Consider the following 72,089-nt stretch of genomic DNA (forward strand, 5'->3'; position numbering starts at 1 on the left):
GTCATGCTCTCAGGTAGTGGGACATCTGAATGGCTCAATACATGAAAAGACTCCATAACTTCATGTGATGGACCAGCCTCATCATAAATACTTGCGCCGAGACTTGGTTCGAATGGAGCTTCAGACAATGCCTGATTCGGAGCATACACACTTCGTTGGTCACATTGTAGAGTTGAATCACCAAACGGTTGAGAGAACTTGGAGTGCATACACTGTGACGACTAGGCAGTATAAAAGGATCACCAATTAACTCTGAAGTAGGAGCATATACACTATGCCTACCACTTTGCATAACAGGTTCATGCAAAAGACCCAAACTACGATCACAAAAACTTCGTCTACCACCCAGCTCTGCCTCCTGAGTACATACACTTCTCCTACCCTTAACTTGATATTTTCTAGTTTTCACATATAGCTGAGGATAACTTGTACTTTCAACAACAGCAATACTATCAACAAGGGCACGTATATCATCACCATCTTTGACCTCCATACAATAATAATGGATGACTCCATTTAACATACAAGACAATCTATATATTATATCAGATATAACATCATCTGATCGGAGCTCCAATTTCTGGCTTATGGACTCAACAATGTCACTATACTCAAAGCTCTCTTGCAAAAACACTACCCGATGCGACCCTCCTTCATAATCTGCACCGTGCTCACCCTCAACGATCCTACCTCCATAGCTAACAAGGATTTTTATTCTTGAAGTCATTCTACAATAAATAAGTAATGGTACACCAAATTTTAAATAAACTATAATTTGTAAACATAAAGAAATTCTCAACAAACAAAATCTCATAACACGTTTTTTTAATTAAACTAATGAAATAAATTATTTTTTATTTTCACATTTCTTAAATTAATAGTTTTCATTAGTTTAAAATTCAAAACACATCAAAATTTTATTTAATAATAAACTAAATGTACTAATTACATTATGCTTAATAATACTTAAAAAAAGCAAAAACCTATACAACTAAATTACTAACGAGTTATAATACAAATCTAATATAAAAACTACATAGGATACAAACACTATATATTTTCACATACCTCAAATATAATATTTAATATTACTAAATTAAAAAATCTCTCATGGAAAATCTCAAGTTTAAAATTACATACTAAAATTTTCTTAATTAATATTAAATACTAATAAATTCATTTCGCTTATTAGTTGCATAATAATAAAATTAAAAAATTTACTTACTAATTTTTTTTTAATTATTGTTAATTCTACTTTCAAACGACAAAAGTAAGTTGAATATTTAGTTTGTAATCATGTCAGAGAAATAATACAGAGTGATTTTTCTAATTACAATAAGAAAAATTTTGATTTTATATATATACAGAGTAATCATGCCGGGAAAAATTTTTGATTCAAGCTGTCACAAAATCAATAATTATAATTACTTATTTTTTAAAAAAATAAAACTAACTTGAAAGAAGCTTGATCATATCTATTTTAATTGTTTAATTCATTTATTTGAAATTTAAGCAACCGATACTGGAAGATAAATAAATCTTTGATCTACTTGTAGAAATGTTGTTGAGATAAAAAAAAAACCTATTTTATCACAATTTTGCTCTTCCTAGATCGTTCGCAGCCTCAATTGCTTTGAAAGCTTTCTCTTCACAGCCCTGCTTCTCACAATTAATTCATTACACGTTTATATAGAGAATGGATGTCGCTATGCATGTTAATTAATGACTGTTGCTCAATTAATGAATCCGACATGTCAGCAAGATTCCTGCCCATTATATATCAGCAGGATTCCAGTGACATGTCTGCATGTCAGCGTGATTTCTGCTCGTTGCATGTCAGCGAAATTTCCGCTACAATTGATTACGAATTTGATTTCGTTTTGCATGGAGCCGCGTCGAGAAAACTTTAACTTTGTAATAATAATTAATGGGACCATAGCACATGCGGCTCAATACAAAATCAATAATTATAATTATTTTTTAAAAAAAAATAAAACTTAAACAAATGAAAAATGAAACAATTTGTAAAAAAATTTTAAAAAAAATTCAGGATTTAAATCCCGATAATTAGAAAGTACCGGAATTTAAATCTCGGAATATAAGGAAATAAATAAAAAATAATAATTACCAGGATTTAAATCCTGGATAAGAATTCATCTCACCTAAATTTGTAAAAAGTTTTATTTTTACCTATTTTTGTAATAACTTTACTATTTATGCCTATTTTAAAAATTTACCCACCCTCAACCTATGTTGATGTGCAGGTAGGAGACCCGCTCGGGTGTGAGGGGTTAGAAGCTCCACCGGATTCGGACCTGAAGGAAGAGTTGCAATCATTCAACGTAAGAGAGCAATGGTGATTTGCATCACTTTTGCCCCTGAGACCCGTTTGAGTGTAGGAGGATAGGAGTTGTTGACTTACAGGTTTCAGTGCAGTTGGTTTGAGTGGACATGAAGGCTGTACCAAATTCGAACCCGAAAAAAGTGATGCTGTCAAGCCGGGAATGAACTTAACTTTCGATAATAATGATACTTTTCAATAATGAAACACATTTCTAATCCCATATATTTCTTTGCACTTGCGGTCTAATTGATTGACATTGTAGTCTTGTTGCAGCAACAACATTGCTGAACTTACATCACTCAAATAGATAAGTAAATTCTCAAGTACAAGAGGATAAATTCATAATTTTTTTTTTGTCATGTTTATATATATTGAAAAATTTATATATTTTTCAACATATGCACACTAAACATCCACATCAGATACCCTATTCAAAAATTTTACTTTAAATTTTAGATAAGATAGTTAAAAAAATTTTACATCAGCTACCCTATCGATTCCCTAAATTATACATTTATGAACAGTATTTCTTTAAATTTAGGGAATGAATTCCATTCCCTAAACATTATATAGGAAAAAGAAGAAATAGGAAAGCTGATATATGATGTATTAAAAAGTGGATATTCAAATTTAATAAAATAACTTTTTTATCTTAAATTATGCATTTTGAATAGGGAAACTGAAGTGGATGATCTTACATGTCATGCAAGGGATCAAAATTTTGATTTAACCAAAATAATTGATTGAACAGAATAAATTCAGAAATTTATTTGATTGTTTTTTTTAAATATCGGTTATTTAATTAAATGAGTTTCAATTTTGAATTTTTAAAATCGATTTAAATTTTTTTATTTAATAAAAATGTTGATATCTTTTAATTTTTTTTATTAAATCAATTAATTTTTTATTAATTGTTTTTTAAAAATAAATAATTTGATTACCTATAGAATTAATCAATTTTGAATCAGTTCAATTTATTTGATATTAATGATAAAATTTACTCGGTCTAGTTGGTCAAAAGAAAGTTTAATTAGTTCAGTTTCAAATAGTTTGATTCGATTTTGAGTTTAACAATGATGAACCCTACTAATACGAACCCTTTAACAAACAAACAAAAATTTGAAATATCAACTTTATTTTAAAAAAAATATTTGGAACTTAATTGGCATAGATATTTGATTTTTTTTCCATCATTATTATTTTACTATGAATATGTTTAGTAAAAATTCTTCTACCCGTTGTGCTGAGAAATAATAAATCTTATATGTGAAACTTCCAGTGTGATTATTTTATCTGTATATATGTCTTTCTAACATATTACGTTGAAAGTGAAGTTGGCATTTAACGCATTCTTAATAAAAATTCAGCTACAATTAACTGTTTTTTAATATAAAAAATGGTGGAGTTCTCAACCAAATTGACTAGCTAAACTCTAGCTATAAATCCTTGTATATGTACCCTTTGACTATTTACTCAAAAGCAATCAATTAGTAAAATAGTGTAATTAACTAATTAACCTGAGGAAAGTTTAGTTATATACAATGGCAACTAAGCGAATCTTTTGTTTAGAATAGAATTTGATTGATCATAATTGATTGTGTAGCCTTTTTTGTCTTAGATCCCGTTGTCTCGATTTAATCTCTGCAGAAACAGATTGAATGTGAAAATAATGAATTATGCACAAACCGACTTTTGATATGCAGGAGTGAAGCCTTTAGCTATCTTCTTACCTATACATTAATTACTTATTTCAGGCTTTCAGGACATAGATAAATTATAAGGAAAATGACGTGGTGGAGTGTCAATTTCTTCCCATTTTTCAAAAGAAATCGAAGATGCATTATTTGTTTATGCTTTTATTTTCACCTCTGAACACTGAAATGAATTTAATCTGAAGTACTTTGCATGAGCTTAAAACTGGCACACCTCTCAAATGGTTTCTGGCACAGGACTCATCATCAGTGCTCTGCTTCAATTCAACATGAGGAGCATAAAGATGCTCAGCAATGGAAAGTACAAGGTTAGAATGATCATGTTCATTCCAAATCACATTTTTTCAAGAATTTCTTTGCCGCTAATTCTGTATTAAACTGTTCTTTGTAAATTAAATTTGCATATATTAATCATGTGTTATTCTAACTTATGAACACTCAAAGGATGTCATATCTATCACAGGATGTCACGAGCTCAAGCATTTCGCGTTCCTCGTCATGCATTTGAGAGCTAGAGAACAAGCAAGTTCTAGCTTTATGCAGTAGTAGAAGAAAAAAGTTAGACGAAAGTATAAGCTTGAAGAGATTTCAATCACTAAGTCATGGCGAATCCGTCATTGCCTAGAAGGATCAGTTATCAAACGATAACTCTGATGCTGGAATAGATCACTTTCTACAGCAGCATCTCGCTGAGAAATGAGGCTTCCAGCTTAGAATTGTGCCACAGTGTCGATCGGTAAAACTACTATTTGAAGGCTGAGCTCAAGGTGGTGGCCCAGGGAAATTATTGCATGCTGTGATTGTTAAGCATGACCCAGTTACTAGTTGATTTGCTTATCAAATCTTTAGCATTAATATTCTTCTTGCTCAGATGTCGTGTTTTGTGGTGTCAGATGTTGGATCAGTTGTTTCTGCAATTGCTAGTGCCTTTTTTATTTCTAGAGTGAAACCCAACCAAGTAGCCAAATCTGTATTTTGCCTCTTAACGACTCCAAATAAGCAGATTTTATGATGCATTCAGAGCTCCCATGGTTGCTAAAGACATGTCGAATCAATGAAATTAATTAATGTATTTAGTTTTCATCGATGAGGAGTTAGCTACTGGATGCCCTCTTATGTATGTAAGATAAGAACCTTCAGAGCAATAGTATAATGGTTAAGTCCTTCAATTGATAATTAAGGGATCTAATTGATAATTAAGGGATCTAAGGTTCAAATCTCAACTACATCCTACAGTGGATCTTCCCTCCACCTAAAAATGCTAGTTATTTGAATGAGCCTCCTGTCCTAAGCAACCGGAGGATGCATCAAGATTGAGAGGTTACAATGACACCACGATAGACTTTGGTGTAGCCACTCCGTCGCTCAAGTTAGAGTCCGATGATCAAGAAATTGAAAAGTGGAAGAAGTTTGGTCGGATTGTGTGTGCACCTGTGTCAGCGAGAACGGGCTCCTTTTATAACATCCTCTAGGAGGGAGGTATGAATCTCATGTTCAAGTCACGGAGTTGCCATGTAAATCCACCTGCTTTATCCCTATCCTTTAGTCGCCCCCACATTCTCCGCTTATCACGACACCCACATTCCCCATGTTCCCCACGATTAAAGGAGGGAGTTGGTGACCACCCCCAGAGGTAGCCGGAATGGGTCAAGCTGAAGGGGTCGGACATCGGCGAGCAGGAGAGGTCTGGCGAGGCCGAGGTGTAGAGGTCGAATGTGGCTGAGCTGGAGAGATCTGGCATGACCAAGGTGTAGAGGTTGGGCGTGACTGAGGTGTAGAGATCGGGCATAGCCAAGGTGTAGAGGTCGGATGTGGCCAAGGTGTAGACATCAAATGTGGACAAGCTAGAAAGGTCTAGCGTGGCCAAGGTGTAGAGGTCAGATGTGGTGGAGGTGTAGAGATCGGATATGGCCAAGGTGTAGTGGTCGCCGAACTGAAGAGGTTTGGCATGGCCAAGGTGTAGAGGCTAGACATGGTTGAGGTGTAGAGATCAGACGTGGCAAAGGTGTAGAGGTTGGACATCGCCAAGCTAGAGTCTGACATGGCCAAGGTGTAAATATCGGACATGTCTTGAACTACCCGCCGGGGCCATAATGCTCCATCGGATGGGCTTTAGGTCTGCCTTGACTAGAGCCGATTTTCTTTTCTCTTTAGCTTACGACTCAACTTGACTTTTGACTAATCTTGGTCTAAGTGTGATCATCCTCGCTCCATTTGACTTGACTAACCGTAGACTCCATGGGCCCACGTGGATGCAGTTGATATCCATCATATCACAAGTCTTCCCATTAAGTCTAGTCGAAGAAGACTTTGACCTGATTGGCTGGACTATGTTGCATCACACGGTCAGGCACCAGGTTGGGGTTATTGGTGTAGTTAGCACCAATAATCGAACTTGTATTTTGATGAATGGTGATGACCCATGTGTTGTACCATGAATATCAAACAAAATTAAGTACCAAATACCTTTACACTAATGTAGTATAGAGATAACTTGGGTCGTACAAAATGAAATAGCAATGCATATAATGAAACTAATCCTAATAATGACAATACAACTAATAAAAAACTAATCTAACCTAAACTATGATAGCAAAGGAATTGAAAGAAACTTGAAGTGAGCAATTAACAAAAACTAGAGCATTATAAAAACCTAATCTAATTTTAACCTAATTACAAGCAAATGAAAACACAAAACATAACTAACATTCAAATAAACTAAGCATGACAAGAATAAGCATTGCAAGAAGTTTAGCAAACTACACACAACAACTAAAGTAACAAGAGTGATTGGTAAATTCCATCAAACATGCGACCATTACTCAAATTAAACCAAGTATGTGAAATCTAAAACATGAGAGATGAAATCGGTACAAGCATTCATCATCCAACACTTAACAATCAACAATTAGTACATAACAACGCAAAGGAAAGAATCAACCCAACACATCAGAGCTTTTCTTGAAGATGAACGACAGTCGCAGATGGCCTTCGAAAGTGAGCTATCGGAAGATAAAGTGGTTGCTGAAGTGTGAAAGGGGGCTACCCTTTCCTCTTCTAACCTAAAGAGGAGATGGAAGAGGGGCCGCCAGAGTGTGGAGCGAACTACCGAAACAGCAGATCGAAGGTGGAGGAAGCAACTATGCAAGAAATTCATCAAGGCTACTGTAGAAATCATATGGGGAGTCGGACGCTTGCTCAGAATATTTTATTGGCTGGCTACTTTTGGCCAACTTTGCAGGCAAACACCGCCCGTTTCGTTGCCACCTACATCCATTGTCAAAAGCATCAACATCTCTCCCATCACCTTGCTGAACTCCCAAAGATTTCAATTATTTCATGCTCCTTTGATCAATATTGTAGGACTTTTCTGACTGGGCCTAACCATAAAAAAAATTTCCTTGTGGTAGTTGATTACTTCTCTAAATAGGTGGAGACGGAGGCCCTGGCTCGGATAACAAAAGATGTCATCATCAAGTTCCTCTGGAAGAATATTATTTGTCGATACGGTCTACCTCATAAATTTGTCTCTGATAATGGTCAGCGATTTCAAGGCCACAGATTTAGAGAATTGTGTGAAGACTTCGACATCCAAGCTTTTACTTTTGTCGCCTACCCCTAGAGCAACAAACCGAAGTAGTCAATCGGGAAATAGTTTGAGAGCTCTAGATCAAGCTTGATCATGTTCGTGATAGCTGGATAGAGGAATTGTTGAGCATCCTATGGTCCTACTGAACAACTCCTTAGCAAAGGCAAAAGAAAAGACCCTCTCCTACGGTGGTCTGCTCAGTTCCTGATTTACCTCTATACAAATGATTGTGGGGGAGGCCGTGTAGGACGCTCAGGGTTAGCATATCACCTTTTGCCAAATATATCGGGAAACTGTCATTCCAGTTGAAGTAGGTGAAAAGTCCACTCGACGAAGCCTCTATGACCAAGATAATCCCAATAGGCGACTCCTCGAGCTGGATCTGATAAATGAGATCAGAGAAAGGGTGGCTACTCCGCTCCTAGTTTACTAACAAAGAATGAGCTAGACTTACAACAAGAGAGTCATTCCCTGTGCTTTTCAAGTCGAACTTGATTTGGAAGAAGATCAAGCCCATGTCAGTAAATTGGAGCCTCAATGGAGGGACTCTATCGGGTCATTCGCAAACTAAGCTCAAGAACATATTAGTTGCAAGACCCCGAAGAGATGGAGCTCGACCGAGAATGGAACACAACTCATTTACAGCCATACTGAGCCTAAGGAGCGTAAATATCCTTCATGAACCATGTTGTTATAATTTCAAAGCTTCGTATATTCTCTTTTTTATCCATGCAAAAGCCCTTAGCAGATTAGTGCGCCTTCTTAGAGCATACTTTTCTGGTCTCGAACTAGCTCCATCACCAATGACCTTTTCAAGATTCAATTTCTCCCGACTAGAATATAGTTGTGGATTGCGCCACCATATTCTTTTGGTCTCGAGTCAGCTCCATGAGCAATTACACTTTTCAAGGTCCAATATCTCCTAACTCGATATAGTCACAAATCGAACTCTTATATTCTTTTGGTTTAGGACCAGATCCGTCAATAATTACCCTTTTCAAGGTCTAGTCTCTGCCAACTGGGCATAGTCACAAATCAAACCCCTATATTTTTCTGGTTTCAAGCCAGCTCCATTAGCAATTATCTTTTTCAGGGTCCAATCTCTCTTGACTAGAATATAGATGTGGATCAAACCCCTATATTTTGCTCGTCTCAAATTAGCTCCATCAACAATTATTCTTTTTATGGTTCAATCTCCCGACTGGGACAATCGTTGATCGAGCCCCTATATTTTTCTAGTCTCGGGCCAACTCTATTAGCAATTGTCCTTTTCAGAGTCCAATCTTTCTCGATTGAGACAGTCACGGATCAAGCCTCTATATTCTTTAGTCTTGGATCAGCTCCATCATCAATTGCCCTTTTCAGGGTCCAATATAATCTCTCCTAATTAAGATATAGTTGAGGATTGAGCCCTTATGAATTCTCCTAGTCTCGGACTAGCTCCATTAGCAATTGCCCTCTTCAGGATTCAATCTCTGCCGACTGGGACATAGTCGTGAATCGAGCCCATATTCTTTTGCTCTTGGAACAACTCCATCGATAATTGCCCTTTTCATGAACCAATCTCTCCCGAATGCAACATAGTCACGGATCGAGCCCATATTCTTCTGGTCTTGGACCAGCTCCATCGGCAATTTCCCTTTTCAGGATCCAAACTCTCCCGACAGGGGCATAATCGAGGATCGAGATCAAATACTCCCCTAAGGGTCCAGTGCACCTCGGCTTGAGTTCAGTTGGATCTCCATCACCGACTTCTCAATCATATTCCCAACTCTTCAATCAGAAGCTTCTCCTCGACTCCTCAGTTGGATTCTCATCGACTCTTCAGTCGGATTCTTCTCCTAGACTCTTCAGTTGGAAGCTTCTCCTCGACTCCTCAGTCGGAAGCTTTTTCCCGACTCTTAAGTCCGAAGCTTCTCTTCGAATCCTCAGTCCGAAGCTTCTCCCCGAATCCTCAGTCCGAATCTTCTCCTCGAATCCTTGTCGGATTCTTCTCCTCGACCATTCAGTCGGATTCTCCTCATCAACTCCTCAATCGGATCTCCATCACCGACTTCTCAATCGGATTCCCAACTCTTCAATCGGAAGCTTCTCCTCGACTCTTCAATCGGATTCTTCTCCCGACTTCTCCTAGACTCTTCAGTCGTAAGCTTCTCCTCAACTCCTCAGTCGAAAGATTCTCCTTGACTCTTCAGTCAGAAGCTTCTCCTTGAATCCTCAGTTGGATTCTTCCCGACTCTTCAGTCGATTTCTTCTCCTCGACCCTTCAGTCGAATTCTCCTCATCAACTCCTCAGTCAAAAACTGCACATCGACTCCTCAGTCAAATTCTCCTCCGCTACTCCTCAATCGGACTCTCCTCATTAACTCCATAGTTGGACTCTCCTTGTCAACTCCCTCACTGAAGGTTTTAACCCAACAGAACAAAGGATTTTGAGGAAAGCAAATGTTCCATTTAACTTTCTTGAGTTCCTGAGCTAAAACAACCAATACTCAAGACGATCCTTGTAATCCTTTGTAAAATTTCCACTAGTATTGCATAACAAGTACTTTGCTTGCTTGTGCTTGTTTATCTTGTTTATTTCTAACACGTATTTTATTTTGGTATCAGAGCGATGTCTGGCTAAAATCTTTACAAGTACTCTGGTGAAAGCATCATGAGGTATTGATCTACTATCTTTATGAATTGCTCTACCATTTAGATATTGGTTACATAAGCTTGCAAATTGAATATATAAATGTTACTATGGTAGGCTTTAGTAAGATCATTATGAAGAAGAAAGAAGACATGGAACTTGGTACCATAGTTAACATGTTAGAATATTTTGATTTGCAATTTTATATTAACCATGTCTGAAAGGTTCCAACCAGAAATAAAAGATTGGTATCAACACTCAAGACCAGCTGATCTAGAGTACTTGAACCTTGCAACTGAGGTAAAACTCAAAGACATTGCTCATAACATAGACGTAGTTTATGATCGTATATCACTACATTCCAAAGTATCCCTGAAGCAGTACTATATTCTACTCAACACCATCAAAGAAAATCATCTGGAGCTAACAAAATCTATGGATGAATCTTACAAAAGGCAGTATTTGAATTACAGAAAGAATTGTTAGTTTCTAAACCTCTTACAACCAGGGATATAAGAGAATTAGTGACTGAGATTACAAAGCAACCACGGCGAATTGAAGAACAGGCGGTGCTTTTTCGGGAAAAACCTCAAGAACAAATTAAGCAAATACAAGAGGTGGTACGAGATATAAAGAAGCAATTTGCATGAGCCTCCTTTCATCTTCAACTTCAAAGGAATATCTTGAAGCATTAGAAAATACAGAAACTATTAGCAGCACTGCTATTGGTTTTATCTTTGCCAAAGAAGCCGGAGTAAAAGATATTAATAGACAGAATAATACTATTATAGAATTTTGTTGTTTATCAATTCAAAGCTTGATCTAATTCTCAAAAAACTTGTTGAATCTAATAATCAAGTTGCAGATCTTGCTAAACAGCTTGAAGGACTGAATCTTGGGAAGACCAAACTCAAAAAACCAAAACCTTTCTTCGTTTATAAAGACCCACTGATCATCCTAAAGGAAGAAAAGGAGAAATTAAAGGGAGAAGAACCCAAGGAGAATGACGAACAGAGCAAGGCCTAATATTACTGAAGTAATAACAGAGGCTGATCATCCTACAGTATCATCCCAAGAAGATCAAATTAGAAGTTATCGAAGAATGACAAGATTAAGATATGAAGCACAAAGAAGACATTCTGGACGAAGGAGTAACACTAGAACCCTTGAAAGTCAATTAAATCCAGAAGCAGAATTAGAGTTATCTCAACAACGAAGGGCATCTCTGGTACCAGCTGAAACACTTTATAGTACTCATTGGTCAGAACCCAGACATAGAGTTTATCAGCACTATTCTGAAACCAGAATCCTAGTTACGGAAGGACAGCGGAATTTACCCCTAATTAATCCAGAAAGCTATTCAATACTTCGACGGGAAGGTATGCAACTAATCCATCTAGGGTTAGTTATGATTTGAATATATGCCCTTCATCGCAGAAATACAGACACTAATGCTCTAATAGTCCTAAGGGACACAAGATGGAGTGATGATAGATCAGTCATTGGCGCTATGGAAATAGATCTATCTAAATGTACCCAGTTCGTTTACATTGCCCCAAATTTATTAATCAGTATTGATGATTTCATTCATCATATTGAACTTGCTATTCAAACGCATGGGTATGAAAACTGGAATTCAGCTGAAAGTAATTTATTAATAACAAGAGGATTGATAGGGAGATTGACTAATACTAGTCATGCTGGATTTCGATATAACATTCAAAATGTAGCAGATTATCTGGCTAGTACAAGAATCAATGCAGTACCAACAACTCCACGAACAACAACAGAGCTACAAGGAATGAGGTGGATATTACAACCACCTCTGATATCTCAAATCAGAAATCCACAGGCTATACGCACAACTACCCTGATGGATGGTTCAATATCATTGGCCATTACGGGATATCAATCCACAGGAAATCCCAAGCCTAGCAAATTTAATGAAAAGGACATTGAAGATATAAATGATGAAGAATTTGCCGGAGTCTTCATTAGCTTTCAAGAAGAATATGGTCTTCCGGATACAAATGACAGATGGGATACCCTAGGCGAACCTAGTGGTAAGTACAATTATTATGTTAATTATGCAGCACCACCAACAGCTCCTTTCATTCCAGCAACTAAACCTTCATGGGGAGATGAGGAAGATAATGATTGTGAAGATATTGAAGTCGTTCTTCCAAGCATATGGGAAGATACACCATGGGAGGAGGATCCTAACTTGGATCCTAATGATCTAGCACCAAATACTGAAGAATATGAAGATGAGGAAGATGGACCGGAAACATATTTCTTAGGACTACAAGATCAAGAAACTGATTATCCAGTCCAAGCACCTATCCAAACATCTGAAAATCTGGAATCATCAGATGCAAAATTCAGATACTGATTCTGATGCATATTGGCAAGAAGTTGTTCAGCACGTGGAACAAATAGAAGCGCAACTTCAGCCACCTTTATCAAACGGTTGGTATACTCCTGAACAAAATATGATTATTGAAGAATTTCTTGACAGGATACCACAGGGAATGCCTGAAGGAATATGGTATGAAGTCTATGAAATGGATCCCGAACAACAAGAGGATCAACAAAATATGGTGAGTGATACTTCACAGTTAACTGATGATATTACAAATCTTACTATTCATCAGGAATTAGAGGAACAAGAAGTAGCACATGTCAATACTGAACAGCTAATGGAGCAACTGGAATACCCAATGCTTCGAAAGTTAATCCAAAGTACATCAAAGGAGAAAGCTTTTGCCTCTACTTCTGACTCAGCAATTTCAAATTATAAACAGCCCAATGAACCATTAATGGGGCAGATTAATTATCCTCCAGCAGAAGAAACAACTCCACAATTTCCAGATAACGGACCGTATAAAGGCAAATTCAAAGGAAGAGCAATGGATCATCAAACATGGACAATTCCTTCTACCCAACAAACTACTGGGGCCATGTTGGTCCTACCAAAAGACATAGGTCAGTACCATGATGTTATTTCTCGATGAGAATCAATTACTAATAATTTGGTTAATGACCGTACCTGGATTGATAATAAGCAAAAGGTACAATATATTGAAAATCTTCTGGGAGAAAACGAGAAGAAAATATGGATTCAATGGAGAATGATGTATGCACGGGAATATGAAAAGCTTATACAAATGACAGGGGAAACTCAAAATATACTATCTGTCATTCGAAGATTCATTCTATTAGAAGATCCCTACCAAGGTACGACAGTAGAACAAGATCAGGCATATATTGATCTCGAAAGACTTACCTGCTCTAATATGAAAGATATATTTAATTTCCTGAATGATTACAAAATTTTAGCAGCAAAATCAGGAAGAATGTTCATTAGTCCAGAATTATCTGATAAATTATTCAGAAAGCTTCCCCCATTAATAGCAAATGATGTTGAAGCTGCCTTCAAGACGCGGCATGCAGGTAATCAGATTGGAGTGATGCCTAGAATACATTTTATTTATCAATATCTTGCAGAAATTTGTAAAAAGGCAGCAATCCAGAGAAGTGTTAAAGATTTGACCTTTTATAGCAAGATACCAATCCCTGGTAACTATGAAGGAAAGCAAAAGAAATTTAGCTTACGAAAGTCAAAAACTTACAAAGGGAAACCCCACATGATACACGTCCGAGTTTTCAAAAAAAAGAAAGCAGAACAACAGCACAAATGCAAATGTTTTATTTGTGGAGAGCCAGGACATTTTGCTAGGGACTGTAAAAGAAAAACAGGAAATATTGCCAGAGCAGCCATCATGGATCAATTAGACTTATCTTCTGAGTATGATATATTATCTCTTGATTTAAATGAACCTGATTCAGATGCTATTTGTAGCCTTTCAGAAGGAGAAGTCGGCCCTATCAATTATGCAAGATATGCTCTAGATGATTTACAATGGGAAGGAGTTTTCATGATGGGAGATGAAGAACGTGGATGGCGATCCCGTGTCTATGTGGGTGACCTAATGAAAAACTGCCAACATAATTAGGAGGAAAATACCACCGTATCGAATTCCAAGAATCTTTATTGTACTTTCTGCAAAATGATTACAACTAATACCATGCGAATTCATTGTCTAAATTGCAGAATGACAACTTGCCCATCTTGCGCTAAGTATTGCTTAGGCAAAACCATCCCATACAAAGAAATACCAATAGTACCTCCTTACCAAAAACAAGAAGATATTATACGGGAATTACTAGACTACACACAGCATATGCAATTATTTGATATTGAACCATCCATCAGGGTAGTTGTGCGTACAGCCTGTGGATTTCTGATTTGAGATATCAAAGGTGGTTGTAATATCCACCTCATTCCTTGTAGCTCTGTTGTTGTTCGTGGAGTTGCTGGTACTGCATTGATTCCTGTACTAGCCAGATAATCTGCTACATTTTGAATGTTATATCGAAATCCAACATGACTAGTATTAGTCAATCTCCCTATCAATCCTCTTGTTATTAATAAATTACTTTCAGCTGAATTCCAGTTTTCATACCCATGTGTTTGAATAGCAAGTTCAATATGATGAAAGAAATCATCAATACTGATTAATAAATTTTGGGGCAATGTAAACTAACTGGGTACCTTCAGATAGATCTATTTCCATAACGCCAATGACTGATCTATCATCACTCCATCTTGTGTCCCTTAGGACTATTAGAGCATTAGTGCCTGTATTTCTGCGATGAAGGGCATGCATTCGAATCATAACTAACCCTAGATGGGTTAGTTGCATACCTTCCCGTCGAAGTATTGAATAGCTTTCTGGATTAATTAGGGGTAAATTCCGATGTCCTTCCGTAACTAGGATTCTGGTTTCAGAATAGTGCTGATAAACTCTATGTCTGGGTTCTGACCAATGAGTACTATAAAGTGTTTCAGCTGGTACCAGAGATGTCCTTCGTTGTTGAGATAACTCTAATTCTGCTTCTGGATTTAATTGGCTTTCAAGGGTTCTAGTGTTACTCCTTCGTCCAGAAAGTCTTCTTTGTGCTTCATATCTTAATCTTGCCATTGTTCGATAACTTCTAATTTGATCTTCTTGGGATGGTACTACAGGATGATCAGCCTCTGTTATTACTTCAGTAATATTAGGCCTTGCTCTGTTCGTCATTCTCCTTGGGTTCTTCTCCCTTTAATTTCTCCTTTTCTTCCTTTAGGATGATCAGTGGGTCTTTATAAACGAAGAAAGGTTCTGGTTTTTTTGACTTTGGTCTTCCCAAGATTCAGTCCTTCAAGCTGTTTAGCAAGATCTGCAACTTGATTATTAGATTCAATGGGTTTTTTGAGAATTAGACCAAACTTTGAATTGATAGACAGCAATAATTCTATAATAGTATTATTTTGTCTATTAATATCTTTTGCTCCGGCTTCTTTGGCAAAGATAAAACCAATAGCAGGGCTGCTAATAGTTTCTGTATTTTCTAATGCGTCAAGATATTCCTTTGAAGTTGAAGATGCAGGGAGCCTCATGCAAATTGCTTCTTTATATCTCGTACCACCTCCTGTATTTGCTTAATTTGTTCTTGAAGTTTTTCCCGAAAAAGCACCGCCTGTTCTTCAATTCGTCGTGGTTGCTTTGTAATCTCAGTCACTAATTCTCTTATATCCTTGGTTGTAAGAGGTTTAGAAACTAACAATTCTTTCTGTAATTCAAATACTGCCTTTTGTAATTTTTGTTGATTTTTGACAGATTCATCCACAGATTTTGTTAGCTCCAGATGATTTTCTTTGATGGTGTTGAGTAGAATATGGTACTGCTTCAGGGATACTTTGGAATGTAGTGATATACGATCATAAACTACGTCTATGTTATGAGCAATGTCTTTGAATTTTACCTCAGTTGCAAGGTTCAGGTACTCTAGATCAGTTGGTCTTGAGTGTTGATACCAATCTTTTATTTCTTGTTGGAACCTTTCAGACATGGTTAATATAAAATTGCAAATCAAAATATTCTAACATGTTAACTATGGTACCAAGTTCCAGGTCTTCTTTCTTCTTCATAATGACCTTACTAAAGTCTACCATAGTAACATTTATATATTCAATTTGCAAGCTTATGTAACCAATATCTAAATGGTAGAGTAATTCATAAAGATAGTAGATCAATACCTCATGATGCTTTCACCAGAGTACCTGTAAAGATTTTAGCTAGACATTACTCTGATACCAAAATAAAATGCGTGGTAGAAATAAACAAGATAAACAAGCACAAGCAAGCAAAGAACTTGTTATGCAATACTAGTGGAAATTTTACAAAGGATTACAAGGATCGTCTTGAGTATTGGTTGTTTTAGCTTGTTTATTTCTACCACACATTTTATTTTGATATCAGAGCGATGTCTTCTCCTCCTCTACTCCTCAATCGGACTCTCCTCATTAACTCCTAAGTTGAACTCTCCTTGTCAACTCCCTCACTGAGGGTTTTAACCCAACAGAACAAAGGATTTTGAGGAAAGCAAATGTTCCATTTAAATTTAAAAAAGTGTACTAAACACCAAGGGACATTACAAGCTACAGAAGTCGTTTGACCGCACCCTCAGCACCATATGTGATCATGCTGACAGTGCAAGTGCTAAGATGATCGTAGAGACTCCGTCTTCTTGGCAACCCAGTGCTCCACCACCTCAGCTCAGTAGCTCTATGAATCTGCTTTTTGGGCCTCCAACTCCGCCCTCTAACTCTCCAGCAACACATTCTTGGCGACAAGCTTTGCCACTTTGCCTCCTAGCTTGGCCTTGAGGGTCTTTGTCTTGGACCCCCACTTGATTTTCTTCGCCTCTAGGTCAACGAGTGCCTTCTTTTTTTTTTCTTCTTAGAAGATGCTTAGGATCTGGCCTTCTTCACACTATCTTGGAGTTCAACCGCTTGTTTCTAGAGGGTGGCCACCTTCGATTGATCCAAGGTAGCTTCCTTCCTCATCACGTCCAACTCCTGCCATATTTGGTGCCCTTGCTCCGCAAGAGTCAAAACCTCGGCCTTTAGATGCTCTGCCTCAGCCCTCACATCCTCCAATTCTTGACTAGGTGGGGCCCGCTGAGCGTCCAACTTGTCCACTCAAGTTTGCATCGCTCGATACGATTGGAGAAACTTAGGCACTCGGAGGACAACTTCATACCCACGGCCCACACCTACAACAATATCAAATTTCATCAAATTTGAATGGCAATATCGCGTCTACGCTTTAAAGCATACTTGATTTCTTACCCCTGTCAGGTCTATAGAGAACGCATCCGTCAAGCCCCTAAAGGATCTATGCTTCACATTGTCAGTCATGTAAATTCAGGTCTTCGCCATCTGGTTGATTAGCCTTATTGTGATAGAAGACAGTGACCCAGGAGGAGGGTCTTCTTCCCCTTGGAGCTCAATTGGGCCGTCACTCCGAGAAGGAAGCCTGTGTGAAGAAGTGGGAAAAATAATAGTGCCCAACAGACAAGATGAACTCGGATCGACAGATGGAGGGGTTGGACTTGCTCTTACTTGAGCGACCCTGTCTCACTCAGATGAGTATTCGACACAACTTGAGGAGACTCCACTCCGAGGGAACAAGGAGGCATCGGGGCTAGATTGATGCACTCAATTCAACCTTGGGTTCTTGAGGTCGATGTCTTTTCCAAGTAATACTCAAGGATTCTTATGACTCCTCAAAGGACATGGCTATGACCCCCATGGAAGGATGTGGCGGCAACAACTCTCCCGCATTAGCCTCCGCATTGCTCGAGAAACTAATTGGGAGCCACACATTCTTCTAGTTCGGTGTTGCTAAATTTTAAGGTTTTGTTCATAGAGGCCTTCCACATGGTTTAAGTTGTACAAAAAAGGAAATCTTCAGCTAGCTATTATGTAAAGCAAAGATAGAATTTTTCTTACCCAAAGAGAACTGGAGCTCAACATCAATCGGGCTCAACCCGAAGTGGAAGAGAAGACCGTCCTCGAGCAAGAGCTTGATGTCGAATTGAAGGTCAGATAAGTTGTTGCTACTGTTAGATATGTTGGCTTCGACTTGTATTAGCTCGATGGCTTGGGTAATTCCATTTGTCAATCGATGGGTCACGCAAAGGGAGTGGGGTCGGACGAATACATGTTAAGATTTTCATCCCTTGCGTAAAGTTGATATTTGATCTAGGAAGCAACAACAGGGTTGGGCTGTGAAGTAGAAGACCCCAACATTCATCTTCTTCGGGTAGAAGAAATAATGGAAGACTCAAGGTGTAAGAGATATGTGGTACAGACGAATACGATGACCACTCCACAAAATAGTCGAAAAGAGTTAGTAGCTAACTGTTGGAAAAGAATGTGGAAGTACTGATAAACCTCCGTACGGACAAGGAATCAGAGGTTGCCTAATAGTTAACCCCTAAAAAAGGTGACAAAACCAATCGGAGGGAGAAGTGGTCGGTTGATAGCTCTAGAGATCACTAATCGATAGTCGGCCAAAATTTGGAACTATAACCGCAATTAGTCTAGGTCTCCCTCTTGAAATCCGACTCCATAGATGTATACCAAAGAGTGAAAATACTCTCAGCAACCATGGATGGAAGAAGGGCATACCAGAGAGACGAGAGAAGAAAATCGCAACGAAGGTCTGAACACCTAGGGACGAAGAAAACTTACAGCAAGGAAATAACGCTGAAGATTGTTGAGGGTTGTTGTTGCTGAAGCTTAAAGACGATGAAGGAGAATGCGACGACATTCTCCCCTCCTAACCCTAATAAAGCCCGAACCTGCTTTTCTTAGCCATCCGATTTAGAAGACAAGGTGAGCTATTGCGTCGAAATGTCGAATCAAGCCTCCGAATCAATAGAATCTCAATAGTTCCCTCGATTTGATATCCTTGGCATGATGTCGCCATATGGCAACCTCAGATGAGTTAGCATTGATGATCGACATGACAGGCTAATGATGTTCCAGATATGTAAACACTCGTATTACTTGCATTAATGGCGCATGACTCGTATATTTCCAAGGCAAGGACTGATGGAGAGATAAGCTTTGTCGACCATGTCAGCCCTAGGGAGCGAGTCAGCGGGCATATTAAATCATGTTGCAATCCAGTCAGTCGAATTCAGGTCTCCTTCAGCAAGACTTGGTGGGGAGGTTAGTGATACAGAAGTTAACAGAGGCTTATGCGTGGCGAGGTCTGGCCTTATTGGCTGGTCAAAGGTCTAACAGAGGTAGAAGTCAAAGTAGCTCTCACCGACTCCTTCAGTTCAATCTGCCTAACTCCATTAGGTCGATCTACCCAGCTCCTTGGGCTCAGCTCCCCCGACTCCTTCAGGCCAATCTAACCAACTCCTTGGGCTCAACTCCCTAGACTCCTTTAGATTGGTCTACCCGACTCCTAGGGCTTAGCTCCCCCAACTCCTTCAAGTCAGTCTACCCAACTCCTCCCCCGACTCTTGCAGTTCAATCTACCCGACTCCTGGAGCTCAACTCCCCCGACTCCTTCAGGTCGATCTACCCAACACCTTGGGTGCAGCTCCCTGGACTCCTCCAGATCGGTCTACCCGACTCCTTGGACTCAGCTCCCCCAACTCCTTCATGTCAGTCTACCCAACTCCTCCCCCGACACTTTCAGTTCAATCTACCCGACTCCTGGGGCTCAACTCCTCCAACTGCTTCAGGTTGGTCTACCCAACTCCTTGGGCTCAGTTCCCCCCTACTCCTTCAGATTGGTCTACCCGACTCTTTGGGCTCAGCTCCTGGACGCTCATTTATTTGCTCGGCATTATTGCCCAACACTCATCTCCTATCCACTTAGTCCCACCGACTGGATGCTCCTGCCTACAAGATCACTGGCACACTCCTTTGATCTTGTCATTCTGACTTAATAGGCCAGGGCCTTTGAACCCCAATTACTTCCGTATCCTATGAATTGGCATAATATATGGGATAACAAGTGGTGTGCTAAAACACATGGAGTGGTCTATCAATACAGAACGTGGATGATATGATGGTATGATATGATGGTGATACTATAGCGATACACTAATGGGGCATTTGCTCTACTATGATACGACACCCGATTAATGAAGAGAAAAATATTGTTTCAACAATGCTATAAAAGAAGTCTGCATTTGCGGGCAAAGGTTTCACGAGTGTTCTTGAGCCTTCGGCACTTGCACCCTCTCTTCCTCATTGGCGTTCAATGATATGGTCAACATCAACGCCAGCTCACCGATGACTCATTTATCGGTGATCTCAGGCAGGAACATGTAGTATGTTCATGGCTTCTGATTGCAACGGGGTGATTCATGTCGTACACAAGTCTGAAGAGTATGTTGAGACATCAGAATGGAATGGCTTTAGCATATTATTGGAAACATAATATCTTTTGGTGGCAAAGGTGAAATCGTCACCTTAACGGGTCCTCCAGAGCGGTCCCACACACTCTGGAAAGGGATAAATCATGGTGGCTTATTCAATCTTAGCCGAACGACCTTCCTAGATAGGGAGCATGAGATTACCAAAAGTAGTACTTGCACCTGCCGCTGCATCAACATAATATCTTCAAACGTTATTGATGTTGAGGTAAATAAGGGTCCATGTGGCGGCCCTTGACTCAATCAATACAATTCCATGTAGGAGATCCCTTGACTAGGACAATATAGAATCCGCGTAGAACAAACTAAGACTCATCAAAGCAACTCCTGATTAACCCAATTTTAAGTACCATTGGTATTAAGCCTGAGTGGGTGGCGCCCGAGCTTGAGTGGGTGACGCTCCCGAGCATTGTTGTGCTCCCGAGTGCTCAAGCAACCTAACTCGAGTGGGATAGCGTTCCCAAGTGCTTAATAACCCGGACACTGTGGCATCCCGACACCATAGCCTCCCTGAGCACAGTGACATTTCGACACAGTAATAACCCTACATGCCCGAGCTCGAGTGGGTAACATCCCGGAGCACTATAGTGTGTGATATTGTGGCATGCTCGAGCTTGAGTGGACAGGGCCGGCTCAAGGTAGGCCTAAGGCCTATGCCTAGGACCACTATTTCATTGGGGCTCTTCAATTTTAATACTCATCAAACTAAGACTCATCAAAGCAACTCCTGATTAACCCAATTTTAAGTACCATTGGTATTAAGCCTTAGTGGGTGGCGCCCGAGCTTGAGTGGGTGACGCTCCCGAGCATTGTTGTGCTCCCGAGTGCTCAAGCAACCTTACTCGAGTGGGATGGCGTTCCCGAGTGTTTAATAACCCGGACACTGTGGCATCCCGACACCATAGCCTCCCTGAGCACAGTGACATCTCGACACAGTAATAACCCTGCATGCCCGAGCTCGAGTGGGTAACATCCCTGAGCACTATAGTGTGTGATATTGTGGCATGCTCGAGCTTGAGTGGACAGGGCCGGCTCAAGGTAGGCCTAAGGCCTATGCCTAGGACCACTATTTCATTGGGGCTCTTCAATTTTTTCAAAAATATATATTATATATATTGTATTTATTAAATAAAATAAAATTATTAATTGATTTTGGAAATACATGAATTTGACTGATAAATATTTAAAATTATTAATTAAAATAAATCTTAGTTGACATTTATTTTAGTTGATAATTTTATTTTTTTCATCAAATTAGATTTGTTAAGTAATTTTTAATTTTTTATTGATCGAATTTAGATTTGATCGATAATTTTTAATTTTTCAAGTTAAAATTAAATTTGATTGATAATTTTTATTAGCCAGAAAATTTACCATAATTAGATTTGATAAGTAATTTTAAATTTTTTAATAACCAAAATTAAGTTTGATAATTTTTAATTTTTTGCTAGTTAAAATTAGCACTACCAGAAAAATAACCATCAATGATCGAAATTTCAATCGCTAAGCAACTGAAATTATCAGTCACAAGTTTTTTTGTTGCTAATGCAATTAGCGATGAAATTAGAATTTTGTCGCTAATTTAGCGAGGAAATTACAATTCTGTAGCTAAATATGAAGACGGAATTAAAATTTCATCGCTAATTTAGCCACGGAAATTTAATTTCGTCACTAATTTTATTATGAATTTCATATATATCTTAATGTTTAAAAAAAAACCTATATATCATTATAATATCAATACAATTAATATCAACACTAATCAAAATAATATTATTAACAACATCCAAAAAATATACACAATTAAATATCAACATTAATCAAAATTAAATTTACTAACAACGTCCAAGTGTACATACATATCTTACAAAATGAAGAGTAAGGGCATAAATCTAGTTCCAGGATAACAATCAGCTCCCGGATAACAAAAAGTTGGTGGGTTGTCTAGTCGACTCTGAACTTGTAAAGGGATGGAAAACGGCCATAAATAGGATATCAAAGCTGAACTCTAAGGACAGTAAGATAAAGAGCTAACTTTGCAAATTAAAGCTGAAAAGGAGGATTATTGGAAGAAACAAACTTAAAATCCAAGTTTTCAAACTTATTGGAGCTAACTAAAAATCATATCATTTTAAGTTGCATGATAAACAAATGAAGAAACAACCTGTTATTGGAAGATTATGCAAGTCAAGACAATCAGTAGTTATTGATTCACCAAACTTGAAGGTCTCATAAGGCAAGCAAACTTGACAACTGAATGATGCATCATACTTTTCCAATTGGATACAGCTGAATGAAGGTAATAACACTAACCTTCTTCCCTCGAATGACAGCTCCTGGCTCGTTTTGGATGACCATGTACTTTGACCCCCCCAAGATATAATCCAGTTGGTGCAAGAAATCCAGACTCATCAAAGTCAGCTATGATTGCAGAAATCTCTTCAGGTTTGAACTGTTTTAAGAAAACAAAGTCACAAAGATCATTAGCTCGTACCATGCAAAGAGAAAAAGGACCAAAGAGACGCTCTGCAAGTTGAACTCATGCTTCATGAGTTAGTGTATGATTTATACAGAACTGATAGACTGAAAAACAAAGGGGGAAAGGACCAGCTAAACCAATCTCACTTATTCCTTGATGCACATCTGTTCCTAATTAAGAGTAGTAAGAAAAAATGTATAAACAATCAATTTGTTGCACAAGATATCAATATATTGTTATTGCAAGATCTACAGTTGAAGGAAGCAGCAATTAGAGGCAGTGAAGAGTGAAGAGAAGCTCATCTACGTCGACGGCCAAAGAAATTGCAGCAAACATCTAAAAGAACCTGGTCTGCTAAGAAATGAAGTTTTAGCGGATTTATCTGGTCCCACAATTAGCAAATTTGATGAACCCTTGCTGCGAAAGTGACTAACAAATACAAGCCCTAACTTCCAGTATGCAAGGCCAACTGGCTATCTCAATCAGCGAACTCGCCAACGAAACCAAAGTTCCAGCAAACTGTTGAGATCTCTCACATCAAACAAGGAAGTTAATCTTAAAACAATCCTTGTAACCGAACATACACAATTATAAAGCAAACCACAACAAAGGAAGCAGGGATCTGATCCTCTACATGCCCTTCCATTCATAAGATCAATGAAAACTAGAAAGAAAAAAAAAAAGGAGAAGCAGGGGATCGAGATGAGACCTCGGCGAAGGCTGCGCTCTGGGCCCAGACGCTGCCATCGTGGCCGAGGATGGCGGCGGCCTTGACCTGATGGCCATCGATGTCGCCCAGAAGATGGGCGTCGACGTAAGTTTGCCACGACCTCCTCTCTTCTCTTGGGCGCAGCCTCTACCTCGGCCGCGGCTAGATCACGCCCGTCCTCGTGACCTCGCCGCGAGGCGTGACCTCGCCGCGGGCGGCCGGTGCGCGACTTCTGCGGAAGGGGAGAGGGAAGATGGGATCGAAGAGACCGTAGAGTAGACAGTAAGCGGAAGAAATTTGAGTTTAGGTATAGAAGATTAATGATAATTTAGGTGACGAAATTATTTTTCATTGCTAAATAATTTTATTGTTTTATTATTAAGGTTAAATTTAATTTATAATTTATAATTTTTTAGTTAAAATTTGATCAATAATTTTTTATTAATTAAAATTAAATTTAATCTTTGTTTAGTAAATTATAAATATTTATTAGTAATTAATATTTTTTATAAAAATTATATTCACAGTTTGAAAAACTATATTTAATATTATTTTTCTTTAAATTTTATTTTTACTCTACCTTATTTTTTACTTCTTCTTCCACATTATTTTTATATTATTACTATTATTATTATTATACTTTTACTTTTCCGGTATACACTATTTCTCTTTTACTAATTATACATAAATCAATTAGTGTATAGACCCATAAATTAGATTTGATAAGCGTGTAATTACAATACAAAATTGACGCTCGAAAACCCCAGTAACAAGCTAATGTAATGGATTCTCCCTCATAAAAAATTAATTTAATTTTTTATATCAAAATACTACACTTGATTTTTGCCAAAAAAACTGAGAAAGGTATGCTTTCTAATATTATTGATCCAAGTTATTTATAGAAATTTTTCCGTTCGTTGTGTTGTCAATCCTAATAGGTTGAACTAAAGAGAATTAAGATAGTGTATATTTTTTATATAAAAACAATCTAAGAAAATTACTAATAAATTTTAAAATTATTTTTAGTATGAAAAGAAAAAAGACATTAACATAATTTCATTTTGTTTCACCAAAATTAGTTAGTAAAAAGTCCAAATTTTTAATAAAAATATGGATCCTTTAATAACTAATTTTGGCGAAGTCTAAAATTTGTTCGTGCAATATCCCTAGGTCAAGGTTGACTTGGTTGACTAAGCTTGAGTTGGCTCAAACTTGAGTCTTGATGTTTGGGTTTCGATGTTTGACAATATATGGAGATTGTAGATGCAATCGTCCAATTGGGAAGATTGTTGATACAATTTCCCTCTGGTCAAGGACTGACCAGTTAGATATGAAGAAGAGTCAAGTAGATTAAAGAGTTGACTGGGTAATTGACTAGGAAAGCCCTAACTGGAAGTTAGCTAAGGGAAAATTCTAGTGAGTGAAGTCAGGTGAAAGACCTGGTGAGTGAAGCTAGGCAGTTGAAAAATCCTGATGAGTGACACCAGGTGAAAGACCTAGTGAGTGAAGCTAGGCAGGTGAAAGTCCCGATAAGTAAAGTCGGGCAGTGGAAAAATCCTGGTAAGTGAAGTCATGTGAAAATCCTAGTAAATGAAGCTAGGTGAAAGTCTTGGTGAGTGAAGCCAGGCATATAGAAAGTCCTAGTGAGTGAAGCTAGGCAGAAGGAAAGACCTACTGAGTGAAAATAGGTGAAAGTCCTAGCGAGTGAAGCCAGACAGATGGAAAGCCCTAGTTAGTGAAGCTAGGTAGATGGAAAGACCTGGTGAGTAAGCCGGACACGTCGAAATTCAGGTGGGTCAAGGTTGACCAGACACCTGGTGTTGGGAAGCCCAAGTAAGTCAAAGGATTAATTGGATACTTAGCACGAGAAAATCCAAATGAGTCAAGGGTGACCGGACATCTGGTGGAAGTCCAAGTGGGTCATGGAGGAACGAACACTTGGCACGAGACAGTAAGTCCAAGTGGATCAAGATTGACCGAACACTTGGCACGAAGGGAAAAGTCCAAGTGGGTCAAAGGATTGACCGGACACTTGGCGAAGAAGTCCCAGCAAGTCAAGGTTGACAGGATGCTAGGTACAATGAGTCCCAACAGTTCACGATTGACCAGATGTTGGGCTTGAGGCACCTTGACTTGACTCGGCTAAGCTACGATTGGTCAATTTGATCAAGTGATCAAATTGGACCGAGCCCAATCGATCAGTTGATAGATTGGACATAGTGCTGCGACAACTAGCATCCTAATCGATCAGTTGATCGATTGGGAAGAAATGTCACGAGCACAGAATGGTCCCCAATCGATCAGCCGATCGATTGGGGGCTAGAAATCGCGTGTGACGCAAGAGAGCTGAATCGATGGGGCGATCGATTCATGCCATTTTTCAAAGAGCACAGAAGAAGGCTGAATCAATCAACCGATCGATTCAGCCTCCCCAATCAATCGGCCGATAGATTGGGAGACGACTGTTGCGCAGGATAAAGCCGCTGTCGAGCGTCTTCCTCCGTATCTCTTCCTCTCCACTTCTTGTGACGATTTCTCACAGGTTCACGCCAGATCTTGAAGTTTCTTGGAGTAAAGTGTTACTGCACTTCCAAGATCAAGAGGCGTTCCACATAAGGAGAAGCAAGCTAGGATTTTGTAAATCTTGTAAGATTTGTATTGTATAAGCTTATTTTTCTTTCTTCTTGTATTGAGAGGTTGTACAAGGCTTCTCCGCCTTCGGTGGTTACCGAGAATGAGTGTTTTATTAGTCGATGAGTGAGTGAGGTCGGATCTTTGGATTAGTCACCTCTTCTTGAGGTGAATACCAAGTAAATTGTAACGCCCGAAAATTCTCAAATTTGCATTAGAATTATTCTACGATTTTTCTGGAATTTCTAGATATTTTTCCGGAATTTTCCGAGTAGCAGAAGTAGCAAAAAAATAATTAGAACCATAGGATAGCTTAGGCGGGAATCGAACCCGGGACCTATGGTGTAAAGGATAATGTTAGTAACCGGTTGAACCCAGCAGGGCCGTGCTGAAAGAAAAGAGAATTAGTTAAATTTATATTCGAGTTGGTTAAATAAACCAATTAATATAAATAGAGGAACTTAAGTTGGGTTGGTTTATTTTAGAATTTGGTTTGGCACCTCTCCTCCCTCTCCAAACCCTCAACGCCGACGCCACCCTCCCCTTCCTCTTTTTCTCTCGGCGCCTAAGCCCAAGGGCTCTCGGATCACCTTCCGGCGACGACTCCAACACGAAAAAGGTTCATCTCCGCGAGGGGAACGCGAAGACGCGAGCGAATCGTCGAGAAGTTGTCTCCACCGGAATTCCTAGCGATAAGAATCGTAAGAAATTACGAATAGAAGGTAAGAAACCCCTCACCTGCGGTATAATAGCTCCGTTTGTTTATATGCATTAGTTATTAGCTATATGTGTAGTTTCCGGCACCTAGGATGTGTTTTAACCCTTCTCGAAGATTAGGAATTTAGTTAGCACCTTTAGATGGGCCGGACATGTTTATTCTCCTTCAGTTGGAGATCATAGACGCGGTTGGGTGCCTAGAGGTGTCTTTCCTGATGCAGAGAGGGGTTGAAGCACACCAAGTGTTCGGAAAAGGGGTTAGTTTAGCTAATTACCCTTCAGTTATGTTTATTAGCCCAGTTAAATGCATTAGTGGCATTTAAATTAGTAACTTTGCTCACTACAGCTTATATGGGACTATGGTCCAATGGGTAGGCTCCCACAGTCGCCTCTAGGTTCAGATAACCTAGCTCTAGGTTCAGATAACCTAGAACCAGCATGTTATATCAGTTAGCTATAGATATTAGTATTTTATTTTCAGTGGCACTGTACTGGATTAGATATCCATTGGGTTGGACTCCCACAGTCGTCCCTAGGTTTAGACAACCTAGTAAACCCTGCTAAATTCGGGACTTGCAACCCCGGGTCTAGTAGGGATGCGCGCACAGCAAGTACAGTTGTCGGGCCCAACAGCATGTTTATTATTTTCACTTATTATGTATTACTTTTCAAAACTCAAAAACAGTTATGCTAGTTGAGTTTGATTGCAGCTTCAGTTTAGTTAGTTTAGCTCAGTATTATATTTCAGTTCAGTTCTCTATGTTAGCTTTATAATTGGTTGTATGCTACGCCATGACTAGTTCACTATGCCATGTTTATATGATTGTATGCCATGCCATGCTAGCCTGTCCAGTATGTTTTCGAATGGCATGTTTTCAAATCATAACTGCATCGTATGCATGATTTTGTGAGGTAGATGGTTTCTTACTAAGCGTTAGCTTACAGATACTACTTTTCTTATACTGCAGATACAGGTAAAAGAAAAGTGGATTAGCAGTGGAGGCTGGAGGTCAATGCAGATGAGGGTGTGTGTGTGTGGAACTGGAATGAAAGATCTCAGGGATCTAACAAGTTTTAGTTATGCATTAGAACTCGTTAGCATTTACTTTCAGCTTATTAGTTTTGATACTTTCACTTTCATGCAATTTAGAATTGGGACGCATTGAACTATGAAAGAATGTTTTAAAATGTTAGTAATCATGTTAGAATGTTATTACATGTTATTAGAATAGTTTATTATGCAGTAGGTAGTTGTTAGATTGTATTTTGGCACACCAGAGTGCTGAAATCAGAGTTCCCGGCCGAAATCAGAACTCTGATCGGTCTCCAGACCGATCAGAGCCTGGGCAGTGCCGCTGGATCGGTCAGCCGACCGATCCAGACGGATACAGTACGCTACTGTATCCTCCTGGATCGGTCAGCCAACCGATCCAGCATGAGACAGTAGCGTCCCAGGAGATTCCGGGTGCCTGGATCGGTCTGACGACCGATCCAGACCTACCTGGATCGGTCTGTCGACCGATCCAGCCACACCTAGATCGGTCTGCCGACCGATCCAGCTGGGGACAGTAGCGATGCATCAGCAGATCGGTCTGTGGATCGATCCGGAGGGTTTACCAGTTGTAAATCCCTCCCCTAGCATGTGTACGACTCCGAGTTACACCCTTTAGCATGTATAGAATCAAGAAAAGTAACAGCTTAGCAAATGTTAGTATCGGAGTTAACATTAATCAGATAATTAGCAAAATTTCAATTTAGGCCAGTTTTCCGCACAGTATAGTTTAGCAGTAATGTAGCGATTCGCCTTACAGCCTAGTAGTTAGAAGGCGGGTCGTTACAGAGTGGTATCAGAGCAGTGTTCCATACTTCCTACACACACATCAGCATTGTACCTGCAGCTTCCAAGTAAGAATACCTCTACTCTCTTTATTGTTCTTGTTTATAGTTACAGTTCATGTTATATGCTTATTGCCGGCTAGTACATGATAGTTTAAACATGATATCAGAAATTATATAACTGTGATAGTATTAGTTATACATATGTTCTCTATGTCATTAGAAATGGCACGAGGACGCCCAGCTAGAAGGGCACTAGCCACCGAGCCCCAGCAAGAGGCAGGCAGTTCAGTGCCTCCTCCAGACCTTACAGCATTAGTGGCTCAGATACAGCAATCAACAAGAAATAGCCACCTTAAAGGCTAACCAGAATACCCCCACCGTCACCCCGGAACCGAATCACGACTCCAGTAGTCTTAGAGGTTCCACTAGCTCAGCCTAAGTCCCAGCAGCTGAGCTAAGGAAGGAAGCCTATCGATCCAGGGCGAGTCAAGCCGGAGAACTTCTCAGCGCTAGTGAACCATGGGATGCACAAGCCTGGTTCAAAACACTGGAGAGCACGATGGAGCTTCCGCCGTAACACGAGAAGGTGAAGTGTGCCTCCTTCGCCTGACAGGAGACGCACGCATGTGGTGCCCAGTGAACCGGATGACATGGGTCGACTTTGAGAAAGAATTCTTTGAGGAGTTCTTTCATACGCGGGTTACAAACCGCCACTATGACGAGTTCATCGAGTTTCGGCAACCTCTCGATTGAGGAAGCCGTGAAGAAATTCAACAGTTGGCTCGTCATGCCCAGAGCTAGTCAACACGGAAAGGAACGGATCGGGTTGATGCTCAAGATGCCGAGGCCGGAGATAGCAATGAACGTGGGCTGGTGGCATACATAGGCCACAAACCACGGAGGAGTTATTGAGCAGTGCCTTGACTACGAGCATTACAGCATCAAGCAGCAGAAGCAAGCCTCCTCGAGTCCCAGGGCCAAGGAAACTCTCACACTCAAAACAGCAAGGCCATAGCTCTAATCGAAAGGGAACTCCAACAAGAAGCGCAAATCGGGAGTGACTCAAAAGGAGGACCATCTAGCAAGCGACCCAGTTATCCAAAGTGTGCCACTTGTGGGAAATTCCACCCGGGTTTGTCGCAAGGGCACACGAGGATGCTTTGAATGTGGACAAGAAGGGCACATGGCAAGCAAAGGTCCGAACAAGACCGGTCTTCCTCAACCACAGAGATTCAAGATGCAGCCGGCTCGGTTACATCGATGCAGCCGCCTAGAAGGTCCACTTATCGGCCAGGCGGTTAGAAGCCCCTCGCCTTTAGCGAATCGAGGATCTACGACTCACGAGAGGACGAGCTAATGCCTCGACCGTGGTCACAGGTCGATTAGCATTTTTCAGATAGTGTTATTTGATACCGGGGCAACCCATTCATATATAGCCGGATGTTCTCCAAAAATTAGAGGTACCTCAGATACTCATGACGTTTTGACGACACTACCTTCGGAGAGATCATGGCGCCCACGCGGCTCTTGGCCATTATAGCAGACAGAGAGCTCTTTTGTGATCTGATAGTGCTAGAAATGACCGACTATGACCTCATCTTCGGAATGGACTTTTTGATCAAATACGGTGCCTCTATCGAGTGCCGTAAACAGAAAGTCACGTTCCAACCTGAAGCGGAAGCACAGTTCGAATTCGTCGGGGAACCAAAGAGAAGGGCCAAGAGGTTTCTCTCAGCTATGAAGGCACAGAAGTTATTGGATTCAGGATGTATGGGATTCTTAGCACACGTAGTCAGCACCAGTCAGGACAGGGACCAGCAGCTAGCAGAGGTCCGAGAGCTACCAGGCTTAGCACCAGACAGGGAGATTGAATTTGAGATAGAGCTCATCCCTGGCACCAATCCTATCTCCAAGGCACCATACCGCATGGCTCCAGCAGAACTGAAGGAACTTCAGGAGCAATTACAGGAGCTTCTTGACAAGGGTTTCATACGCCCGAGTCACTCACCATGGGGAGCGCCTGTGTTGTTCGTGAAGAAGAAGGATGGAAGCATGCGACTGTGCATAGACTACAGATCACTGAACCAGGTCACAATCAAGAACAGGTATCCTCTTCCCAGAATAGATGACCTGTTCGATCAGCTGAAGGGAGCAGCAGTGTTCTCTAAGGTAGATCTCAGATCAGGTTATCATCAGGTAAAGGTCAAAGAAGGGGATATACCCAAGACAGCATTCAGAACCAGATACGGACACTACGAGTTCGTGGTCATGCCCTTTGGCGTGACCAATGCTCCAGCTACCTTCATGGATCTCATGAACAGAGTATTCAGGGAGTATTTAGATAAGTTTGTTATTGTGTTTATCGATGACATTCTTATCTACTCAGGAACTCAGGAAGAACATGCAGAGCACCTGAAACTAGTATTGCAGACACTTCAGCAGAACCAGCTTTACGCCAAGTTCACGAAATGTGAATTTTGGCTAGATCAGGTGTCCTTTCTGGGTCACGTCATCTCCAAGGATGGTATTATGGTAGATCCCAGCAAGATAGAAGCAGTAAGTAACTGGAAGAGACCCAGATCAGGAGCTTTCCGGGATTAGCAGGATATTACAGAAGTTTGTAGAGGATTTCTCCAGATAGCCTCCCACCGACAACTCTTACCGAAAGAACAGAAATTTCGGAGGGTGTGAGAACTTGAGCTAAAAGGAGATTGACCGGTGCTCCATTTTGGCTCTACTAGACGACATCAGCTGACATCTACAGTGATGCCTCTAAGTTGGGACTAGGAGCAAGCTTGATGCAAAATGGCAAGGTGATGGCCTATGCCTCACAACTCAAGGATTATGAGAAGAATTACCCTACTCATGACCTTGAGCTTGCAGCAGTGTTCGCTCTCAAAATTGGAGACATTACTTATATGGAGCTCGGGCAGAGTGTATACGATCATCGTAGTCAAGTACTTCTTCACTCGAAGGATCGAATATCGCAGATGGCTTGAGCTGGTCAAGGACTACGATATAGACATCCTCTACCATCCGGGAAAGCCAATAAGGTAGCCGATGCACTTAGCAGAAATCGGTGCTACCTTATTATCTCTTACTGCCATGTCACAGATTTCGGTCTCGAGCTCATCGTGGGACATGTCTCTACTATGACCTTAGAGTCTACCTTGCTTGGTGATATTCAGTCAGATCGGGACCCCGAGATTCGTAAAATCAAGCAAGGGCTAGCGTAATCGAAAGTAGAGAATTGAGTGTCCGATAGCGGGTGTTGTATTTTGGCGATGCACTGTGTTCCGATCGAGGAGCTACGGAGATGATTTTAGATGAGGCTCACAGACTCCCTACGCGATGCATCCGAGCTCCACCAAAATGTATCAAGACCTGAAGAAACGTTTTGGTGGCCCGGATGAGCGAGACATCGCCAGATATGTTAGCATCTGCCTCACCGGTCGGAGGGTCAAGGCAGAACAGGAGGAATCTGCAGCCTATACAGATTCCAGAATGGAAGTGGGAGGATATCTCCATGGACTTCATAGTGGGATTACCCGAACCACGAATGGTTTTGACGCCATCCGGGTAATAGTCGATGTTGACTAAATCAGCCCACTTTTAGCTATCAAGATATCCCACTCTATGGAGAAGCTAGCTCGGTTGTATCTCCGTGAGATTGTCGATTGCATGGAGTCCCACGAACCATTATATCGATGAGACAAATAGTTTACATCACACTCGAAGTGTGTACGATCCTATGGGCACCCGCTAAAATTCAAGACCTTCCATCCTCGCAGACGGATGGTCGACGGAGTGAGTAAATCGTACTCAAGATATGCTCCGAGCTTGTGCCTGGATTTCAAGGAAGTTGGTGCAAATATCCGAGTCTAGCGGAATTTGCATACAACAATATCATGCCACTATCGGCATGGCACCCTATGAGGCACTCTAGGCGGAGGTGCGGATCACCAACTGGGTATGAGAGTGGGGAATGAATGAACTAGAGCTTGGATCTAGTAGCAGATACCACCGAACAGATTCGCCAGAGGATAGAGACAACACAGAGTCGACCTCTAGAGTTTTCAGTTGGGGATACAGTTTTCCTCGAGTAGCTCCCATGAAGGGAGTCATGCGTTTTGGGAAGAAGGGCAAGCTAGCTCCCAGATATGTGGGACCATACCTTATCACGAAGAGAGTGGGCAAGGTAGCATATGAACTAGAGCTACCTCAGGAGATGTCAGCTGTCCACAATGTATTTCATGTCTCTATGCTGAAGAAGCATATTCCAGACGCCACCCAAGTGATTGAGCCCCAGTTGGTACAGGTCCGTGATGATCTCAGCTATGACAGTCGGCCTATTCAGATAATAGACCGAGCAGTAAAGAAATTGCGGAACAAGGACGTACCATTAGTCAAAGTTATTTGGCACAATCACACAGGAGATGAGGCAACTTGGGAGACAGAAGCCAGCATGAGACAGAAGTACCCAGAATTGTTCTAAGTTCGATGCATTAGAATTATTCTACGATTTTTCTGGAATTTCTAGATATTTTTCCGGAATTTTCCGAGTAGCAGAAGTAGCAAAAAAAATTAATTAGAACCATAGGATAGCTTAGGCGGGAATCGAACCCGGGACCTATGGTGTAAAGGATAATGTTAGTAACCGGTTGAACCCAGCAGGGCCGTGCTGAAAGAAAAGAGAATTAGTTAAATTTATATTCGAGTTGGTTAAATAAACCAATTAATATAAATAGAGGAACTTAAGTTGGGTTGGTTTATTTTAGAATTTGGTTTGGCACCTCTCCTCCCTCTCCAAACCCTCAACGCCGACGCCACCCTCCTCTTCCTCTTTTTCTCTCGGCGCCCAAGCCCAAGGGCTCTCGGATCACCTTCCGGCGACGACTCCAACACGAAAAAGGTTCATCTCCGCGAGGGGAACGCGAAGACGCGAGCGAATCGTCGAGAAGTCGTCTCCACCGGAATTCCTAGCGATAAGAATCGTAAGAAATTACGAATAGAAGGTAAGAAACCCCTCACCTGCGGTATAATAGCTCCGTTTGTTTATATGCATTAGTTATTAGCTATATGTGTAGTTTCCGGCACCTAGGATGTGTTTTAACCCTTCTCGAAGATTAGGAATTTAGTTAGCACCTTTAGATGGGCCGGACACGTTTATTCTCCTTCAGTTGGAGATCATAGACGCGGTTGGGTGCCTAGAGGTGTCTTTCCTGATGCAGAGAGGGGTTGAAGCACACCAAGTGTTCGAAAAAGGGGTTAGTTTAGCTAATTACCCTTCAGTTATGTTTATTAGCCCAGTTAAATGCATTAGTAGCATTTAAATTAGTAACTTTGCTCACTACAGCTTATATGGGACTATGGTCCAATGGGTAGGCTCGCTCTAGGTTCAGATAACCTAGCTCTAGGTTCGGATAACCAGAAACAGCATGTTATATCAGTTAGCTATAGATATTAGTATTTTATTTTCAGTGCTGTATTGGATTAGATACTCCCATAGTCGTCCCTAGGTTTAGACAACCGAGTAATCCCTGCTAAACTCGGGACTTGCAACCCCGGGTCTAGTAGGGATGCGCGCACAGCAAGTACAGTTGTCGGGCCCAACAGCATGTTTATTATTTGCACTTATTATGTATTACTTTTCAAAGCTCAGAAACAGTTATGCTAGTTGAGTTTGATTGCAGCTTCAGTTTAGTTAGTTTAGCTCAGTATTATATTTCATTTCAGTTTCTATGTTAGCTTTATAATTGGTTGTATGCTACGCCATGACTAGTTCACTATGCCATGTTTATATGATTGTATGCCATGCCATGCTAGCCTGTCCAGTATGTTTTCGAATGGCATGTTTTCAAATCATAACTGCATCGTATGCATGATTTTGTGAGGTAGATGGTTTCTTACTAAGCGTTAGCTTACAGATACTACTTTTCTTATACTGCAGATACAGGTAAAAGAAAAGTGGATTAGCAGTGGAGGCTGGAGGTCAATGCAGATGAGGGTGTGTGTGTGTGGAACTGGAATGAAAGATCTCAGGGATCTAACAAGTTTTAGTTATGCATTAGAACTCGTTAGCATTTACTTTCAGCTTATTAGTTTTGATACTTTCACTTTCATGCAATTTAGAATTGGGACGCATTGAACTATGAAAGAATGTTTTAAAATGTTAGTAATCATGTTAGAATGTTATTACATGTTATTAGAATAGTTTATTATGCAGTAGGTAGTTGTTAGATTGTATTTTGGCACACCAGAGTGCTGAAATCAGAGTTCCCGGCCGAAATCAGAACTCTGATCGGTCTCCAGACCGATCAGAGCCTGGGCAGTGCCTCTGGATCGGTCAGCCGACCGATCCAGACAGTAGCGTCCCAGGAGATTCCGGGTGCCTGGATCGGTCTGACGACCGATCCAGACCTACCTGGATCGGTCTGTCGACCGATCCAGCCACACCTAGATCGGTCTGCCGACCGATCCAGCTGGGGACAGTAGCGATGCATCAGCAGATCGGTCTGTGGATCGATCCGGAGGGTTTACCAGTTGTAAATCCCTCCCCTAGCATGTGTACGACTCCGAGTTACACCCTTTAGCATGTATAGAATCAAGAAAAGTAACAGCTTAGCAAATGTTAGTATCGGAGTTAACATTAATCAGATAATTAGCAAAATTTCAATTTAGGCCAGTTTTCCGCACAGTATAGTTTAGCAGTAATGTAGCGATTCGCCTTACAGCCTAGTAGTTAGAAGGCGGGTCGTTACATAAATCCTAGCGTTAGCATTGTGAGTGTGCTTTGTGTGTATTTTCACTGCATATCATCATCATCATCAAAGCAAGACAATGAAGCGAGGCGAGCTATTCCCCCCCCCCCCCCCCCCCTCTAGCTACAAATCGACCCTAACAAGTGGTATCAGAGAAAGGTCGCTCTTCACCGGAATCATCGCCGGAAGGGGCAACGAGCTAGAGGGAGAAGAAGTTGAAGTAAATTTAAACAAGTCAAAGACTGTATCAAAGGCTCAACTTCAAATGGAATTCCAAGATGGACTTGGATTCGACATGAGGGTGCCTCCACCATTCATATCAATGAGCTCGGATTCTTGGAAATCAAGGATCAAAAATTTACTCATGATGGAGATAGAGCAATGGTTTGTTGCTCTAATGGAAGGCTTTGAAGCTCCAAAAGATTCGATGGGTAAAATTCTCAAGAGGAGCGAGTGGAGTCAAGAGCAAATCTAAAGATGTGAGGCCAATGATAAAGTGATCGAGCTATTGGTCAATCTATTACCTAGCAACATCTTAAAGCAAGTGGGAGAATTTAAAGATGCCAAGGAGTTTTAGAGCAAATTGGCAAAGATCCATGAGATCTCCTCCACTGTACCAAATCAAGAAGGACTCAAAGAGGGCGACTCATTGGATCAAGATCAAGAGGAAGAGGACTCCAAAGTTGAGAGATGCTCAACTTCCGAAGAAGAAGTCCTAGAAGCTTCATCCTCAAAGGAGTGCAACCAAAAGAGCAAAGAGGGAGCATACTCTTTGTTTCATATGCAAAAGGATGAAGATGATGAAGCCTCCACATCTAGGATTGAGGGGGAGTGTAGATCATTGACTCGAGAGTGAGAAGAAGCCTCTACCTCGAGATCAAGTGAAGAAGAAGAAGATGGTGTCACCTCCACAAGTCAAGAAAAATCAAATGGAGGATCATGTGCTACCCCTACAAGCAAAGGTATAACAATTTCAATTGTTAATAATAAAAATCATATTATATGATTTGAGTGTAGGGAAAAAGGGCACTACAAGAGTAAGTGTCCAAAATTGGCTAAGAAGAAGGGTCAAGTGGCACCAAAGGGAAATGAGAAGTCCAAGGAGATCGCCCCCACATCGAAGAAGAGCAAGAAGCACATTGTGTGTTTTTCTTGCAACCAAAAAGGACATTACCAAAGTCAATGTCCAAAGGGGAAGAAATCGATCAAGAATAAAGGAGGAAGCACAAGTTAAGGGGGAGCTTCCAAGGTAGAATCCAAGGTATCATTTATTGAGCTTATCCCTTTGAATCATGGTAAAAAGCATGCTATCTCTAATTTATATCACTTTAATGTTATTTATCATAAAAATAGGAGGCATGATAGTGTTAAAAGAAATCATGTGACCTATCATGCTAAGACTACCACCTCTAAGGCTAGGAAGGTAGATAAACTAGGAAGTAACTCTAAAGATTTTAATTATAGGCCTAAAAATAGAAATGCTCATAGAAATCAAGAAAAATCAAAATCTAAGGATTTAAGGTTGGAAAACCAAGCCTTGAGGTCAAGGCTTGATAAATTAGAAAAGCCCCTAAAGAAAATGAAAAATATTATTAAGGGTCAAAATGAGCATAACCTAGGGAGAGTTACACAAGGGTCATCCAATGGTCATAGAGGTTTAGGATACAAACTCATAGCCAAGAAGGATGCTCCTTCTTATCATAGGGTTCCATATAGTTATGGAACCAACCCTAGGTCTAGGGGTCAAGTCAAAGGTACAAGGGAAGTTATCCCTAGAAATATTTTTGCGAAGACCAATGTGACTAAGACTTCTACGAAGTCAAAGAAAATCACTAAAAATGTCACAAGGGAAGCTATCCTACAGCTGACCTAGAGGAAGTGACCAAGATTTCTAAGAAGTCTAGAAAGGTCATTAGAAAAGTATCTAGGAAAGTTATCTCTAGTGAATACTTTGAATATCCAAGGAGCACCAATAGTTTTTGGATTTCTAGGAGCATATTCTCTACACCCTAGAGGATTAGAGAGTGTCAACTCAAATTGGAAGGGTGGTTAACACAACCTTGATGTAGTTGTCACTTGGAGGGCATTTTCAAGGTTTTTATAAACTTTTGAAAATAAAATAAATTATATGTTTACTCTTTGGAAGAGTAAAATGTGCCAAAATTTGAGGAATTGCACATATTTTAAAATGTCACAAATGAGGAAAATCAAAAGAAATGCTAAGTTGGAGTTTGACATTTTCTTGAGAAAATATGGGTAATCTAGGATTAGGTTTTAATTTAGCTAAGGAATTAAGGATACTTAGATATATAATCTAGGTATATCATTTATGCTAAAAATTGTCATGCTTTGTTTGCTCATCATATGTCATGACATCATATTTTACATTCATGTTTATTATGAAAAACTAACAAAGATATCATGTCATGTCATACATACATCATGTAGCAATAGTATATTTTTTTAAAAAAAATATTTCTTTGTGATGTATACCATAAATCATCATGCATTATTTTTAATTTCCTTGTGATTAAGGATAATGATATTTACTAACAAGTGACATCCTAGGTAGATATTTAATATTCAAAATGTCTAGATAGATATGCATGATCCCTAGCTTAGGGCAAAACCAAAATCTATATCTCACAAAGATTATAAAGTGACTTGTATGTGTTTTAGTACACATTAAATACAAGTGAGATGTTAGGGTGATGAACAAGACTCAAAATGTTGATTTAGTGCATCTAGTTGAGTTTTGATTTCATCAAAACACATAGTTATGTGTACTCCAATTATTGGTAAAACTAATGTACAAGTCATGTGCATTGAGCCCAAAGAACATAGTTGGAAATTAGTTTTGAAAAATATTTTAAATATACTTTGGAAAACCTTGGTGAAAGCTATCTTTTGATAGTAATCGTCATTGAAAAGTTAGACACAAACTTGGAAGAAACATTGAAGTTTTTACAAGTTTCTAATTTTATGTAAATTTTTGAAAATAAGGTGTATTTTCTTAGAAAACTATTTTTCTCATGATAGTATTGTAACACCCACGAAATGATAAGCTATACATATGGGTAAATTCTTTATAAAAGGAAAATGGAAATAGAAACCAAAATGAAATAAAAAGGAAGAGAGGTTAAGGTTTGAACCTTAAACCTCCCACAAATGATAGAGTTAAATTAGTACATGATAACCACTAGAACCATCAATGACTTATGATTTGTAAAGAGTGGGAATTGTAGTTAAAAGTGAGAGTATGATTAAGTAAGAGAACAAGAGAAAGTCAAGTAGCTATTCTCCTCTTTCTCTTGGTTAAGAAAAAGAAGCAAGGAAAAGAGAAAGACAAGTTGTCTTTCCCCTCCCTTTGCTATTTTTGTGGGAATGAAGAGGGGAGAAGATGGAGAAGACAAGGGGATGAATTGGGACACTTTTTCCTCATTGGGAATAAATAAGAATGAGTGAAGAGAAGGGAAAGAAAAGTTTTGATAATTTTTCCTCCTTCTTCTTCCTCCTCCTTCTTTCTCCTTCTTCCTTCTCCACCGAGACATAGAGCTCTCTCTCCCTCATTTCCAAAATCCAAGCTAAGGTTTTCTCTCTAAGAAAACTAATTTCTAAGAAGGAGTCTCAAGGTTTACTCCTTACAAGAAAGAGAAAACAAAAGTGAGAACTAGGAAGAGAAGCTCCTTCTTCCTCCTCACAAGGGTACCACTTTCTTTATGAACAACAAGTGAAAGGATGTAAGTATCCCCTCACCTGTGGTACAAGTTGTTTATGTTTTCCATAAGATTAGAAAGCTTGAAACCTAGAGTCACAATGTTGAACTTTTGGCCAAGTGTAGATGAAAGACCTAGGAAAGCTTAAGACCTAAACTAACCATGTTCACTATGTCCCTATGATATGTATGCTATGATAGGAGATTGGTTTGGTGTTCTTATGCTTGTATGTTGCTTAAAACTTAATTTCATGCTCCTAAGGTGTTCAGCCAAGACATGAATAAAAAGGTTTAGGGAAGATCAAGACCTAAATAAGCATGTTCATTATGTTCTTATGATAAGTACCCTAGTATAGGAAGCTAGTTAATGTTCTTATGTTGTATGCTTACTTAAAACCTAGATCTATGATTTTGAACTTTCGGCCAAGTGTAGATGAAAGACCTAGGAAAGCTTAAGACCTAAACTAACCATGTTCACTATGTCCTTATGATATGTATGCTATGATAAGAGATTGGTTTGGTATTCTTATGCTTGTATGTTGCTTAAAACTTAATGTCATACTCATAAGGTGTTCGGCCAAGACTTGAATAATGGATTAGGAGAGGTTAAAAACTTAGGTTACCATGCTCATGACCTTCTTTATGAAATGGTATGAAAGATTCTAAGTGTTTGCATGCTTGTATGTTGTTGGAACCTAGTGGTATTACACTATAGGGTTTCGGTCATGATGTGAATGAAAGACCTAGGAGAGCTTAAAACTTAGTCTAACATGTTCATGACTCTCCTTAGGATATGATATAAAGCTAACATAGGGTTATCATGTTTTGATGTTGCTTGAAATCTAGACACATGTTTCTTTATGGTTCGGCCATGGTGAGTTTTAGTGTCTAAGGAAGCTTTAAACTAAATCTAGCATGCTCATGATTTCCTTTATAATATGATATGGAGTTAGCTAGATATTCATTCTTGTATGTTGTTTAGAGCTTGATTTTCTTCTTCATGAACTTTCGGCCATGATCAAATTTAGGGTCCAAGGAAGCTTAAAAAATTGGACTAACATGCTTATGACTTTCCTTATGATATGATATGAAGTTAGCTTGATATTTATGCTTGTATGTTGGTTAGAGCTTAATTCCCTTCTTCATGAACTTTCGGCCATGATAAGGATCAAGACCTAGGAAAGCTTAAAAATTGGGTTAATATGCTTATGACTTTCCTTATGATATGATATGAAATTAACATGAGATTCTTATGCTTGTATGTTGTTTAGAGTTTAAGTTCATACTCTTTGAACTTTCGGCCATGATGGGATTAGAAGCCTAGATATGCCTCACATGCTACGTTAAGAATTAAGAGATGTTATTTAATGATTCCATGCATGATTATGTTTTTCTATGATAGGTGATGTGTTCATTTATACCTATGAACCATACATGATAATGTCTCTTATGATGTGTTATGTGCTCAAGTATGCATGCTTTATGATATGACAAGTAATATGCTCATTTATGTATGCTTATGATCCATGCATGATAATGTCTCTTATGATGTCCTATGTGCCCAAGTATGCATGCTTTATGATATAATAAGCAAAGGCCTAAGAGTTGCTTCCCTTTATGTTGGGATTAAGAGCACTCTTTATGATATGATAAGTGAAGGCCTAAGAGTTGCTTCCCCTTGGGGACTAAGAGCACTCTTTATGATATGACAAGATATGATATGATATGTTATGACATGAACCATGATATGCTATTTTACTTTGTATGGCTTGTACCAAGGGTGAGCTTCATAAGCACCCCTAGGCCGACAGACTATGAACGGGCCTAGTAAAAAGGGATGGGCTCCTTAGTACGCCCCTAGGTCGACGGTCGTAGTACGGACCTAGTTCCCTAGTAGGTTCGGGGCTAGCTATCCTGTCCTAGGGATTGCGCGCATTTATGTATATATGTGGTACAAGCCGGGCCCTGATGATGATATTATGTTCAAGTACTATATGATATGTTTTAAGACATCTTGCATATGACATGACATATGTTTTAAAAGACATCTTGCATGATATGATTTATGATATGATATGCTATGCCCTTATGATTTATATGACATGATGCTCTTATGATTTATGATATCATATGCTTTTATGATTTATATGACATGATGTTCTTTTATTGATGATATGATACATCATGATATATTTTTATGATATGCTATGCCCTTATGATTTATATGACATGACGCTCTTATGATTTATGATATGATATAGCATGATGTTCTTTATAAGATGATATGATATGATGCTATGTTTTCATAATACGATGTTAGATGATTATGTTTCCATTGTTATATGCTTATGTGATTATGCTATGATATATGGTTTTGTGAGTAGGAAAGGATCTTACTAAGCCTGTGTGCTTATAGCTTACTTTCCTTGTACTGCAGATAAGGGCAAAGAATGGATGAACTAGGGGAGCCGCAGGAGAGGCAAGAGATGTGTGTGGTGGTGGCTCGGCTAAGACAAATAAAAGACATGCTTATGTTATTTTTTTTATGTTGACATGAACTAAGTTTATTTATATTAATATTCCGCATGACTTCATGATACTTCCGCTGTTTTACTTTAGAAGGAAATTGTAATATGCATGTATGTTTCCGCAAGTAGTAAAGTAACCCCGTCCTACTAGCAGGAGGGGCGGGCGTTACAAGTATATACCTTAAATAATGTCTACATGAGTTTTCATGATTTTTTGAATTTTGTAGAATTTTTGGAGAGTTCATGAATTTTGGCTGAAATTCATTTTCGGGAAATTAGCCCTTCAATCAATCACCCGATCGATTGGAGTGTCTCAATCGATCGAGCAATCGATTGAGATAGGGTTTTCCCGCGAGCATAAGCTCGCTGAATCGATCGGTCGATCAATTCAACTCTGCCTGGATCGATCAGTGGATCGATTCAGAGGCATTTTCCGTGAAGAAAAGCGCAGAATCGATCAGTGGATCGATTGAATCCAGTGTCAATCAATTGAGTCTCAACCCAATCGATTGAAAAGGCTAATTTTGGCTGGGAAAGTCTGATTTCAGCACTCTAAGCCATATTTAACCTCTTTAACCACTCCTAAACCCTTGGAATATACATTAAGGGTAGTTTTTATGATGAAAACAAGGAGAATGGCTAGGAAACACTAGGTTGAAGTTAGATTGAGGTTTGCATTCAAATATTATACTTAAACCTCAAAACTTCAGTTTTTAAGTTTCCTAAAGGTTTAGGAATTTCAAGTCATTATTAGTACAATGACAAAAGTTTAGAGCATGTCTTTAGCGGGAGTTACTCTTTAAGGACATGAAAATTAATTTTTCATATACCTTGGAAAGTGGTTAACCTTCTTTAGAGAAAATGCTCAAGGTTGAGCATTGAAAAACAATGGAGAGTGGATATCTTTGTTGTTAAGTTGTGAATGCTCAAGGACGAGCATTATGAAGTGGATTAATGCTCAAGGGTGAGCATTGACTATAATGAAGGGTATGAGACCTTCATTGGTGGAATGATGAATGCTCTAAGATGAGCATTGTGAAGAGGTTTAATGCTCAAGGGTGAGCATTGGATACAATGAAGGGTATGAGACCTTCATTGTGGTGTTGTGACCAACATGGTAGGTTGTGAACAACGTTGATTAACTCTTCAGGGGGAGAGTTTTTGATATGTGTCAATAGAGGAAGAATATAGGGTTTAAGTTAGACATTCATTGCCCCTCTAGGAAAGTTTGGGGGAGAATGCTCTCTTGGAAAGGGAGAGAATGAAGGAAACTTTCATTCATGCTTTGTCATGAGAAAAGTTAAGGCTATGAGATTAGTCTAACTTAAAGGTATTGTCAAACATCAAAAAACGAGGATTGTTGGTGCAATATCCCTTGGTTAAGGTTGACCTAGTTGACTAACCTTAAGTCTAGATGTTTGGGTTTTAATGTTTGACAATACATGGAGATTGCAAATGCAATCGTCCAATTGAGGAGATTATTGATACAATTCTCCTCTGGTCAAGGATTGACCAGTTTTATGTGAAGAAGAGTCAAGTATGTCAAAGGATTGACCAGATACTTGATTGGGAAATTCCTAACTGGAGGTTAGGCAAGGGAAAATTTTAGTGAGTGAAGTCAGGTGAAAGACCTAGTGAGTGAAGCTAGGCAGTTGGAAAATCTTGGTGAGTGAAGTCAGGTGAAAGACCTAGTGAGTGAAGCTAGGCAGTTGGAAAATCTTGGTGAGTGAAGTCAGGTGAAAGACCTAGTGAGTGAAGCTAGGCAGGTGAAAGTCCCGGTGAGTGAAGCTGGACAGTGGGAAAATCCTAGTGAGTGAAGCCAGGTGAAAACCCTAGTGAGTGAAGTTAGGTGAAAGTCCTGGTGAGTAAAGCCAAGTAGATAGAAAGTCCTAGTGAGTGAAGCTAGGCAGAAGGAAAGACCTAGTGAGTGAAGCTAGGTGAAAGTCCTGGTGAGTGAAGCCAGGCAGATGGAAAGCCCTAGTGAGTGAAGCTAGGCAGATGGAAATACCTAGTGAGTGAAGCCAGGCACGTGGAAATCCATGTGGGTCAAGGTTGATCGGACACCTGGTGTTGGGAAGCCCAAGTAGGTCAAAGGATTGATCGAATACTTGGCACAAGAAAATCCAGATGGGTCAAGGGTGACCAGGCATCTGGAGGAAGTTCAAGTGGGTCATGGAGGACCAAACACTTGGCACGAGACGGTAAGTTCAAGTGGATCAAGATTGACCGAATACTTGGCACGAAGGGAAAAGCCTAAGTGAGTCAAAGGATTGACCGGACATGCACTTGGCGAAGAAGTCCAAGCAGGTCAAGGTTGACCGGATGCTAGGCATGAGGAGTCCCAACAAGTCACGGTTGACCAGATGTTGGGCTTGGGGTACCTTAGAATTAACTCGGGCAAGCTAGGGTTGGTCAATTTGATCAAGTGATCAAATTGGACCGAGCCCAATCGACCAGCTGATCGATTGAGCACAGTGTTGCAACAAAGAACATCCCAATCGATCAACTGATCGATTGGGAAGAAATGTCACGAGCACAGAACAGTCCCCAATCGATCAGCCAATTGATTGGACACCGCCAATCGATCAGCCGATCAATTGGGCACCGTCAATAGATTGGACACCGCCAATTGATCAATCGATCGATTGAGGGCTGAAAATCGCTTGTGATGCGAGAGAGCTGAATCGATCGGGCGATCGATTCATGCCATTTTCCAGAGAGCATAGAAGAAGGCCAAATCGATCAACCGATCGATGCAGCCTCCCCAATCCATCGACCTATCGATTGGGAGACGACAGTTGCGCAGGATAAAGCCGTTGTCGAGCGTCTTCCTCCGTATCTCTTCCTCTCCACTTCTTGCGACGATTTCTCACAGGTTCACGCCAGATCTTGAAGCTTCTTGGAGTAAAGTGTTGCTACACTTCCAAGGTCAAGAGGTGTTCCACACAAGGAGAAGCAAGCTAGGGTTTTGTACATCTTGTAAGATTTGTATTGTATAAACTTGTTTTTCTTTCTTCTTGTATTGAGAGGCTGTACAAAGCTTCTTCGCCTTTGGTAGTTACCGAGAAGGAGTATTTTATTAGTGGATGAGTAAGTGAGGGTCGGATCCTTGGATTAGTCACTTTTTTTTGAGATGGATACCAAGTAAATCATAGGCTTAGCGTTGTGAGTGTGCTTTGTGTGTATTTCCGCTGCATATCATCATCTTCAAAGCAAGACAACGAAGCGCGATGAACTATTCACCCCCCTCTAGCGACAAATCGACTCTAACAAAATTAACTTATGTTAATTTTTTCTTCATACTGAAAATAATTTTAAGGTTTATTATTAATTTTCTATAATTTTTTATATAAAAAAATGCACTGTCATGGTTCTTTTTAGTTTCACATATTAGGATTGGTAATATCGCGAGCGGAAAAACTTTTATAAATACATTAGGTCGACAATGTTAGAAAGCATACATTTTTCGACATTCTGACTAAGATCAAGTATAGTATCTATTCTTATAAGTTAATATCTGATATAAAAAATTAAATTAATTTTTTTATAAGAGAGTATGTTATAGTAGCTTACTGCTAAGGTTCTCAAGTGTCGCATTTGCGTTGCACTACTGTATAGACCTGATGCACTTTTACAAAGTCCAATTTATAGGATTCGGATACTAATTTACTTGTATTCATATATTATATTATATATGCAATGCGTGCACGATGACTAGTTAATATAAAAAAAACTATCAATTAATATTTTTGACTAAATAAATTTAATTGATAATTTATAAAAGTTAAAATTAATCAATAAAAAATTTAAAATCAAAATGTATATTAATAGTATTATAATAATTTATCATTTATTATCAAATTTAACTAATATTTTTATATTGTATTGGCCAAATTTAACTTTATTTAGTTGATTAAAAATATTTATTAGATAAATATATTATTTTTTTAAAACAAATTATATTTTAAAGTTTAGAAGATTTTTTAAAATTTTTACAAATAAAAAAGTTAAATTTGACGTAATGATAAAATTATTACTGTGTGATTAATAGTCACCACATTAAGTCACGAAAATGACCTTTTATAGTGTACTGAGCTATTCTTTTAAATTTTACTAATTAAATTAAATATCTTTAATAATATTTTATATAAAACTATTTTAAAATTTTTAATATTTAATTTTATAAAAATATTAAGATTTAAATATTTGTATGCCTAGGGTTTTAAAAAATATTGAGATAGTGTGACACTTCTGAATAAGATATCTACATTATTTTGAGTACAGGAACAACATAAAGTGGGATTAGAAGAGGCGTTGGTTCTCACAAAGGCACGTCAGTTACAATGGCGACAACAATTGATCAAAAGACATGTCGGTTATCTCGTCAATATTTATATTGGCAAGGGAGAAAGACGCGTTAGTTACAATAGCAAATGTCACTATCAGTCGTTAGTAATAATGGCGCTAGATGAGGAGAAAGATGTAACTGTTACGGAGGACGGGTCCTCTACCGTTTTCTCACTCCTCTATACAAGGTGATGATATCAACAAAAGAGGAACGCTGGAATGCACAATTAATTTCTAAACAACTACTCTTCTATTAGTTTTCTATTCTTGTTCTCCGCTCTTTTCTTCAAATCTGGCTTGAGCGTCAAAGGGGGCACACCAAGGTGTGCCTTGGTCCCCTTCTAACCTCTGGTTAACCTATTTTAGCTCGAAACAGAGTGCTCGACAAGGCAAAGGAGTTGGTTTCTCAAAATTCGTTCATTTGGCAAGTACACCTAATTTGCTATGAGCTAACCTGATTGAAGAAGACGGATCGAGTAGCAGCAAACGTTGCCCAAGTCAACAGAAAGAATTTCCTTAGGAGTTGACCCATCCATTGATTTTAGATCGGAACATCCGTCAATATAATGCTCTCACGAGAGATCTTGGCTCTCTATACATCATAAAAACACCTTTTACACCTTTGCTCATCATTGTTTTCTCTATTTCTCTAAAAAAACATTGATTACCTTATATGAATTATAGTAATTGTGTTTTTCAATTGGGAAAAGAACTGCTTGATGTTGATGATAATGATCAGTTAGATTGATTCTTTTTCCACTGAAATCTGCATTTGATGTTGCTGCAGCTTTCAGGAATTCTGTTAGAAACAAAATATATGACTTCCTCTAACTGCACAGCTAAAGACAGATACATGGCTACACTTTTGATCAAAGGGGCGAGTCGATTCTGATACAGCGGACTTAACCAGATATGTGAGTTCATCATCCTCAAGTAAAGCATTTCCATTTGCAAGTGCTGAAAATTTTGGATACAACAACACCTGAAAAACTATGCTTATGTGAAAATGTAAACTTTATGCTAATTAAAGTTGCTTAAAGGAAAATAAAAGAACTATCTCAGTGAATATTTCTCATTTAAGTTCAATATGAGTTCAATCAACAATTAAAATTACCAAACCATGTAACAAGATCTCATGTCATGTAAGAAAAATTGTCCTTATTTAAATTCTCTTCTCTTGTCAGGTATTATATGTTCTTGTATAGAGAGAAGAGTGCAAATAGAGGTCACCATTGCTAATGTCCCTGTAGCTGATTCCAAATAGTTGCAATTTATGGTCTCTTATTTTTTCTTCATGTTGTTTTCTTTTCATGTTTATACTTATCAAAATACCTAATGCTTTTGGCAAAACACAAAATACCATATCTTAGAGTGAGGGATGTGCTCCATAAAGATTACTGGTTCAGTTCAAAATGATTCGACATGAGGAAAGTTATATATAAGTTGTGCTAAGATTGTTCATACTCATTATTTCAGATATTGCTGAAAGCAAAAAAAATCTGTTGCAAGGAGGAAGGTCCAATAACATACCCAATATTATTGGTGTGGGCTCAAAAATGACATTTCAGTTGAAACACTTCTTAAACAAGAAGAATCAGCTCAAAGTGAGGTGATTACATTTCAAGGTAATCAAATTAAACTCCATAAACACTTCTTTAAAATCGATTTTCTAACCTTCAGATGTTACAATCCATCTTAGATTTTCATGGGCTTTTATAAACTGGGTACGATAAGTTTCTTTTGATCTATTGTAATTTTCTCGTTTGATCAATAAGTTGAAATCCCCCAACAGAAATGAATATACTAGATTTCTAAAGCATGTGCATTGCTATACTTTTCACTGTCAGCAAACTTGCGGCTACTACTTATGGTTGTTTTAGGATGCTCCGATAGCTAGAAGACTTTCAATGTAAAATCTCCACAATTCATCTTATTCTTCTTTGTTGGCTTTTATTCTTTAATTTCAATTCCCTTTTCCTATTACAGAGAGAGATTTCGGTTTTGAGTGACACCACAGAACTTATGAGGAACTCTCTCTGTATAAATCTTCCAACATCTTCATCTATGCATGTTGAGAATGATTCTGGATGTCATCAAAATGCATAAGAACTTGGCTTCAGGCTTCACCATGCATGTGTGAAGAGAAGCAAGATGCTTGGCAGTTACATATTACCATTGAATTAGGCTAATCTTTTCCTCTTCCAAATCACATTATTACAAAGAATCATAATATAATATGCCACGTAGTCACACTGGAAAATAGTCTCCATTCCCTCCATATGTAAGGAATGCATCAAGAGGCCCTTGTGTACATGTGCCATGCACACTCATGATACTTCATCATTTAACAAGTTCAAAAGGGATTCCACATATAGCAACCTCCATTTTCTCTCAAGTAGCTCTCCAAGTTTTCTTGACTCATATTCGGTGGCTGCTGATCATGTTTGGAATACCCTTCCAATATTGAGGTGAACTGGTTCAAGGAGTTCTTGACGAGCTTCTTATCGGTGTGATCTGGGTCTGTTGTGGCCATAGGATGAGCTGCAGCACTGTCAGAGTAGAGGTTGGAGAAGCAGGGCACTTGCTCATACCCCTCTAAGCCACGCAGAGCGTGATCGAAGGATATGTAGGCATCTTTGAGGGGAGGCAAGGAGGAAGAGCTTGTATCATCTTTGTATTTCTCAATGTCGGTCTTCATCATCACTGATCTGCTCTTGAAGGATACCCTGCACAAAACCCAGTCTTCCTGTTGGAAGCAAACAGACTAGATTATATAACAGTCTCAAAAGTTGTTACTTTGTTAGAGAAGAGAATTGAACAATCTTATTCACCTTGAAGGAGAATTTGGATGGGCTAGGGGATTCGTCCATGCGAAATTCATGCATGACCCAATCAGTCTTACTGCCCTTCGGGGCCCTGCCTTCGTAGAACACCAAAGTTTTCCTCATCCCAACAAGCACACCCTTTCGGTTCACCTGCCGGTCTTTCCCGGTGGCCTTCCAGTAGCCCGACTTGGTGGCTCGGTTTGTTCGCTGCCCGGTCGCGTACTTGCGGTCTTTGACGTTGAAGAAATACCACTCCTTACCCGCAACACATGCCACTTCTATCTCAACATAGCAAATAGATAAACATCTCTCAGGAAACAAGATGATAGATGGATTAAACATTGTTTTTATGCCTTAATTTTTTTTTCTATGGTGGAGAAAAGACTCCAACAAGAGTTGAACAGTTCAGCATCAGGACATAAATAAATGCGTGATGAAATTGAAAAGTTGATATCTACTCTTGAGTAAGAGTGGCATATCTGGGGAAGGTTCTCTCTTGCACCAGCCCTATCATAAATATCTAAATATGATATCTGTAATTAATGTTGGTCATTGAAGCTGCCCATATTTCCAGCCTTCTTCTTTTTCAGGTAGCTAGAACCATTCCAAATTAGATCAACGTTTCTCAAATCATTTTGCTCTTAGCGTTAAATTTGATATTTAAGGAGTTTGTTACTGACAAATTGAGAGATTGCAAGGTTGAAGTGGGAGTTTTGGATTGAGAATACTAATTTGTTAGCGCTGAAGAAAAAAAAAAAAGAAAAGAAAAAGGAGATAAAGAGGCGTCTGGAGATTGGATTCGTTACGAAAATGGAAAATGAACAGTCTCTTTCGTAAAAATAAATAAATAAATAAAAACAATTTGTTAATTCATTTTGGTTTGAGATTGATATCTATTAGTTTGTTCCTTGAAGAATTAATAGTTTGATCTCTTTAATTCTGCTGGACTATTTGGTGTTTTTAAGATTAAACTTACACGTAACTTAAAGCAAAAAAATAATAATAATAATAATTAGGGTGCTCTTTCTTCATCAGTACAAGATTTTTTTTTTCTTTTTATAAAAAGAATCATCAGTTTCAGTATTATTTAGTACGTAATAATTAAGAACATAAAGAAGAGAATGATTAGTTCATAGAACAAAATAATTTTTAAAAAATTGCTATTTTCTTGCATATTAATTTTCTTGGTGCAGTTTTGACAATTTTTTCCTAGTGCATGCACAAAGAAGGTGGTTAATTTTTCCTTCATTTCAAAGAAAATTTAATTTCTTAAAGAGAAATCTCCTTTCTAAAGTGCCCGAAAACAAGAAGAGAGATCTTCATAGAATTTCTTTTTTTGGGGGGGGGGGGGTAAAAAAAACAGTTCCTGATTAAAGTGCTAAAACATGGAAGATTTCTTCTTGATGAGTAGTCAAGGAACTAGAATTAAAAAGATGAAAACTATGAATTGCATGTGAATTCCGATCCTATCAATATATACAGAGCAACAACAAGTTAGTCTCGACTATTTTCACAAACTAGTTAGAAAAAAATGATACTACTCACCGGGAAGGTCCCACGGTTCGCACTTGTTGAGATCGACGTCGACGATCACTGGGTAGCCGTAGACGCCATGGTTCCTAGCTGCTTCCCCCTTCACTTTGTTCCCAAGGTAGTCGCAGATGAGCTCGTCGTCTCGCGGGTGGAATCGGAAACCTGGAGGCAGCCTGGCCTCCATCATACTCAAGGAGCTCATGCTGCTCCTGCGATGCTATGAATTCGAGAAGAAAGAAGAAGAAGATAAGAAAAGTAATCGAGATGGAATCCCAAATCTGAAGAGGGTGGTCAGTAGCATGATATAAGGAGCAAGTCAACTACTTAAAGAAAGAAACAGAGGGTGTTGGATGTGGTAAAAAGATGAAGCGGTCGGCTCCACAATAAAATACAGATAGATAAATTAAAATACGTAACGGCCTCTTAGTCGGATGGGATAGTCAATTATCCTAATACGGTAAATCACCACTTGAGTATTAACTGTATACGCTCCAGGTGAAACAAAGGGTGTTAGATGCAAAAAATATGATCACGCTCATGTCAAATGTCTTTATCGCCGATCTCATGGTGAAAATGAAGAGAGATAAATCAAATACTAAACAGCTCCTAAGTAGAAAGATTATTTGTAGCAGTTAAGATTCTATCCCAAGAGAGAGGGAGGGGGTGTAAAAAAAAAACAAATATTTACTGTATAAAGCCAAGTCTGTTCACTTTGCATGGCCAAATGAGGTTGGGGAGCCCCTAGTTGGCCCCAACAAGAAAAATAATAAAGAACTGCCTTACTAGCTTCTACTTGCCAAGAAGCAAATAATTGTGATGCCACTGCATGCATGTGAAGCAGGTTATGGATCTGCATCACCATGCAGTTCTGCTAGCTGCGTGAGCCACACTCACAGCATATACATACAAAGAAAACCAATGAGTTGTGAATCATTGCGTTAATGGGAGGGTTTAATCTCCCTTTAATTGCCCCTGCATGTGTCTGGACCCTCACATAGGGACCAGATCAGATGACATATCCATACCATAAAGTAGGTTTGCCCATTCAACCTCCAATCACAAAAGATTCTTCTTAAGGGTTTTTGTTTTCTCTGTTTCAGGAATTAAAATTATACTTCTATCATTCCTAGGCCACATTTATTGGTTGGGAACTCAAAACAAGGTGTAGCATGTGTACTTCAGTACTGAGCAGCTTGCACGGTGGGTTAGCTCTCATGATAACCTACTTTAGTGAATTAGCTTGTATTTTGGGTTAGCTTCCATGATGAGGAAACATTGCCCTCTGCAGTGTTTAAAGCAATTGTTTTTCTCTGGCCTGTTGATTATGGTAAAAACTATCAGCAAAAGTTTATTACATCTAAACTTCTATCTTTAACTTTGATTCTGTTCAGTGAATGCTTGTAACACGTTCTTGACTCAATCAGGTCGGCCTTAACTACACCGGCTCTTCATGGTTAAATTGCAAAGATGCCATGAACATTAACCAACTTAAAGTTGACCTACCCAATATAACATTGTATTGAAAAAATAATTTTGATAACTAATAAATTAAATAGGAATAAAATAGTTATTTCGTGAGTAGACCCAGCTCCGGTCCTTCTACAGAGGAGGTCCGGGGCGGAAAAAAAAGATCCAAAATAAATTTGGGCCCCAACTACTCAAGACCCCAATTACATGCATAAAAAGATAAAAGTAAAAGGTAATATCAAAAGATTCTGAAATATAAATTTGGGTCCAACTATTCAAGGTCCCAATTACATACCTATAATACATAATACTAAAAAAAAAAAATTGGGTCCTCTCAAATGATGGGCCCAAGGCCATCGCCCAGTGTCACCCTCCTCCATGGCCGACCCTGAGTAGACCGTTGTAACATAATTTGTCGGATGAATAAAAAAATTAATGTCTAATGAGGATTGGGCTGATATGATTGGACAGAAGTTTGATTCGCACACGAGTTGGCATCATGGATAAGATTACATAAATACTAACTCAAGTATGCAGAATCATTGAGGGGAATGAAATTATAATTAATTTCGTTGATTGATTAAAAGGTTAATCTTGATTATGATATTAATTAATCGATTAATTAATATTTATAATATATTAAGTAAATAATTAATTAGATTAATTAATTTAATTAATTAGATTAATTAATTTAATTAATTAATGATAATTGATAAGGTTTAAGTGAAAAGATACACTATGTTTTTTTATAATTGATAAGGTTTAAGTGAGAAGACACCCCATGTCTTTTCATCTCTTGGAAGAAATCTTTCACCTCTTGGAAAGAATCCTTCATCCCTATAAAAGGAACATCATTCCTTTGATTCAATACACTCAAAACTCAAATTGTGAATTCTCCTCTTGAGTTCTCTTTTCTCTCTCCCCTCTTAAGAGTTTCAAGACTTCGAAAGTTCGATATGATTCAAAATTTGGAGTGCTCTTATTTTTAGACGTAAGTCATTGTATCTTGGTAGACGATTGTTGATAAACCATAAGCACCTGGGGCAATATAGTCTTAAGGAAAGAAGACCTAGCTTTTACCTTGACTTTAATACTCTTATTCATAGGAATAAGCTTACCCGAAGGGGGTGTGTTGATATCTGAAGGGATAACTCGACGACCGACAAGATTAAGTTGGTAATAACGATACTGTTGGGTTGCAAGATTGCAAACACAGTCCCATATTAAAAATACATGGAAAAGATCATAGATTTATAAGGGAAAGATATCTCCATTGGTATGAGACCTTTTGGGTAGAGTCCAAAAGTAAAATCATGAGGGCTTAGGCCTAAAGTAGATAATATCATGTCATTATGGAAATATCTAAATTCTTTTTGGTCAGCCTGAACTATCAAAAGGTCTAATTGTCGATTGTGCATAAGAATTATGGTCTAATTGAACTAGGGACAGGAAGACCTAGTGGGTTAAGAATCCTCCATTTGAGAGGAGATTGTTGGGTTGCAAGGTTGCAAACAAAGTCCCACATTGAAAATACATGAAAAAGATCATAGATTTTTAAGGAAATTATATTTTCATTGGTATGAGACATTTTGGGTAGAGTCCAAGAACAAAATCATGAGGGCTTAGGTCCAAAGTGGATAATATCATGTCATTGTGAAGATATTTAAATTCCTTTTGGTCCTAATAGATACCGAGCTCCACCGATTTGAGTCATCGACTCATTGTTGAGATGACTAATCGGACCCAATTGTTGGGATCGACGCCAAGTAGATCAATCAATAGTTATAAAATTTCCAACAATCTTAAGATAATATTTTATGGTTATGGTGACCGTGGGTCCCACTCCTATTGGAGAGAAATCAGAGAAATTCTCTGTAATTGTCTTCAAATGATGACAATAAAAGACACTATATTACTTAAAGAAAATGTTCCTTTTAAAGGTTACTAGCAAAAGATGTTCTAGCGTATCTAAAAGTGAACCTTAAGCGATGGGAGTTATTCACAAGGAAGAATTGAATTTTCCTATGTGAGAACCATTCCTTAAAAGGATAGATGACAAAATTATACCATGAGTTTAATGTAACAATACTGGTCAAGGCTTTGTGTGGGTCATTTGATTAAAATCACAAAGTTGAGGATAGTAAGTTTAAACTATCCAAAAAAAAGGATAATGAAAATCTTTAGATAGAAGGTCAAGCCCACTTGGCAAAAAGTGTGATTTCAGTCTAACTCAATAAGAACTAAGTGTAAGTATCTCAGATTAGCTTTGATATAATCAACTGAGTTAAATTAGATTCTACATATTTGAAGCCTTATGTTTAAGTGTACAGGGACTTAGGAACACAAGAAGTCGAGTGGAACACACAACGAGCGAGAATGATGATATAAGAAGAGAGTCTACTAGCTCGGTGCATTCGAGGGATAAGGAGCTGTGGAACAGTACACTGGTGGATGAGAAGGACGTGCACGACGCATCTAAGGGATTAGAAGCTGAGAGGAAGTCTGCTCGAGGAGAAGGCCGGAGTTGGGTTCGGATAAGCTCAACTTTGAACGACTAGAGTAACACCTAAGCGACCGGACAAGGAAATGATTAACTTTTGAGTTGGTCATTTCCAAGCACCTAGACCGAGTCGAGGCGCCCAAACTCCAGGCATCCAGAAAGGGTCACCACATCAGCATCACTATTGTTAAAGAGGATCAACACAGAGTCCATATTAGCATATTTTAGGATCCCGGACTGCGTCCAGGTGCCCTGAAAGTCCAGAACCATTGGAGAAGCCATTGCGGATTGGATTGACTCGACTGAGTCCAGGCGCCTGAACCGGGTCTAGGCACCCAAATAGGATCTAGGCGTCTGGAAAGTGTCACATCAGCAACCGGCTAAATTTGACCAGTAAGTTATAAATAGAGCCATAGTGTTCAAAGTTTAGAACAACACACTTGTTTTAATCTTTATATTCTATAATTTCATTTTAATTTTTCAATTGGTGTAAGGAGCTCTTCTTAGTGCACTTTCATTGCTTTAGATTGACAACCTCCTCAGTTGTAAAACAAGTAAACTGCTACCTCTTACTTTATTTTTATGCATTTCTTTTATTATAATTAATGAGTGTTTGTCCTTGCTAAATTTAGAAGTAAAAAAATTGTTAAATTTGATTGCAAGCTATTCACCCCCTCTCTAGCCGGCTGCCAATGAACCAACACTAACTTGAGGCCAAAATAGATGATTTTGAAGGATTCCATCATGTGTTGCAATTGACTAAGAAATTGAGTCAAGTGTCGCTTGAAGAATAAATGCAATCGTGGTCAGCACTTCAATTAGAATTTATAATTATAGCTATGGCTCGACGAGATTAGAAGACTAAGGATTGTATACTTCTTGAGTCGAGTGTCTCTAAAAGAGTAATACAATCCTAGTTAGTACTCCAATTAGAAAACCATAAGTTTAGCTTGACGAGATTGGAAGACCGAGGGATGTATATTTCTTAAGTCGAGTGTCCCTCAAAGAGTAAAAACAATCCCGGTCAGCACTCTAATTAAACGACCATAGTTTAGCTCGATGAGATTGGAAGATCAAGGGATGTACACTTCTTGAGTCGAGTGTCTCTTGAAGAGTAAATATAATTATAGTCAACACTCCAATCAGACGATCATAGCTCTAACTTGGTGAAATTAGAAGACCAAGTGATGCATATTTTCTAAATTGAGTACTTTTGAGAACAAGTCCAATCTTGGTCATCATCCTGATTAGACAACCACAGTTTTGACTTGGTAAAATAAGAAGATTGGAGTTATGGAGACTTGCTTTTAAGTAAAATTGAGGCCCTTAAAGTATTTTAAAAATATTAGAATATTGTTGGAAAAATCTACTAAGTAAGATCATCTATGGTGATTAAGAGAGAGAATGCAAGATATTGGTCAAGAAATATTTTTCGATAAAGAGCAACATTCAATAATCGACATTATCACATTCAACTCAATTTAACAATGGTAACTAAAACATTTAGAAGATGATAAAGCTATGTTGATAAGTTTTGAGTTTATCTTGAAAATTGTAAGGGAAGTTGTCCTCTCGGCAAACCATAAGTCCCAGTGAGATAAAAATTAAAAAAAAAATCTATAAGACATTGAAAAGTTATGAACCTTCCAATGAAGTCTATAAATGTGGGGGTTAGCCAATAAATGTGAGGGGTATTTGTATATAAATATCTAAATTGGGGATCAAAGAATTAATTGTATAAAATACATTGATATGTGTTAATGTATATGATATATTATGATATCTAAGAAATTATGAGAACTCTAGTATAAAATGGAAAGTCTTGAAATGACTTAATACCATTAAAACAGTAAATCTTTGGTGGTAAAATTTTCATTGAATATGGAGAATTGTGAGAATTCACTACTTAAAAAAAGGCCTACCGAGAGATCAACTATTCTACATGTCTAGGGGAATGAGTCTAAAACTCAACATTTAAATTGAGTAGTGGTAACCCAACCATATTAACTGGAGATCCCAAGATCATGGTTCAAAAGGGATAACTAAACTATAAGATTCGAGGCACCTAGGAGTAATTACTCCAACTCATTCTTGGAGACAAAAGGTGTAACTTGTAAAATGAGTAAAGATGAACTAAAGTTCTTAATGATTCCTATATTATACCATAAAGGGTATAATAGGGTATTACAATATACTTTTAATAGGATATCACCTATATAAGTGTGAAAATAGGCCGCTTCAATAAAACACTTATGAATGACAAGTTTTGTGCATGACCAAAATAGACACGATAGAGAATCAGTAAAAGCCTAAGAACTATTGTGTGGATATAATTGTCTTGGTTTACACCAATAGTTGAATAATTCAAGACATACTTCATTGGGCACCCAAGTAAATTCGATCATATTCCATAACGAAAGGCTCAAAGCCACAAGCTATCTCTCCTGATGTTATAGTCTTCCGATGAAACTCTTATTTGAGAATTGAAACTTATCTATAAATTTTCATTCATGTGGGAGATTGTTGAAAAATTAGTTTTGGTGACCAATATATTAAATATGGATAAAACGACTATTTTGTGAGTAGACCATCATAAATCAATTTTTTTAGTAAATAAGAAATTAATGTCTGATGAAGAATTGATCTGATATGATCGAATGTAAATTTGACTTGCACATGAATTGAATTCATAGATGAGATTACATGAATGCTAGCTCGAGTATGCAGAACCATTGAGGGATATGAAATTATAATTAATTTTATTGATTGATTAAAAGATTAATCATGATTATGATATTAATTAATTGATTAATTAATATTTACAATAGATTAAGTAAATAATTAACTAGATTAATCAATTGAATTAGTTAATGATAATTGATAAGGTTGAAGTGAAAAGGCACCATAGTTTTTTCATAATTGATAAGGTTTAAGTGAAAAGACACATCCCATGTCTTTTCATCCCTTAGAAGAAACTTTTCACCTCTTGGAATTAACCCTTTATCCCTATAAAAGAAGCCTCATTCCTTTGATTCAAATGACTTAAAACTCAAGTTATGTATTCTTCTCTTGAGTTCTCTCATCTCTTAAGAGTTTCAAGGCTTTAAAAGTTTGATAGGGCTCAAAATTTAGAGTACTCCTATTTCGAAACGTAAGTCGTATCTTGAGAGATGATTGCCGATAAACCGTAAGCACCTACGTGGGACAATGTTATCTTAAGGAAAGAAGGTCCATTGGATTTTATTATCCATATTAGGTGAGCTTACTTGTAAGTTAGACATGTGAATATAATCTGAACCCTTTAAAGTGATCTAACTTATGTTTATTAGATTTCAGGTTATTAGATATAGGTTTAATGTGTAGAAACCTTTAGCCCAATCTGTTATCATATATGAGCTGATAACGGATTGGATTCCTATATAAAGGGAAGGCCCCCAAGAGTTTAGGGTAAACTTGACAGAGCTCTGGTTCCCCATTGACCTAGAACTTTTCGACGCCTTCACCCCCTAAGCCCCTTGGAAGACCTTCCTCTTTATATAAGAATCCAATTCGTTATCATCCCATAAATGATAACAGATTTGGCTAAAGGGTTTTACACATTGAACCCACATCTAATAACCTGAAACCCAATAAACATAAGTTAGATTATTTTAAAGGATTCAGATTGTATTTATGTGTTCAACTTACAAATAAGCTCACCTAATAGGCATAATAAAATCCAACTACGAGGTAATAACCTGAAAGGGTGGCTCGATAATCGAAAGTGTACGTCTATTATCTGAAAGAGTGTCTCGATAATCGAAAGGGTATATCGAGAGTATAAATGAGACAAGGTCCATATTGTCATACCGAATTTCGTTTGTTCGAGTCATCTACTCATTGTCGAGATGACTAATCATACCCTATTATTGGATCGATGTCAAACAAATCCATCAATAATTATAAAATTTCCAACATAAACCTACCATCAAAAGCTAAGTTTAGTTTACAAGCAAAGTTACTGTCCCAACTATTGTGATATTGTGTCAAGTGAAGTCCACTAGGGCTATTCTTTCTCCCTCCAACTCTCCTCAAGATTCTATATTCATTAAAGTATCATAGTTAAACACATTGGATAAACTATAGTTAAACACATTGGATAAACTATATGTTCTGAAGCAGCCTTCGAATATGATGATGTAACACGGTAGAAAGAATAAAGATGTGATCCTCAAAGTTTTGATTCTCATTAAGAGAAAAAGAAATTGTAAATTTTATTAACTCCAAGACTTGAACAATACATGAGATGCTAATTAATCTCCTTTTATAGTTTGATAACATGACCTATTCTTTATAAAATAATAAACTTTCCTAATAAAATCCTAATAATTCTAATAAAAACTAACATACTTTTCTAAGAAATTAAATAACTTTTTAAAAAAGTTTTAACTAACTATAAAAATTAACAACTTATTTTTTTAATAAATTAAATTCTTAACTATGTTATTCTCTTCAATAAAAAATAACTTAACTCTCTCAAGTGGGAAGGTGTAGTTGTGAAGCTGAGGTGCCTTTCTAATAAATCATACAAATGTTAATTTATTTTTTCAATCATTTTTTATGTTAATGTGTTGTCTTGTTTGGTCAAGTGGGAAGGTAAAATAGTTATGAAGCGACTTCACCTTTATAATCGAATCCTACCGTTGTTGGTTTATTTCTTGAATTATTGTCTTTTTATGCAAATTAATATAGTTCCTTGTTTGTATTATTCTCTTAATTCCACCCATGATGAATAATCATGACTGATCCTAAGTTCGGATAAAAGAGGAGAATTGCTTTAGTTATCAGATAGCGTTAAAATTATGATAAATATTCAATAAATAGATCCATGAAACTATTGTGCTAATGGTAGGTTGTTCCCCGGAAGGAATACGTTGTAGGGTCCGATTGTAACTTCTCGGCAAGGGCCGCTACATCTCTAGAACTCAGGTATTGTGCTAAATATGCAAGAGTTCATTTTGCAGGGTCTGCTTGTAACGTATCAACAAGGACCATTACATCTTCATGAGAACTTGGGTATAGTGTTAAATAGGCAAGAGTTCTTACATCATAGGTTGGATAAAAAAAATATAATATGAAAACTAATAATCTAAGATTTAGAATATGGAATATAGGAACCCTCCCTGGTAAATCAATGAAGGTGTAGTAGATACGATGATTAGGAGAAGAATTAGTATTTTGTGTATGTAAAAGATAAAATGTGTAGGTAAGAAGACAAAGATGATAGAGAACTCGGGTTTTTAAGTTATGGTATACAGAAAAGAGTAAAACAAAAAATGAGGTGAGTATTATTATAGATAGTTTGTTAAAGGATAAAGTTGTAGGAGTAGTTAGAAAAGAGGATAGAATTATAACCCATAAAATAATAGTGGCGAAAGAAACTATGAACATAATTAGCGTATATGTACCACAAGTAGGATTAGATAAAGCTACCAAATTAATATTTTAGGATGACTTAGATAAAATATTCCACTAAATGAAATAATTTTAATTGGAGGTGATCTAAATGAGCATGTCAGAGTGAAAAATAAGGAATATAAAAGGATATATGAGGTTATGGGTTTGAAACAAGAAATGAGTAAGGGAAAACTATATTAGATTTTGTGATAGCATTAACCTTATATTAGTTAATACATTTTTTAATAAAAGAGAAGAACATTTAGTCACGTTCAAAAGTAGGAATAATAAATAAAGATAAAAAGATTTGTAAAGATGGTAAGGGCATCTCTGGAGAGAGCTTAATTACCCAACATAAGTTAGTAGTGTTGAAAATACGCCTCAAATATAGTATTAATAGAAAGAAAATATATACGACTCCTAGAATTAAGTGGTGAAAGTTAAAGAATGAGAAATAAAATATATTTAATGTAAAAATAGGAGTATAAATATTAGATGAAATATATAGTGACTCTAATATGACATGAGATAAGATGGTATTAAAATTGAAAATAGTAGCTTAGAGTGTATTCGGTCAGTCAAAGGGGCATACGTAAGAAATCTTGATGGAGGAATGAGACCTTGTTGACCTTTGGAAGGGTTGGCAGGGCACTGGGGGAGAGCGCAATCATCTTTTGTTAACTTGATAGTGGAATGAGAAAATATAAGAGAAAGTGAAAAAAAATTATCGACTCTCACCAAATGAAAAGAAAATTACAAATTGTATTAACTCTAAAACTTGATCTATATACATGATATTCTAATCCCCTTTTATAGTTTGATAACATGGTCTATTATAGATAACATATGAACTTTGCAAATAAAACTCTAATTATTCTAATAAAAACCTAATACACTTTTCTAAAAAAACTATTTTTTTTAAAGTTTCTACCAATTAAAAAAAATAATAACTTAGAGAACTTTTAGTAAATTACATTTTTGACCATATTATTCTCCTCAACGAAGAGACCATGACTTTGTCAAATGGAAAGGTGAGATGGTTGTAAAGTCGAGATGCCTTTTTAGCCAAGTCAAACGGTTGTTGATTTATTTCTTTAATCATTTCCTTTTTGATGTCAATGTGTTTCTTTGCTTGGTCGGGAAGATGGAATAGTTATGCAGCATAGATACCTTTTGAATTGAATCTAACAATTATTGATTCATTTCTTCAATTATTGTTTTTTATGCTAATATGGGTTTTTTTAATGCTAATATGGTTCCTTATTTGTAGCACAACGTAAGGAATACAGATATGTTCCTCACCGAGAGGAAAGTTGTTGATTCTCACGTAGAGAAATGAAAATTGTAAATTATATTAATTCCAAAACTTGATAGTATCCTAACCCTTTTTTATAGTTTAATAACATGACTTATTATTTATAAAATAACAAATTTTTCTAATAAAACTCTAATTATCTTAATAAAAGCTAACATATTTTTTTTTAAAAAAATAAACTAATTATAAAAATTTAAAATTTAAAAAACTTTTAATAAATTAAAATTTTAATACGTTTAAATATGTGTCACCCAACCCCAATTAACAAAATTTAGCAAGGTGATTAACCCCATAACTGAGTCAAAATCCCAATTTTATTCATTGGTTGTAATTCCAATTCATTGTCAAGTGAATAAGCAAGGTTCAAATAGGTTAGGAATCTTGTTTCCTAACCACATGAATTCTAAACAAGATGACTTCGATAAAAGAAAACAAGACATGTGTAAGGATCTAGTATCATCAAGTTCTATAGTAAAAAATAAATACAAAATTCTAAATAGTCGATGAACTTAAATGCAGCAGAATAGCCATCATCTTTATGTGACGCCCACAAATCTAGAAATCCTGCAGAAGAAGAAAAGTGAGCAAGAGAGTTGGTCTTCCGAAGAAGTTAGATTGACAACGCTGTAGTCTCTTCACCGATGGAGAGTGAAGAGATCTGTCAGAATATCTAATCCAATGGGGGCCAAATCCTATATATAGTGGACTCATATTCATTATCAGTCCATAGATAATAATAGTATGGATTATTGAGTTCTACACACATGAACCCCACATTCAATAATATAAACTCTATGACCATTAATTAGATCACATAATAGGTTTGTCAATTAATGACATAGATCCACATATCACAAATCACATGTGAGCCCACCAAAAGGGATAAAATCCAATAATCTCCTACTTAGGCTATATGTGATTTGTAAATGACATACGATTAAAACTTTAGATGATGTTAATAAGTATACTAAACTTTATGGGTATAGAATACTCCTATAAACAATCTAGTCCATTAACTTTATTGATATATGACTAAAGAAGTCATAATTACTATAATATAATTATAACAAGTCCTAACACTAATTACAATACAAATATCATTAATGACGTAGACCAAACTATGGATGTGTAGCATAGAAATTACATAAAATATTATCTGTATATGTCAATTTCCAACCGGTCCTAATGATGACTCAAAAGGGTCTAATAATATTTACAAACACTTTATGCTAAACTATAGTAGCAAATCATGATTCCAAAAGAAATTTATATCACATTTATAAATACTATATGCTAAATAACAATAGTAAATCATGATACCTTTATTTCAGAGTGTTAAAATAAAATACATATAGATGTTTTGCACTTAAGTACATATAATAAAACAAAACAAAGTGCATGTGTTCAAAACAAATATAGAGCATCATAAGAAATATAGACTCCCACTAGATGGATACTTCTTTTATAAGAAGAATTTTCATATCCATAACATGTATATGAAACACCTTAGACACCAAGCCTTTGGTGACTAGATATACTAATATGGAATCTGTGCTGACATTCTTTATCATCACATGACGACTCTGAACTCTTTCTTTAATTGTTAGAAACTTGATGCTGATGTGATTCAAGTTTGACGAACTATGGTTATTTTTGGCATAAAGTATATGACTTTATTATCATAGTTTATACTTAATGATCTATCAATGTTATCAATAATCTATAATGCTGTGATGAAGTTCTGCAACCAAATCCTATGATTGGATGCTTCGTAACAAGCTATTAATTCTGTCTCCATAGTAGAAGTGGCTATAAGTGTCTTCTTGATATTTTTCGATGATATAGCCCCTTTAGCAAGAATGAAAATATAACCCGAAATGGATCTCCTATCATCCAAGCATCTAGAAATATCAGAGTCTAAATATCTAATCACCTCCAAGAGACTAGACCTCTAATACATATGCATGTGTTCTTTAGTCCAAGAGACTAGTCTAAATATACTTATAGCCACTTCTTTACTCTTTTCACAGCTTTCCAATGTGATGATCCTGAGTTAATTAAATATGATGGTCTTGAGTTAATTAAATATCTATCTAATATCCCCACTATGTACACTATATCCGGACGCATACAAACCTATGCATAGATGAAACTTCCCACAGCTGATGCATAAGGGAATTGTTCCATCTCCTTTATTTCAAGTTCGAGTTATGGACACTGCTATAAATTGAATCTGTCACCTCTTGACATAAGTATGTCACCATACTCACAGTTTTGTATGTCATATCGTACGAGCACCTTTTTAATATAAGCATTTTGTGAAAGTCTAAGAATTTCTCTTGAATGATCATGACATATCTGTATGCCTAAAATAACAGATAGGTTACTAATATATTTTATTTCAAAATTATTAGATATAAATTACTTGTTTCATACAGTAAACCCTTTATTATTGCTTGCAAATAATATATCAGTCACATACAGGAGAAGTATAACAAACTTACTCACCCACTGAACTTGATATATATGCATTGACCAATAGAGTTTTCTTTAAAGCCAAATGAGGTAACCACCTGATTAAATTTCTAGTACCATTGATGGGATATCTATTTCAAACTATAAACAGACTTTTTAAATTTATATACTATGTGCTCTAAATCCTCAAATTTAAAGTTCTCCTATTGTTCCATGTATATGATTTCCTCAATACCACTATTGAGGAATATAATTTTGACATCCATTTGATAAATCTCCAAATTAAAATGAGTTATAAGTGTCATAATTTCCCAAAGAGAGTTTTTCATCGATATGGGCGAGAAAGTTTCCTTGTTAAATCAATGTTCTCCTTCTAATTGAATTCTTTGGCAACAAAACGAGTCTTATACTTTTTGACATTGCCTCTTGAATCTCGTTTGATTTAAATGCCCATTTATGACCAATGGGTTTTGTACCATTAGGAAATTCGAGAAGTTCCAAACACCATTTTCCGCTATAGACTTTAACTCTTCTTATATGACGTTAATCCACCTTTCAGGATTAGAATATTATTTGACTTCTAGAAAAGAGGTAGGATCACTTTTTTTTTTAACTCTATATCAAACTCATACTCACAAGAGACTATGGATCTCCTATCCCTAGTGGATCATCGTAAATACATTTGTGCTTGAGATGGTTCAGGTACTTATTTATCAACATAAGGCAATATCTCAATTTGAGTAGGATCCTCTAATTGCATTGTAAATGATATGAGAATATCTTGTTTCACTACTCCTAATGGATATAAAATATCCATAATGTATGGTATGACAACCATACTATTACTCATTGCACTATTAGTGATCATGGAGGATCACTAATGCTTTTCTCAAAAGATATGTCATAAACCTTAGTGCTTCCACTCTCTTATATGAATTTAGCATTTCTCATTTCAAAAAAAGATCTATTGGAGGGGTCATAAAATTTATAGACATTGGACTTCTCAAAGTATCCTACAAAATGGTAGCACATAGTCCTTGATTCCAATTTCTTTTTATTAAGCCTATAAGACCTAGCTTCAGTTGGATAACCCTAGATATGTAAATGCCTACCAGGCTTTCTACGCATCCATAGTTCATATGGGATTTTAGATACTACCTTACTAGGAATTATACTAAGTAAACTGCAGTCTTGAGCGCTTCACCCCACAAAGACTCCAGTAAAAAAAGTAAAAGTCATCATACTTTTCACTATATCTTGTAGGGTATGATTGCATCACTCAGTTATATATAACATTTTGATTAAGAGTACCAGGCATGATATATTGAGATACAATGTTACACTCAGCAAGATAATTCGTAAAAAGTTTGGGACATTATTCACTTGATCTATCATACTGACTATAATATTCATCACCATGATTAGATCTAATGACCTTAATTTTTTTAACTAGTTGATTTTTAACTCCAGTTTTAAAATTTTGAACATGTCCAAAGATTGCGACTTCTCATGACTAAGGTACAAATGCCCATGAATAGTCATTTATTAAGCTAATAAAATATATGTCAATTTCAAGATACTTTAGGGAATGATTTATAAATGTCTATATGTATTAGCTCCAAAATATTATTATAAGCTTGCCCCCTTATTTTTCTTGTTAGTTGTTTTCCTCTTAACACACTCTATGCAAACATCACAACCTGATGTGTTAAGGGAATCAAGAATTTCATATGATATTAACCTTTCTAGACATTATTTGGATATATGTCAACATAAAAGAATTCTCATCAGTCTATTTGTGTTTCGTACCTATACTATGCATTATTATATTATCATTATTAGGAATTAAGATGTTCAATTTATATATCTTATCATTCATGAAATCATTGCCAACCAACAGTGAATTAAAATAAATACTAAAATTTCATTTCCAAATGAATAGGAATAACTTAATTTGTCTAAATAAGAAATTAAAATTAAATTTTGACTGAAAGACGGTATAATAAATATATTTTCTAAATCTAAAAAGATATTAGTTCCTAAATAAAGCATGGAAACACCTATAGGCTCTACTTTAGTCTTCTTGTCATTTTCTGTATAGATATATCATTTATCATTAAGCGGAAGTCGACTCTTGAGACAATCTTGTATAGTGACACTTATGTGAGTAATAACACCGGTATCTATCTACCAAGTGCTAATAGGTATGATAGCTAAATTGACTTCTGAACTAACTAAGTTAAGAAATTTACCTTTCTCAATACACAATTGGCGTATTTGGGAAAATCAATCTTTATATGACCTGTCTTCTTACAGAAAAAATAAGTGGATTCCTTATCCTATTTCTTTTGCTCCTTATGACCATAATCTCTAAAATCAATAGTTTGTTTACCTTTACCCTTATTATTGATTCTCTTTCACTTCTTGCTCAATCTTGAGAGTTGGATGCAAAGTGAACACTTTTAGATTTCTTATGTTTGAGTCTCTCCTCTTCTTACTCGCATTGAGCTATAAGCTCATTTAATGTCCACTATTTCTTTTGAGTATTATTCGAAATCTTAAAAGGAGTGAATTGTACAAGTAGAGACATCAAGACAAAATGCACTAACATACTCTCAAGTTTTAAGTCTTAAGTCTTGTACCAAAATTGGACATCTCCATAATGTATTCCCTTATATTTCCTTTGTCATTATATCACATGGACGCCAATTTCAAAAGAATTGTGGTAGTTTCGACTTTTTTGTTTAACACTAATCGATCTACTAGTTGGTTTAGAAAACTGCTAGCATCCTCCTCTTCAGTTATTGAACTCTTTATTGGTATTGAAATTGAAAGCCTCATGCTATTTAGACTCATGTGGTTAGATCATTCTCACTTTCGAATTCAACCTTCTACTCTACAGTGTTAGCACTAGTCAGGGGTGTTGGACGATCATATCTGAATGCATAGTCTAAGTCCATATAACCCAAAACTATAATTACGTACTCTTTTCATTCCATAAAATTTGATCTAGTTAGTGTGGGATGTTGTTAATATTGGTAGTTACTGATTATATTGAATTAGAAAGAGAGAAAATACCATAAGCTTACAATTAATTAAAGCCAAGACCATAAATAGATAAGTTAATATATCTTATAAAAATATGTAATAAAATATGCATATAAATGGGCTCCTTATGAGATACCAAATACAATATTACATTTTAAGCTTTGGATTAAAATGCAATTTATTAGCAGTAGTCTTTACTATAGCTCAAACCTGAGTTGACTCCACAATATGTTTTCCTTCGGGCCGACACATTATGCACATAATTGACACTTTATATGAGCTATATGAAACCATAGCTCACAACAATCTTAATCAACCATGTAATATGCTTTCCTTTGAGCTGTATATTATGCGCATGATTTGAACAAGAAATTTTGTTCCTTCGTCGTGAGCTACCCTTAAACAAATATCTAGCATAAAAGTATTTTTCTTTAGCTCAATCACTTTTAGCATAGATATACGTCTATCAATACAAAATACACTAAATTTACCTAAAGTGTCTTCCTTTAGGCCGACATAATAGTTTAATTTAGTAGCACGTGTAAAAATAGATTCAAGAAAACCCTAGGGGACTTGAAAAATGAGTTTCTAGGACATAGCACAACCATGATCAGCTCACCCACACATAATCTAACCATGCTATAAAGTACGACTGTGGCACGCACTAGCACACCACAAGGCTCAACCGTGTTGGTCAACATGGTCATTCCCAGCCCAACCAAAATTTACCGAAATAGAATGTGACACATCCTTGCCATATTGGGCAACACAGTCGTGTTCGGTCGTGTTTTTGTCCACAGCGAGCCACACGACCTGTTTGTGTTTTTTTAACATAGCTCAGTTGTGTTTTTCAACACGATCATGGCGTGCAATAGCACACCCACATGACCATGGTGCACCTGATACCCTAAACCCTAAGTAGATCTAAATGATGGTTTGCTTTGAAAAAACGACAACGGTTATTGTTGTTCATCGTGTTCTTTGCGGAAAATGTGAAAAACTTGAAAACTAGCCTACCTTAGGTTTTCTTTGCTTGATTTCTGATGAACAAGAAATTGTTTTAAGCCAGGAAAACCTAATCTAGCATAAAAACAACAACATTGATGAAAACCTTAACTTTATCGCTATAAAATATGATGAAATAGTCGTGGTTCTTATACCACTTGTTGGAATCTTGTTTCCTAACCACATGAATTCTAAACAAGATGAACTCAATAAAAGGAAACAAGACATGCACAAGGATCTAGTATCATCGAATTCTATAGCAAAAAATGAATACAGAAATCTAAATAAATGATGGATCTGAATGTAGCGGAATAGTCATCGTCTTTATATGTCGTCCATGAATATGGAAATCCTGTGGAAAAAGAAAATCGATCAAGGGGGCTGATCTTCTGGAGGATTTAGGTTGACGACGTCATGATTTGTTAGAATACCTAATATAATGGAGACCAAATCATACATACATATATATATATATATATATATATATATATATATATATATATCCAATAATATAAACCTTATAGCCATTAATTAGATTACATAATGGGTTTGTCTCATAACAACATAGATCCATGTGTCACAATCAGCATGGATAAAAGGGATAAAATCTGATGCGGTGATGATGAAGGGCCCCCACCCCGATGCCACGGTGGATGTCACAGGAGGTCAAAGTCAAGACGGTCGATGCGTAGATGGCATCGGCCGGTTGGGCGAAGCATGCCTCGACTGGGGGAGAAGGGCCCGATCCACCGCTGCCTTCGACACATGGAGAAGTCAAACGACCAACGTTCAATGAAGGACAATGTGCAGAAGTAGTCCGAGCGACTTCCCCGCTCGGCAAGGCACCAATATTTGTCATCGGCAGACGGAACAACAACCGAGCGACTACCCCGCTCCGCTAGATAGTCGAGCATGACAGCGCTCCACTAGACAGCCGAGCATGACATCGACAGAGTTCAACTTCGACCGAGCGACTACCCCGCTCAGCCGGACAATAGGTCTTGACAGTGGCAGAGTGAAACTTCGGTCGAGCAGACACGCAGAGTATCATGGTTCTAGCCGACCGACCGAGGCACCAGAGCGGTGAATCACCGGCCAAGCGGCCAGCCCGCTCGGCCTAGCGGTACAGTACATTGATATCCAGTGACTTCCTTTTGGGAGTTTGTGCTGCCGACATTGGGCATGGACAGTCAGAAGATCGTACGGCGGAAACTTTCACTATCACTTCAGAGATATTCTCGGCCTATTAAGGTATCATGTTAAGGACACTTTACTAACAAGTCTTTTCAGAGAAAGCTTTGAGAAGCATGCTTGTCTTGGGAAGCATACACGCACGCTACCGGAGCTCTATATAAGGGGGGGGGGGGGGGGGGTCCAAGCATCAGCAGAGATATGCGATATTCACTGTTTGTGCTAAAGTCTTCTTGTTGCTCCACTTTCTACTTCATCGTCGGTGACTGAGTTGAGCGTCGGAAGGCCAACACCGGGACTCCTTTCCTGATTCGGCACTGACGTAGTCTGTATTGTAGGTCCGTGTGGAGTCCACAGGAGGTCAGCGTGAGCGCCACATCCTCAGCTTTCCGTCTCTTCGACTTTCAGATAGGATCAAAATCCAACAAGATAAACATAATTTTCACTGTTTATGAACTCAATTTGTATCAGTTAAGATAAATCTAAGTGGATGCTTGTTTTGGTAAACTTTGAACTCTTAATTCTGTGTTATTTTATGTATCACATGCCACCACTATCACCAGTCTCTAGAAGTGGACTTGATATATTGGTGCCAATGCAACAAACTCCTTTACTATCAGTCTTGATTTGTCCTAAAGATCAACCGAAGGTCTGGAGTTTTAAAAACAGTTTTTCAGCCTCAAGAGGCCATCCAGAACACTGTACTGCAGAACTACAAATGGCAGGAATTGGGCCACATTGTCGACAATGGACAAATATGGTGATCACATTTAAGATTCAGAAATTAATGTGACTATTCATATGAAATGTAGATCTTTAGTGTGTGTCCCAATCAGCATGGATAACGATAAGGCCAAGCGACAACGAAAGAAGTTCTCTTTTTATCCTTTTAGTAATGATCTGCTCATTTTGAATATATTTGCTGCAACTTGCCAAATTGTAATTAATCTCTTTTATTTTCTGCTAATTTTGCTAAACTCAATTTGAGAATGATGACGACGCATGAACTCAAATTGAACTGGTCGTGTTAGGCTGACAACCTACACATAAGTAGGCAGAATAGGGTACTATTATTAGTTCATCATCACAGCTCGCTCAATCGTTTTCTTGACGACGATGCATTCTGTTAGTCAATGACTTCATGCTGATCAATTACAGAAAGAGATATTGATTCAAGGCACGGCAGTTTATGATGAAACCTAAAGTTTATGATGCTATTACTCTCTGAATCTGGTCATTCTTGAGTTAACTGATTAGTGATGACTCATATATATATATATTCTTCATCCATCAATTAATGTTCAATAATGTTATGAGATACCAGATGGTCCACAAGAATTAAGGGCTTCAGAAGAGCCAAATTGATTAGGTAAGAGTTGGATGCAAATTAGGGAAATATCTCTTTCATTCCAACCTGTTGAGTGAGGTGCTGAGACGAAAGGAACAAGAAGCAACATGAAGTCTAATGGCAAAGCTGCATAGACATCAAGCTTAGCAATTAACAAGGTATGTAAACGAATTGTAGTAGATGAGGTTAGCACAGCACACATGCCCATTTATAGTCAAGTCAACCTTCCATATATACAGCTAGCCGAAAAGAAACAAAGAATTTAGAGATATGTAAAAGTCAAACGGCGACCCATTGTAATTTGTATCGTATAATATTTGTCAGCACATTGATATTTATGCATGGAGGTAACGTGCAGGAACTTGCTTAGCCAAAATGTGACAAGACAGAACACATGAGCATTGGACAAGTTCTTTGATCAGCTCATGTAAACATGCATGTGAATTCAACTTAATTGACTTAAACCTAGTTGAAAATTAAATATTTTATCTGGAGGCAATACTTTACGGTTCTTGATAAAATAAGATGAAATCCAAATGCTGTTTACAATTTAGCAAAATCACGTTTGCTGAACTGAAGATCTTGATGGGATACTTTGGTGGATTTATAAATTCTTAATTAGCTTCTCTCTGGGTCTAGTGTTTCAGAATCAAGATAAAAATAATAGATGTTCTTGTCAGTTCAGATTAAATTCCTCTGTCAAGTGGTTAGCCAACTGATGATCCTTGGTATATATCCTGTTGGCAAACAATATATAAATAATAATAATAATAATAATAATAATAATAATAATAATAATAGAATAGGCAAGAATATAATATGACTGCAGAGAAGTTTGTTTGCTTGCAGCCTTGAACAAAAAATCTCATTGAAAAGTACCGAAGAGAAGCTCCTGGTTTCTCCAATCATAATATGGTACGCATACATTAAGAATTCGAGTATCAACGTGAGAATTGAGGAGCTGTAATCCGACTGGAAGCTTGAATCTTCTTTGAGAATGCTGGGCAATCATTAAAGGACAACCTAGACCCGACCCCGGGTTGGGTCTAGCCTGGACCCGTAACCGGGTCAACGGACCGGTTGCCCGTTGATCCAGTTCGCCAGATCGAACCGGTTCTTTTGGTGAAAATCCGACAGTTCAATCATTTTTTTTCTTTTACGGTTTGAACCGCCGGTTTATCGGCGGTTCTTAGCCGTTGGAACTACCGGTTAACCAATAGTTCCTAGCCGTTGGGGAAGGTGGGGAGTTTTTTTAGGTATTTTTTTAACGATTAGGATCATTTGATCATTTTTTGATCAATGTCTATGATTTAGTGTTCGTTACTATCCAAACTCTATAAATAGAGAGTTTATTCATCATTTTCGCACACATCTTCTCTACTCTTAATCTCAATTTTGTATTCTTTATACGCTTTCGTTTCCAATTTTCAATTACAATGAAAGGAGACCGTGGAGGTGCATCATCTCGAGTTCGGAAGGGAAAAGAAATAATGAATCCGTGGGGAGAGGACCCTAACATTCAATCCACCGATGATGAGATCGAGCACCTTACAAATCCGACACCCGAAACACAAGGAAGTACTGATG

General features: G+C 37.7%; 1 protein-coding gene, 1 long non-coding RNA gene and 2 pseudogenes across 3 annotated transcripts; 1 reads left to right on the plus strand and 3 right to left on the minus strand.

Moving 5' to 3' along the window:
- Positions 1–13,771: 13,771 nt before the first annotated feature.
- LOC122029353 lies at positions 13,772–21,890 on the minus strand. Its single transcript, XR_006125015.1, has 3 exons — positions 17,791–21,890; positions 17,518–17,704; positions 13,772–17,441 (listed from the first exon to the last, which is right to left on the minus strand). It is a non-coding gene; the product is annotated as an uncharacterized LOC122029353 (long non-coding RNA).
- An 895-nt stretch (positions 21,891–22,785) lies between these two features.
- Positions 22,786–30,543, minus strand: LOC122029081 (annotated as a pseudogene).
- A 14,926-nt stretch (positions 30,544–45,469) lies between these two features.
- On the plus strand, positions 45,470–45,646 carry LOC122030717 (annotated as a pseudogene).
- A 2,893-nt stretch (positions 45,647–48,539) lies between these two features.
- Positions 48,540–51,024, minus strand: LOC122030526 (NAC domain-containing protein 21/22-like). Of its 2 annotated transcripts, none has more exons than XM_042589741.1 (3): positions 50,730–51,024; positions 49,191–49,459; positions 48,540–49,105 (listed from the first exon to the last, which is right to left on the minus strand). In XM_042589741.1, the coding sequence occupies exons 1-3, from the start codon at positions 50,917–50,919 to the stop codon at positions 48,713–48,715; spliced, it is 852 nt and encodes a 283-aa protein (XP_042445675.1). In that variant the 5' UTR covers positions 50,920–51,024; the 3' UTR covers positions 48,540–48,712. The 2 variants fall into 2 exon arrangements, with proteins under 2 accessions (XP_042445675.1, XP_042445673.1); XM_042589739.1 differs by having other exon boundaries at positions 49,191–49,462; positions 50,730–51,023.
- Positions 51,025–72,089: the final 21,065 nt, after the last annotated feature.

This window comes from Zingiber officinale, chromosome 10B, assembly GCF_018446385.1.
Source record: "Zingiber officinale cultivar Zhangliang chromosome 10B, Zo_v1.1, whole genome shotgun sequence".
Taxonomy (NCBI): domain Eukaryota; kingdom Viridiplantae; phylum Streptophyta; class Magnoliopsida; order Zingiberales; family Zingiberaceae; genus Zingiber; species Zingiber officinale.

Coding starts and splice junctions, on each gene's coding strand:
- LOC122030526 (XM_042589739.1), bottom strand. CDS start 50,919: ATGAGCTCCTTGAGTATGATGGAGGCCAGGCTGCCTCCAGGTTTCCGA. Junction 49,463..50,729: donor CGAACCGTGGGACCTTCCCG/GTGAGTAGTATC, acceptor ATGTTGAGATAG/AAGTGGCATGTGTTGCGGGT. Junction 49,106..49,190: donor CATCCAAATTCTCCTTCAAG/GTGAATAAGATT, acceptor TGCTTCCAACAG/GAAGACTGGGTTTTGTGCAG.